At 36.7% G+C, this 72089-nt stretch overlaps 4 protein-coding genes across 5 annotated transcripts; 2 read left to right on the top strand and 2 right to left on the bottom strand.

The window, feature by feature from the left end:
- Positions 1-21106: 21106 nt before the first annotated feature.
- LOC130737794 (peptidyl serine alpha-galactosyltransferase-like) lies at positions 21107-27362 on the top strand. The gene is made up of 8 exons (XM_057589634.1): positions 21107-21553; positions 22431-22601; positions 23003-23246; positions 23428-23628; positions 23925-24400; positions 25079-25243; positions 25385-25628; positions 26331-27362. The coding sequence occupies exons 1-8, from the start codon at positions 21261-21263 to the stop codon at positions 26979-26981; spliced, it is 2445 nt and encodes an 814-aa protein (XP_057445617.1). The 5' UTR covers positions 21107-21260; the 3' UTR covers positions 26982-27362.
- Positions 27363-41463: 14101 nt separating this feature from the next.
- Positions 41464-50854, top strand: LOC130737793 (protein WVD2-like 4). Of its 2 annotated transcripts, none has more exons than XM_057589633.1 (9): positions 41464-41650; positions 42216-42782; positions 43055-43570; positions 43696-43751; positions 43862-43936; positions 49826-49901; positions 50001-50063; positions 50173-50283; positions 50383-50854. In XM_057589633.1, the coding sequence occupies exons 1-9, from the start codon at positions 41582-41584 to the stop codon at positions 50491-50493; spliced, it is 1644 nt and encodes a 547-aa protein (XP_057445616.1). In that variant the 5' UTR covers positions 41464-41581; the 3' UTR covers positions 50494-50854. The 2 variants fall into 2 exon arrangements, with proteins under 2 accessions (XP_057445616.1, XP_057445615.1); XM_057589632.1 differs by having other exon boundaries at positions 41466-41650; positions 43052-43570.
- Positions 50855-50888: 34 nt separating this feature from the next.
- Positions 50889-55993, bottom strand: LOC130737791 (protein FAR1-RELATED SEQUENCE 5-like). Its single transcript, XM_057589631.1, has 2 exons — positions 55729-55993; positions 50889-53844 (listed from the first exon to the last, which is right to left on the bottom strand). The coding sequence occupies exon 2, from the start codon at positions 53832-53834 to the stop codon at positions 51387-51389; it is 2448 nt and encodes an 815-aa protein (XP_057445614.1). The 5' UTR covers positions 53835-53844; positions 55729-55993; the 3' UTR covers positions 50889-51386.
- Positions 55994-64701: 8708 nt separating this feature from the next.
- LOC130736240 (cystinosin homolog) lies at positions 64702-71243 on the bottom strand. The gene is made up of 8 exons (XM_057588083.1): positions 71125-71243; positions 70893-71025; positions 66774-66863; positions 66558-66682; positions 65770-65812; positions 65305-65422; positions 65157-65206; positions 64702-64857 (listed from the first exon to the last, which is right to left on the bottom strand). The coding sequence occupies exons 1-8, from the start codon at positions 71241-71243 to the stop codon at positions 64702-64704; spliced, it is 834 nt and encodes a 277-aa protein (XP_057444066.1).
- Between the last annotated feature and the right edge of the window lie 846 nt (positions 71244-72089).

Genomic DNA, 72089 nt, shown 5'->3' with positions numbered 1-72089 from the left:
GGTGGTGGTGCTCCTACTCCGGGTCCGCAGTGCACGCCGGGTGGCAGGTTGAAGCTCACAGTGTATCTCCTCAGCACTCCTTCCGTCAAGTGTCCCAATCGGTCGACACGGTCCTCCATGATCCTCCCCGAGTAAGTCGCTCGGTGGCCAGCGGGGTCGACCACCCATGCGCCGGGGTCATCCTGATCCAGCATCTCAAACCTAGTCCCCCCCGAAGGGTGGACCATCGTGAACCAGTCCGCCATGGACATCTGACAATGGGCGTAGTCCGCCAAAGCACACACAGAAGACGCGAGGGTCAACTCCAAAGAATTATGTAAGTAGTAACTCCAATAGATAAAGATAAGGGGTAGCCACTTAGGCTTATAAGTTAGAGATAGCATCCTAGGGTTGTATATTTCACAATGAATATAACGAAAATAATAACAATTAACATGCATCAAATAAGATTAGCAATTATCAATCACACTCGGCAACTAAGTCAGTATGCATGTTGCATGAAATGCAATGCCGGTTGACAAGATGCATTCCGGAGGGATGGACATCAACGGATCAGCCCTAACACCAGCCATAGTGGGACCATTTCGGCCCGCGTGCCTCTTACACCAACAACAACGGTAGCCAGATCAGCAGTAAACCCGAAGGTCTGCCATTTCGGTCTGCTACTAAGAATCACCTAGCAGTGTTCTTACACGGAAATCCGGGTCTTATGACCATTTTGGAATCCACCGAGGTCCGGTATCTCGCCGTGTATAAACCTCTTAATGTGTGCATGAATGCAAAGTGATTAGCCAAACAACGTCTCCGACCTCACTCGACACGTCGCCACGTGTTCTAACTATCTTATTGTCTCTAAAAAGAATACCCTAAGGTAAAAGTCGATTCTGCGACAAAAGATAATTAATTATAAAACACATAGTCTCATGATGATTCCTCGAATCATCCGACTCATCTCCATCCGATGGTCAAAACTGTTCAGCGAGCAAAGAGTATCAACATACTCGGAAACTACCTGTTTCCCGGCTTATCTTTTTGATAGCCCAACAACAAAACTGCTCCTCGAGCAAAAGAGTATCAACATACTCAGAACTTACTAGTTTTCTCAACACTTGGACTCGACAACACTTCTCGTTTTCCAAAACTAAGATTTGAATCCTAAGCTTTCCTTCGAGATTGTCATCATTATTTAAAGATTTAGAGGTTGTTTAATGTCTTATGAATTTTCCTTGTAAAATAGTTTCCATTTAGTCTTATCGCAAATCTTATGAGTTTCAAAGATCCCATAATCCCAAGTAACTCCCAGAGAATGTCTCGATCCACTAAAACAATAACAAGGCCCGAATCTCCGTTCGTCCCGTCAAACTTTCCCAAAATCTCAAAATAAATTCGGCATAACATGCCCGTTATCCTCACTCTGAAGCACAACAGATATATGTGTAATTGCATAGTTAAATTAGCACAATCCAACAGTCATGGCACATATATCAACACATCCTAGATTAACCATGTAGCACTTAGCATAAAGGGCAAATATCACACATCCTAGATTAACCATGTAGCACTTAGCATATAGGGCAAATATCACACATCCTGATTAACCATGTAGCACTTAGCATGTAATTCAATCTCAAAAACAATCAAAAGATGAATAATCATCATTGTCAGCCGAAGCCTCAGAAAACATTTCCCAGTCAATCACAATCAAGTTCATAAACAATAAATCAAGTCGAATGCGTCGACACCTAAAGCAATAACTAATAGTTCAGTGAGTAGCCCTCACCTGTAGTTCCTCCAGGGTTATCCTCGAACGTTCCTTCACACTCTACGCCTTCTTCTCCTGGAAATTCCTCAAATGAACCTTAGAGCAAAAACCACAGAATTCCATCATAATCAGTCAGAAACTCAGTAATCAATACTCACTAAGGTTACACGAAGTAGTATATACTCCGAGGTACGATAATCTAACGCGAAAGGACAAGTTTTCGAAAAAGGAATTTTCTTCCTCCCTTAGAGGTGCTCACGGCCACACACTTTAATTGTGTGCGCCGATTTTTCTTCGATCAAACTTGGTTCCTAGGCTATCATTGTAACACCCCATTTTCTGTTATTAGGTTATTTATTATTTTATTTTAATTAGTATTATGGTATATGGTAATTAAGTGATTTTGTTAGATAATTAAGTGATTATGTGATATAGATAAATACGGTTTTAGGGTTTAGTATGAGTAATTGAGTGTGGGGCCCATTGTATGACTATTTAAGGGTTAGGAGTGAAATAGAAAGAAAGAAAAGAAAAAAAATAAGGATTAGAAGAGAAGCAGAACAAGAAACACGTGAAAGCAGAGAAGGAGAGGAGAAAAGAGGAGAAAACTTAGAACTGATCTACAAGAGGTAAGGGTTTGAATTCATGTTTTATGGATTGGTATGATAGTGGATAATGATAGAAAGCATGATTTAGGAACCCTAGGTTGCAAAAATTCCCAAATTGAAATAGTTAGGGTTTGGTTTTTAGATGATTTTGGGGGTAGATGATAGGCTTGCATGATGCGCAGAAATTTACGTTCTCTTGTACCCTTTTTCGTGCTATGTTAGTGGCCGAATTTGAAGAAGTAGTCTTCATAAAAGTTGTAGGTTGTTCTGTTACGAAACTTTTGCCACTGGTTTCACGTCATTCCGACGTCTGTAGCTCGAGTTATGTGTATTTTAGTGAGTATAGGTTAAGCTGTCCAGTTTCTTACGAACTGCGGTTAGTGTACGATTTTTCCTGATTTTTGTACTTCGAATTGTGACTTGAAAATTTATAGAGGTTTACAAAACGTGTGTACGGAACCATGATAAAAATATTAGATTTTTCTGAGTATATTTGATAATTTACATCTGTTTAATAGTTCATTAGATGTGTGGTGCGCGCACATGGCGAGTTGCGCAGGAAGATGTCGCAAGATTTCGCGACATGGCGAGTTGCGTAGGGAGATGTCGTGAGATGTCGCGACATGGCGAGTTGTGCAGTGAGATGTCGCGAGATGGCGAGCATGAGCATGTCGCGAGTTTTTGGGAAAATTTAGAGAGAAATCCAGTCTTTAGGAAATAGTTGCAGAACCTGTTATATATGAATTATATTTAATTTATATCTATTTTTAATAATCATTATATGATGTTGTTTCTGAATTGATGTTATGTTTGAGATGCTAAGTTGTTGTGATTGCAAGTTGTATAATTGATAACATGTAATATGTGTTTTGTGCAACTGGTGATGAATATGCTAAAATAATTAGGACTTGGAGATGGTCTGAATATGCATATGTTAGTTGAGTTTTGCACAATACACTGCATAGTTGTCAAGAGGCAATGTTTGCTAGTTCTCGTGGAGGCTAGTGACTTGTCCCAAAACTGGAGTGGTTTTGAAGCCTAGAGCGAGGGCTTTATTGGTGGTTATCTGTCTGGAGTGGACGCGGTGATACCGCTAAGGATAACAACTTTGGTACCAAAGGCATTTGCACGAGTCTCACTTGAGTCATATGTGTTATGGTGATATTTTTGGAGAGATTTGATGTGGTGGTAATTAGAGACTATTATATATGTTCTAATTGAGCTATAATTTATGGAGTATTTGCCATAACTGTGAACTTGATTAATTATGTTAAAATTACATAATTTATTATTTGTTAGTGAATGTGAGTAATTTATGTGGAGCATAGATAAGCTTTTACATTATTTATTATTATGCTTATCCATATGATATGAGTTCTCACCCTTCTGTTGGAATGATGTTCTATGCGACATCGCTCAGGTACTGAAGATAGTAGAGCTTCTCGCGAGGGTTAGTTGGAGGAGCTAGTCTTTCATTTACGGTTTAGTTAGGGGAGTCATGCTCTGTTATGTAACACCGGGAAACGTTTAGTTTTGTACCTTGATGTTAAGAGTTACCTATGAACTCTCTTTATGTTAAATTTTGGAGTTGAAATAAATCCGCTGTGCTATGCATATGATGTTGCGACATTAAAGTTGGAAAATTTATATATTTATTATGAGCATGACAGGTGTTTTGATTTATGTTTCTGGAGAATAAGTGTGACACCCTCTGTGTTATGCATTTTACTCTGATTTATGATATATTATTATGCGGGGTTTAGAGGGTGTTACAATCATTAGTCGTAACTAAGGCGAATCAAAACTCGGAAAAATTATCGGATCGAAAACTGTCGCAGGGGTATTTTGGTCAATATTTTTAGCTCAGAATTTCAAAATTGGAAATTCGAAAAACAAATTGGATAGGAACGTCACCAACGACGTTTATGACAACTAATCCTAATGACACTAAGCTCAGTCGATAGTTTTCAGCCCAAAGGACGAAACTTTGTCTAAAATTGGGTATTTGGAGCAGAATTGAAACTCTACGGTAGTTCGGCGAGAATCGGCAAAATATAATCCGCTAAAAATGCTCTTGGGCACGTAGGGAAGAGGTTTAGATAGAAAGATGAAGTTATTTGGACAGTTTTGCAAAAACCTCAAAACTTAGAGTACAGAAAGACATAGAGAAAAACGACGGAATTGACGATCAGAGGCAAGGATTAGCAACTATACCTCGATACCTTCAAGTAGCAATTTTCAGAACAACGATCAAGCAAGAAATGGCGAAAATCTTCTCTTCTCCCTCTCCTCTCAAACTCGCGGCCTCTTCAATGGAAATGGTGAAGGGTTTTGCAATTTTTCTCCTATTTATAGGGGATGGAAAATGCGGGAAAATGAAAATTTCGCGATTCCGATTTTTCCGGCTTCATTCTCCGTGAATTCTAAGATAGGTTTTGGCGACAGAATTCCAAAACTCAAAAGAGGTTTCTTGGAATTAAGGTAAATAATTCAAAGTCGGTGTAAATCTATTTTACCCGATAAACTACTTTTTGCAGTGGATGTCGGAAGAGAAAACTTCCTTCTGAAGAAAGATTGGAAACATCAAGAGAAATGGGTGTACGCGTGTGGAATCTTCATTTGAAGTTCCGAATAGAAAAATTCTTCATCAATCGTTTATTCTAGGTTTCTTTGACTATCAGGGTTTTAGTTTCGGCAAACCTCCGAGGATTGGAATCGGACGTTTGTATATCTCAGGGTTTCGCATCGAAACGATTGTCATATAAGGATTAAGAGAAGTTCTAACATTTCTCTGAAGATTTTTGGAATTAGTTTCCATCGTGTCTTTAAATGCAAATTAGCTATTTACTAGCGCTCTTGCCCTAGGTTTAAGCGAATAATAATCGTGCTATAACTTTTATCGACTTTGATACAATCCTTAGCCTTTTCCTGAACTTTCTCCTTCATAAATTTATTCCATTCGATAAACTCTTGTTCAGGTTTTCCTTCACGATACATCAAACCTAATCATGAATAGGAATTTTATTCACTAATTCTAAACTTAAAAACTTGGGTCTTACAGAAATACCATAAGGACAAACTTTATCTTCTAGATGAGATCATCACCATGATCTCCCAGAACAAGGGAGACAGTGCTAGCACTTACCTCAGAGTCTTTTTCAGATACTGCTCCACCTGGACAATTTCTCTTCACATGCCCAGACTTTCCACACTTCCAGCACATCAGATTCTTTGCAAGGATTTTCTTCCCATTAGCCCCACCTCCAGTTAGAAATATTGAGTTTGATGAAGTGCTTTCATCATTTTTCATTCTCCTTTCTTCCGAAATAATTTTAGTTGCAACTTCTTCAAAACTCAAACTTTCCTTCCCATACATCAAAACAGGTTTCAGATGAACATAGGAAGATGGAAGGGACAAAATGAGCCTTCACGCTTTATCTTCATCATCAATCTCTACTTTAATAGATTCCAGCTCGGAGATAATATTATTCAAAGTACTGAGATGATCAGATATTTTCGTATCTTCATCCATGCGTAGATTGTGGAATTGCTCTTTCAGCAACAACCGATTTGAGATGTCATTTGCCTGATATAACCCTTCAAGCTTCTCCCAGAGCTCCTTGGTTGATGAAAAATTATGCACATTTGCAAGAACATTCTTTTGCAAACACAGACGAATTGCACTTGCAGCCCTCAAATCTAGTTCCTCCCACTTGTCAGCCTCCATGTTGGAAGTGTTTCCTTTCAACGCCTTGTGTAATCCTGATTGTATCAGCACATCCTTGACTTGTACTTTCCACAAGCCAAAGTTGATTCTTCCATCAAACTTCTCTATGTCAAACTTCATAGCGCTTAAATAAGACATAGCAGCTACAAACTTCTTCTTTAGCACCTTCACAATATCACACTTATTTTATGAGTGGAAGATCAGATAATACTGCAACCACAGAACATACTAAGAATTGTGATATCTCATCAAACCAAAGCTCTTGATACCACTGTTGGGAAACAACACAGATGAAGAAAAAATAAAACACAATCACAACACAAGAAAATTACGTGGAAACTCCAAAACCGGGTAAAAAACCACGACCGTTGTCTAAACCGACAACAAGAGAATTATCACTATGTGAAAATTGTTACAACACATAGACTTCTCTCACTCTCACCCCAATGTCACAGTACAACCACACTCTCACAAAGCAAATATTTAAACTAAGTCAGATATATGCTTAAAGTGCTACTGACTGGCCCATCTAAAAACAAAGAACCTAGGTCCAATATATAGCCTTGGTCTCCTCCTTGCTTCACAACACTAAGCGATGTGGGACTTCTCCAATAACTAATTTTTAACCTCCTTCTTTATTTTAGAAACTTGGCAATGTGGGACTTGACAATCAACCCCAACAAAGCTCCAACCGAAAAAACGCTTCATAGCATTGTTCTAATTTTCAACACACTGTAGGTAGTCCGGGGGAAGGGTAGTGATCGAGCTAAGGGAAATGAAGAAATTTGTCGGTGAAGGGTCAGGGTTCAACTCTGGCGAAGGAACTAATATAATAACAATTAACAACTAGTTTTTACCTATAAAAAAAACTATAGGCAGTCCTACATCTTCTTCCGGTAGAAAAATAACATAGATTGTTAACCATTTCATGGTCAATGGTACCTAAAAATCCAAGAAACAATCTGGGCAGTTTTTGTCTCTCATGCCTCCTTTGCAGCTTTGGCCTCTAGAGCCGAAGAAGTCCCATCATATGGTCCCAAGTTATTAACAAGTTGGGTTATGAATTTGGGGTTGAATTATGATTTCTGAAATTGGTTTGGGGGTGGTGTTTTATTTATGGGTTCTTCAGCTGAGAAGATGAAGGTGATGCTATGAATTTCAAGTCATATATTTGTAATATAATAATGACAACTTATCTCTAGGCATTGATCATTTTATTCATCAAGCTCTATTAGTACATTTAATAATCAACATTCCGATCCAGACATGTGGAAATCAAAGAAATTGTATTGCACCTGCTTGTGATAATAGAAAAAAAATCTGCCACACATGCAAAATCAACAAAAATAGGGCCCCAACCCAAAAACTAGAAAGAAAAAGAATGTCCAAACAAGCTACAAGTACAAGGTGGTGTTTTGTTTCAGGGTTCTTCATATGGGAAGTCAGGGAAGATAAAGATGAAGCCATGAAGGTGAGAAGATGAAGATGATGAAGGGAAAGAGGAAGATGGTGGGCGGTGGTGTTTTGTTCATCAATTTTTATAAATTAATTTAATTAATATTATTTTATCTATTTAATTAAATGGCATCCCAGTAATACATTCTGTCAGATCCACGTCGTTAGTCGGCTCCATATAGGCTAATGGCGTAAATAATTTGACGCCAGACAGACAAAAGGACGCAATTGTCACAAATTGATATCTCGTGTACCAAAATAGCTTCTTTTAAATAAATGGGGTTCAAATTACACAAAGGCCTAACATCAGGGACGAAAAGTGTAACTAAGGAAAAATAATACAATTAATTTACAGCTTGGCAAATTAGTTACAATTTTTTTATTTCTTACTTTGTAAGACCTAAAATAGAATTTATAAAGGGAAGAGATAAACTTACACCGGTATATTACACTAGTAATCATACATCGTTAATAATACAACACAAGAAAGAGGGGGTTGAATTGGGTTCTTGTAAAACTTGAGTTTTCAAAACATTTTTGCAATCATTTGGTGAAGCGGATAAGTATGTGAAATAATACACGATAAAAACACAAGGAATATATCTCGGTTCATCCAGAAACGGTGGGGCTACATGTTAAGTTCAAATGCATCATAACGTTTTAAAAATCTTATTTTGATCATAACAATTTTTATAGAAGCACTTCTATTGAAGACTAAGTTTATCATAACACTTGAATTTAAGGAGAAACTCAATTCATGCTACATGCTTCAACGTTCAATCATCACAAAAGGAAAAGCTTCAGAAGTCACAAGACTGTTTGGCAAGCAAACTCATTCAAGTTAAGACACATCTACTCTGACTGTCCAATGTCACGTCATTAGTCATAAATATTGAAGACAAATTTTGAGCGCCAAAGACAAAGTCAGATTGCAACCAATTGACCTACATCCAAATCAAAAGGCAACCAATTGACGTACATTCAAATTTGATCACGTGAAGACTATGTTACTTTAGCTAAAGGCACGCTGACCAACAAGGGAAAATGACAAGCCGTCAACATCAAATTTCCAAATTGTCTCATGTCTGAAAAGTAGCCCAAGTCTATCGTCACCTACTAGCTGACAAACATCACCTTTCCGGATAAAGGATAGACTTGCTTCTGAGCATGCATTTAATAGAGCTACCAACCGAAGCCATTTGAATCAACGGATGGATCTCATCACACAACGGCTAGAAAAACAGTCGGATTATGTCTCTCAATGGCTACAATACTAGCAAGCGAGTATATAAGGCACACTTGAAGAATGAAGACCAAGAGAATTGATTTTTGCAAGACAAGAACTCAAGCATTCATTTCAATCTTCTTCAAAGCATTCAAAACTCAAGCAGAAAATTCCTAAGTGTCAAACCTGAGCCTTTATTTCTGCAAGTGAAAGAGAGAACCTCGTACCTTAAAAGAGTCAAATGTCTTTATTCGTTTCTCTCTTAGATTCAGAACTCTTAAGTGAACCAAAGTCAAATCTGAACCCAAACACTTAGAGTTCCAGTGCTATAAATTATCTACCCTTACTCTTGAACGAAGAGAAACCCTATAGAGTGATATAATCTTGTTAAGATTGTGGGAGAAGTCCTGAATAATACTTATAGGAGGAGTCTTGTAGAATACTTGGAGAAGTCCGTGATAATACTTGTTGGAGTCCTTGAGAATACTTGTATTGGAGAAGTCATTGATACTTCCTAGTGAAAATCTTGGTAGTGGCCAAGTACTGGACGTAGCCCAATCGTTTAGGGTGAACCGGTATAAATCTCTGTATATTGATCGTCTGCCTTACTTGCTTATATTTTCGCTGCACTAAACGGTTTACGAAAAGTCTCACTAAACGTTTTTGAAGAACTAATATTCTTTTCACAAACCTAAGTTTTAAAAAGCAATTTTCAAGTACACAATTCAACCCCCCCCCCCTTTCTTGTGTTATTTATTTGCATATCACTACTGCTCTGTTTGGATGCAGAGTGGAAAATGAGAGGAAGGAATATAAGAGGAAAGAACATAAGAGGAAAAAATATAAAGGGAAAATGAGAAGATTATAAAGTTGTTTGTTTTGAGAGAAAAAGGAGGGGGAATGAAAGGAAAAGTGAGAATAATAAAAAATGTGTAATATATAATTACTCTTTTTCCCTTTATATAAAAAGTTTCATGAATAATTTATCATTCAATTAATTTTAAAATGCAATAATATACATTTTATATAGAACTATAATTAAATTATGACATTTTATATTATACTGAAGTTGTAATTCTAATTATTATAAGACAGTTCAACGTTTTTTAAGGTAAAAATATATGAACGTTAATTTATAATTATTTTTAAAAACCAAATGAATCATTCGTTATTAAAGTAAAATGAGGGTATAATTATAATTGACACACTTTCCACTATGCACTGTTCATTTTCTTTGCTATCTTGCAGTGATTTCTAAACGGCAGGAGTGTGGTACGGTTTTCACCTTGTTTTCCTTTCCATGGGTGAAACAAACACACTAGCACAGTGTTTTCCAGTCACTTTCCATGCTATAGTTTTCCAACCCCCTTGTTTTCCACCTTTCCAAACAGAGTGTACGTCCAGTCCTTGGCTTAGCCAATATTTCACTAAACAAGTATCAAGGACTTCTCCTACATCAAGTATTAGACAAGACTTCTCCCGACCAAGTATTCTACATGACTTCTCCTAACCAAGTGTTAGACAAGACTTCTCCAAACCAAGTATTCTAAGGATACCACCTTTACAAAGTATTGTTCAGGACTTCTCCAAAGAACTTTTTCAAGATCGTTTGACTCTACAAGGTTCTCTTCTCATAAGAGAGATTATAGAAAATGCTAAGCACAAGAACTACAAATTGTTTGATAAGATTTCACTGAATATGAAGATTTGACTCTTAGGTGTGTCTCTCAGACGATGTGGGGACTTTTCTTTCTTGCTTGATTGATGAAGTTTTTTTTTTCCAGATAAAAGTTGATCGATGTTGAAACTCAATTTCTTGCCTCTGAAAATCTTCAAGTCCTCCTTTTATACTTGTTGATAGCCGTTGGAGTGTGTAGAGCACTTTGAGTTCTAGCCGTTAGATCAAACGGTCTTCTCGTCAGGTGCATTAAATTGTTCTTTGACTGAGACTTGTTTCTACAAAATATATCTTGTCAGTCGATTGGTAGCATATACAACATCGTTCTAGTCCTTTTGTGAGAGAAAGTGAAAACTTGATTTTGACAACGTTGTACTTGTTTCCTTGATCAAAGTGCTTTGTAGAGTATCACGTGATTCTTTGCACTTGACTTTCTCCTCCAGAATGTCAGAGAGATTACCTCAATTTGAACATGAAACTCTTTCTCTCGACATTATCTTCATCGGTCAGCTTTGAGATAGACGATGAATTTCTTCACTGAAAGTAGTCTTCTCTTTTGACAGACGATCTAGCAGATGTGACGTTTCTTTGCTAGTGCAGACTGTCTTGTAGCTTTGACCTTTCTTCTTTTGAATGGATTGTCTTCTTGCATTGTCTTGTACCTTGATCATCATACGATGAAGGATTTGAGTCATAAGTGTTGTTTCTTAAAATATGATTCATATGAGATTTTTAACCATTACAGTTATAGTCTTGAAAATTGTTATCATTCAAAATATGATACGATGTATCGCGTTTGAACTTAACAGACGGATCGTCCTGACTCAACTAGCAAAGTGTCTGAGAGGCCTAACGAAGGGGCAAGATTAAGTATATAAGCGCAACGACACCAAGCTAACAGTGCACTCGGAAGCTCTACATAAATGACTTATTACAAACTTGTAGAATCTTCGATCAAAAACTTCGAGCCTTTAAATACAGATTTTTCGTTCATTTATGTAACATGCTATTCATTTTTAACATTTTATGAGTTCTTCTAAGACTCATGAATCATTTCTTTGCTTATTTACTAACTTGAGCGATAGAGTGTCATTTGTAGGTACTCTCGCCCTACGCTCAAGGCCAACACTAACACTCTCTCAGGCATGCCACGGTAAAGCTCCGCCCCAAGAAAAACAAGAGAAACAATCCAAAATCCGGGAATAGCACCAACATTGAGTTTGAATTATTCATCACTTCCATTATTCGTGCAAAATTTTGTAAAATTTAAAAACATATAAGTTTCTTTGGCCATATGTATCCTCTATTAACCTGTGTATGGTAGAAGGTGAAAGTCTGCCCAAAAACGTGTCTTATAAAGGTCAAACTTTCGTCATCAAAAGTTCAAATAGTCATTTACATCATTAAATGTCTTATTTTTGTATATATTAAAATTTAAAATGCATATATGACACTAATATTACTAATATTCATGTACTAAAAGATTTTATATCAAGGTAAAATTTTATAAATATCATCTATGTGATAGTGACTTTCAATTCAATTATATGAGAAAAATTAATTAAATGATGTGAGATTATTAATGTAATACACTCCTGTAAATTGGTTCCTAAAACATAATGATCCTTTTCTAATTATAACTAGTACTTTGTTTCAAAAAAAAAACTAGTACTTAGCCTGTGCAATGCACATGTATTTTTAGTATTTTTTTTAGTATTCTTTTTAACATAATTGTAAGAAAATAATAAATATTTGAAATTAATTGAATTGATTTGGGGAGTCAATTAAAAGTTTTTAATTGAGATTAAAGAGTTTTTATTGAGATATGTTAAAGGATTAAATATGTTTTTAGTCCCTGAATTTGTAAAGCGAATCAAATTGGGTCACTGGAATTGTTTTCTTTGAAATATATCTTTCTTAATCAAATTAAGGCCCTGTTTGGGAAAACATCTTAATTAAGCGCTTATGCATAGGCTATTTTAAAAAGTTTATTGAAATAAATTTAAAATAAGCTATATATAAGCATAAGCTCTTTTTTGCACAAGCTCTCCCAAACACTGACATAAGCGCTTATGCTATCATATAAGCTTAAATAAGTTCTTCCAAACGAGGCCTAAGTCCCTTTACTCAATTTTGACCGGTCAAGATTCTAGTGGCGAGCCTAGTCAACGGATGGTGTCCACATGAATTTTTGGCATCAATTTTAGTCTCTAAAAAATTTTAAATCATATTTTCAGTCTCTCCTTCCCAACACCACACTACTCTCTACCTTCTTCACCAATCTCCTTCATTCTCTACCCATAAATTTTCTAGACCACAACCTTTAACCCATAATTTTTTCCCATACTCCTCTACCTCCTTCATTCCCTTCATGTTCCTGTTCCTTCTCAGTCCATCATAACCAGCAAATTAAGAAAAGTTTTTTACAGCAATTTATATGATTATCGTAAACATACATGGATGTAATTCTCATCCGCAAGTTAAACTTTGCTGGTTATATTCTTAAAAAAGAAAATTAATGAGGAAGAGGATGAAGATGAAAGAGGAAGAAGATGAAGCATGCAAGTGCCCAAAAGCTTAAAGGAGCAAAAGTTTCATCATTTAGATGAGAATTGAAGAATAAAGAAGAGTAAGGTGGAATAAGAGGAAGAAGATGATGGTGGAAGAAGAGAGCCTAAAACAATGATTTAAAAATTTTACAAGGACTAAAATTGATGTAAAAAACTCTACGTGGACAATACCTGCTGACTAGGCTCGCCACTAGACTATTGGAAGAACAAAATTGAGCAAAAAGACTATATTTGATTAAAAAAATATTTCAGAGATTACATTCGAAGAAAAATATTCCAAGTACCCAATTTGATTTCCTTTACAATATCAGGGACTAAAAGCATATTTATGTCTATTTTAAAATAGTGTTTTTTTATTCACTCACCCCAAATCAATTAAAAAAAATTGAATTAATTTGGGGAAGTGAATTAAAAGTTTACAGGTTATTTTTATTGAAATTAAAGAATTTTTATTGAGATACTTTCCAGTAAAGTTTTCTATTTAGATTAAAAGAGTTGTTCATTGAGACATTTTAAAACTATTGAGATGGTTTATCGTGAAATTGAATTTTGAATTAGAGTGTCTAAATAATTAAAATGATCACTCTACTTTTATTAAATAACTAGTATTTTTACCCATGCGATGCACGGGGTTATTCATTTTTGTTTATATTGTGTATTTTTTCTTTCTAAATTTGAGTTTTTTTTTAATGTTTATAGGAAGGAAATTTATTATGAATTAAAAAATATTAATCTTAGATATAAGCAAACATAAATTTTTCTTATATTTCGAGTGATGAATGTATTTGTTTTTATTTTGCAGAAACGCAATAATTTATGAGTTTTGATTAAAAATGTACTCACCACCGTGTTGCATAAGAAGTCTTCGTCTATCTTTACCATCACTTAAATACTCTCAAGTTTTTTCTCAAACAAATTATGCCCGTAATAGCAAAAAGCCCTCTAAGATTGTTAGCAGTACTGCAATTAATGCAAACTTTCTATTACTTCACCCGTTTATTCTTTATAATCTTCAAGTAAGCTCAACGTATAGTAGACATCCTTAATGTGTCATTTGTAACTTCATATATTTTTCTTAAGTTTGAAAATGAATGAGCCTTTTTATAAAATTTAACAATAACCTCAGATAATATTCACTTTTTTATAGCCTTTAATTTCTCAAAATCTGTGGGTTTTTTTGCTACATCTATCAAAAGAAATTTTATGAATTAAAAGTATAAAAATAAATTTAGATAAATAAATCATAAATTTGAAAGTTTTTTTACCGTAAAAAACCATGAAAAGAAAAACTCTATTTGTAAATCACGAAAGATTAGGAAGACTCCATTATACATGGAAACTGTCTAATATAAAGTAAGATGGAATTAAGAGAAAATCATTACAAAAATGAAGGAGCAAGTTATAGCACATTTAGACATTTTAAGCTAAAATACTAGTATCTAACCTCTGGGTATATGTACCTGTAAAATGATTAAAAGTTTGAGCATTTATTCAATGTAGATACGTTAACACAGACTATAGAATTAAAAACCATTTAATTTTTACTTATATAGTTTGCAAGGAAAAGGGAAAATGAGAAGGTTATTTTCTACATTGATATAATATTAAATCCCTCATCTTTATCTTTTATGGATTCATATTACTATTAATTATCATTTAACTAATAATTCAATAAACCAAAACTGACTTAAAAAAAAATCCAAAACTAACTTTGTGTGCCCTATGAAATTTTCTATCTCATATGAACCAAATAATAATAAATAATTTTTATATATTTTGAGATAAAGAGAAGAAGGATATAACATGACATTAATGGGAGGATTGAAACCGTCAAATAGAATTTCAAGGGGAAGAGATAGTGAGAAGGTCATTTTTGCATCGATATCATATTTAATACACCCTCCGGTCTCATATATAAGCAAAAAAGACATTTTAGGTTCATTCATTTAATGAATGTATCAAAACCTTAATAATGACTAGATACATTCATTAAATGAATGAACCTAAAATGTATTTTTTGCTTATATATGTGACCGGAGGGTGTATTAAAATATTCTCTTCAACTTATGTGCATTTATTATCCATTTGCATGACTCACTCAAATCCTACGACAATCATATACTTTGTAATTCCCTAATTGATATTAATTAATTCATAATAAGTAACCACTAAATTATATACTTAAAAACATTTAAATGACACAATTGGAGATGAAAGATTTTTTGCAGTAGAGCCAATTAATTTAGCATTAAGACTGATAATATTGATCTTAAATTTAAGCAATATAGAATTGTAAATATTATCATAAAAACACAATGATATGAATTCCCTGATAGTAGCTAGCAGCATAAGCAAGCATTTCAACTCACACTTGAGTGATTAGGTCGCACATCACTTTTTACCTCCCAAACTTTCATCCTCTCTTGGCTTTCTTATATAGGAAAGACACATAAGTAGACATATAAGTGAATTAAATTTAGGAGAGATGTCTTATCTAATTCTATTGTCTAGCTTTTCGCCTATGTTTCTATCCGCTGTGCTTAGTATCCACTATGAAATTATTTAGCTCAGCAACTTAAAAATTTGAGCTTCTGGTTTGGAGCCTCATATATTTTGTGTTTTTGTCCTTTATATTAAGATTTTTATTTTATATTAATAATATTTTTATCAATTTTCTTTTTTACTTTTTATTTTATTTTAAAAATGACATTGTTAATTTCTAAATTAATTGATTTTTGAATTGATATTTGTTTTACAAACAAAATGAAATTCATTATTTCATTTTAAGAATAGTAATTTGATTTTATGAATTCTATATAATTGTAAGCACATGTAAGTGGAATTGTAGAAGTTTAAAGGTTTTTGGCCCATGGATTGTATTCTTTAGTTTTGGGTCATCATTAGGAGCTTTGAAGTGGGATGTAAACTCAATCTTTCATGTTTTAAATTTTTCAACTTCTACATAACTTCTAAGTAAAAAAATATATAAATTCATACAATTTAATCACTATTTTTGTAAGTATATATGAATTCTAGTTAAAAAAATAAAAAAAATAACCAGTACAAATATTAAATCGAGGCACCCATTTTATGACAAACTTACCTTCTATTTTTGTGCCTTTAGTGGGCCTAGTATTTCCGGCAATGACACTAATTTTTTTATTTAAATATATGTGTGTGTGCACAAGCATGTGTATAATGTTTGAAGACTAATTTTTACAATATTTTAATAAATTTTTATTTTATTTTTATCTAACAATTAAATTGTTATTTTTTAAACTAATTTATTCTTAAATTTTATATTTTTTTAATTTATAACCTAAATGAAGTACCATGTAAAGAAAATTAAATTTTATAACATCTATATATGTATGTGAATGGAATTATATAAGTGCAAAAGTTTGTGAATTAAATTCTTTATGTTAGCGTTATCATTAGGCACTTTGAAGTGAGATTTAAATTCAATCTTTAAAGTTTATATTTTCTAACTTATATATAATCCCTAAAGTATATTAATGTGTTTCTTTTTCATATTCACATGTGTTTTTCTTCCCCATGCTAAACTTTTACTTTTGGGTGCTTTATTGGATAATAGTTGCAAAATCGGAACCAAGCTGTCAATGTTTGTTCTATCAAAAAGTCGGGGAGTTTCCATCCTCAGTAACAACCATTGTATGACTCCTTCCAGCTCCGACTTGAACAAATTTATATCTTCAACTCTAATGTAAATTTACTAAAACCAAATATAATGATAAAAGAAGAAATTACAAATAGACACAAAATCAACCTTTAAATTGAAAATGGGAAAGGATAAGTCAAACACTGAAATTGAAATTTAATATGAATTTTGAGATTAGTAATACACACACATACAACTTTAACAGAGAATTTCCTCACAGCATTTGTCATCCAGACAATAAACCCAAAAGCCACACAATTACCATGTGTAAGAGAGAACTGAGCACAATAAAGTTGGAATGCAAATTTACTAATTTTAGGTTGAAGCAAATAATTGAGTGAAAGTATAAAAATAAACCCATATGTTATGCAACAATTAAATCAAACCTTCAATGTATAAGTGCACAGAGAAACAAAATCAGAACTTTGTATAGAAAAGAATGGCAAATCAGCATATAAAATCACGCAAACATAGAATATGCCCATAAATTTTCAGGAAGCTCATCTATTTGATCAACAAAGTCAGTATAATTGAACCACATCCAAATGCAAAAACCTAGATAAAAAATGAAGCTATAACAATGTCAATAGAAATTAATTATTGCAAAAATATAAATCAAACACTGCAGAGGCCAAGTGGGAGGTGAAGTTTCATTTTAATATCTTCATTTTAACCTTTAACATTCATTCACTCATGTTTTGATCTATAAAATAAACTCAACCACAATGCACATTGCCATATAATAAGGGTCTGAAGATAAAATCACATAAAACTCATAATAGGGCAGTAAATTTTCCTTCACACACCAATTTAGAATTTATTACACAATGCATAGATTACAGAACATGGCAGCAAGTATACTAAGGAGAAAACATAATGCAATTACTCATGAAGGATCTAACAGAGGAAAAATAAAACATAGTAGGGGAAACAAAAAAACAGAGTAGAGGCATACTTTTTAATGGATTCAGTCATCCAGCAAGTTGCTTTTTTATATGTCATTAGCTTTTCACATCATCATCATGATGCGTATACACCCCATTGAAAATTAAAAGCTATAAAAGAGGAATAAGTAAAACCAAAACTTGATTTTGACAAAAGATAAAGGAAACAAAGGAAAGATATTAGTACTTAAATATATGAAATGAAACAAAGAAAATTATCAAACATTAAGGTGATACCTAAAGTTGAACATCATCAAGTAAACCACAGCTTCCTTCGTTGAGAGTAGGGCTTGCAAGCATGGTTACATGCCAAGGGAAAAAAGAGTAATTCAGCAAGTAAGAAAAGTTAAAAAAGGAAATACATAAACCAAGAACAAAAGAATGCAATTGATGGCAAATATGGTTTTGATGTGAGAAAGATTATTGAAATATGAAACTGAAAATAATCAAATGACTAAAGCATAGGTGACTGAGTCATACCTTGATGTCGAAATCGGCGCATGTGGTGCAGAGGGCTGGTAGAATGATGCTTCTCTATTGTGTGTGCTTTGATGTGAGGAAAACTTGTTTAAGAGATTTTATAGGGAGATAGTTGAAGCTGAAGAGGTGGGTGATAAGGTGGAGCTTGAGAAGGTGGAAGAGGGAGAAACTATGTGAATTAAATTTGTTGGAAGGTGGAAGATTTTTGAAGCTCAAAAGGTTGATGAGAAGTTGTAACTGCTGAATATGGAAGAGGAAGAGAAATTAACGTTTGAAAGAAGGGCAAAAATCAATAACATTGGAGATGCAATCAACGACCCTGATCCAATCTAACGAAAATAAGTAGTATTTTTACACAAATGTCCATGCTTAATTTGACAGTTGTGGACAATGAATTACTAAATGACAAAGTAGCCCTCAATGTAGCAAAAACTCTCTCTTTATATGGCAAAGATGATTTTGATGTGAGAAAGATTATTGAAATATGAAACTGAAAATAATCAAATGACTAAAGCACAGGTGACTGAGTCATACCTTGATGTCGAAATCGGCGCAAGTGGTGCAGAGGGCTGGTAGAATGATGCTTCTTTATTGTGTGTGCTTTGATGTGAGGAAAACTTGTTTAAGTGATTTTATAGGGAGATAGTTGAAGCTGAAGAGGTGGGTGATAAGGTGGAGCTTGAGAAGATGGAAGAGGGAGAAACTATGTGAATTAAATTTGTTGGAAGGTGGAAGATTTTTGAAGCTCAAAAGGTTGATGAGAAGTTGTAACTGCTGAATGTGGAAGAGGAAGAGAAATTAACGTTTGAAAGAAGGGCAAAAACCAATAACATTGGAGATGCAATCAACGGTCCTGATCCAATCTAACGAAAATAAGTAGTATTTTTACACAAATGTCTATGCTTAATTTGACAGTTGTGGACAATGAATTACTAAATGACAAAGTAGCCCTCAAGGTAGCAAAAACTCTCTCTTTATATATAGTATAGATAGATAGATAGATAGATAGATAGATAGATAGATAGATAGATAGATAGATAGATAGATAGATAGATAGATAGATAGATAGACATGGTGAAAATTTTCAAAAAAAAAGGGTTAAATATGTTTTCCGTCCCTGAACTTTCAGTGAGTGCTGGTTTTCGTCCCTCACCGGAGTAAAAGCTGACTTTAACCCTTGAACATAAGGAAAATAACTGATTTTCATCCCTACCGGAGTGGTGGTACTGACCACCGTGGCAACATGTCACGGGAAGCCTATGTGGCATTGCCACATCAATTAATGAACATAGCTGGATTTTTTATTCTTTTCTTTTTTTTCCTTAATCTCAAATCACTAATAACAATAACTAAATCTTATCTAATCTAACTCTTAAATTATTTAATGTTATTGTTTTTTGTAATGATGAACTTTTACATAAAATTTGTTCAATTTTTTTTATCTCCTCCTCTTCAACCTCGTCTGCATCTTCTTCATCATCTTCTTTTTTCTTCTTCTTCTTCTTTTTTATTCTTCTTCTTCCCACCATTCCTCATCTCCCACACTCTCCGTCACCCCAACCCCAGCCCTAATCCTTTTCCTTTCCATAAATTGAAAACCATCAACCCAAAATCACAAAACCCAAAAACAACCTTAACCCATAACCCTAAAACCCAAAAAACACTATCTCTACCATGGATGATGGAACAACCTAAAACTACCACCCAACCCCAACGTGCACCGCAACCCCCACCCCTCATTCCCCATAACCCCAATCCTCGCCCCCAATAGCAACCCCAATATCTAACCCAGACAAAAGTTATGAAACCCAAAAATCTCAGAATCCAGCATAAGGGGAAGAAGAGATGGAAAATCAAAAATCAGATCTTGATGATGGGTAATTGGAGAAGAAGAAGAAGAGAAGAAGATGAACCATAAGCCCGGCTGTAACACCCCCACCCAGAACCAACAACCACCGCCCTCCACCAGAAACCAAGCCCCCACCGCTCAAAAACGCAACCACCACCGCCCAAAACGCAACCACCACTGCTCATATACCATCAGATCGGCACCACCTTTACCTAGATTCGAAACCCAAATCCAACTAAAGTTCCTTCCTTTTTACAGAAATCAATCATCATCTCCCAAACTTTTTGTATGTTGGCCTTCAGATCTGAAAGGAAAATAAACTGAGGTTAGGGATTTGGTGTGTTGTTAAAGATGAAAATGTTGATGATGATGGATGAGGTAGATATTTTTTTTTTGAAAGTAATGAGGTAGATATTGATGGTGAGGAAGATGCGTGATGGGTGATGAAGATGTTGATGGTGATTATGAAGATTAGGAAGATGTTAAGCGTTGAAATGAAGATTTATTTTAAGATGTTGAAGGGTTTTATGTTACAATTTTTTTTTTATTTAATATTTTTCATAATTTAATAATTAATTAATTTAATGTGGAATTAAAAAAAATCCAATTAGACCTCATTAATTGACGTGGACGTGCCACGTAGGATGGCCGGTACATGTGGAGACGGTGGTCAGCGCCACCACTCCGGCGGGACGAAAACCAGCTATTTTCCTTATGTTCAAGGGCTAAAGTTAACTTTTACTCCGGCGAGGGACGAAAACCAACACTCGCTAAAATTCCAGGGACGGAAAACATATTTAACCAAAAAAAAATGGTGGAAATTTTCCTATGTACCAAAAAAAATAACATGGTGGAATATAAACAATTAATAAATTGATTCTATTCCTAATTAATACAACATATAATAAAAAACCTACTTAATAGATTGGACATGCACCATATAGCCATACACGGAATTAGCATCACCAACTACACTCCCACTTTCCAGATTCATTCCATAATAATTATTGCTATTTTTTAATGTGCATAATTATTATTATCCATAATTTATTAAAGTGCATATTCATTATTTATTATTGACCTATTATTTATTATCACAATATAAATATAAAACAAAACAAAACCTCATGATCCATCTTATATACAATTAAAAATATAAATCCCCAGATTTTGACTTAACCAGCCAGCACTCTGTGTGCAGAGATGGAGATCAAACACAGGGAATGAAATTCAGATCTTTTGAGCCATACCTATTTCACATCTCAGCCTGTAATTGAGCTTCAATGGCGAAAGTTGGGATTTTACTGGTGTTTGTGATTGTGGGCATTATTGGCACTAGTGAAGGTGCAAGGAAGGCACCATGGAGGGTTCACACTCTTTTCTCTGTAGAATGTCAGAACTACTTCGATTGGCAGACGGTGGGACTCATGAACAGTTACAGGAAGGCCAAGCAACCAGGACCCATCACTCGTCTCCTCAGTTGCACTGATGAGGAGAAGAAGAATTACAGAGGGATGCATTTGGCACCAACCTTTGAGGTTCCATCCATGAGCAGACACCCAAGAACTGGTGACTGGTAAGATGATAGTGATGATAATCAGTGTTGCAAAGTTAATTTCTTATTTTAAAGTTTTTGGAAATGTTTTTGATGTTTGATTGTGTAGTGTAAATTTGTTTGTGTAGTTTATTGTTAAGTTGATGTGGTTGACTTTTTTTTTTTTTTTAAATTTTGATTGTTCAAATTTGGTTGCTGGTACATTTTTGAAGTCTGATTGATGAGTTATTGTGTGTAGTTTATAGAACAGCTGCTGCTGCTGTTCTTTTCTTAGGCATGTCTGGGGTCAGTATCTGTTAGTTCTCCTAACAATTTATATGCAGGTTTGGATGCATGGTGGAAAATCACAGCTGACATTCACGAAAGCTAAGGGAAGTTGCTTTTGTGCACTGTGATTTTGCTCACCGTGGTTTTCTACGGTGTATCCAAACATGCATTATGTAAAAATTGAGGGTTGCTGTGTTAGCTAAATATGGCCTCTGAATTTGTGTCTTACAACAATTTTGATTGCTGGAATTTCTGCACTCTGGTTTAATTTGTGTGTCTTCTGCTTCTCTGAGTAGTTATGACTTGTTAGATTGACAAGAAGTTTGCTGATGCTAACAATCTGAGGTTTTCCTTATAAGTAAAAACCTTTGAGCTAGCAATTGTCACCAATTTGTGCAGGATACTGGATAATTTTTTTTTTTTACTTTTCCTGCTTCTTAATGATAGTAATTTGGTATTGCTTTGGTGATTTCTCTCTCCCGTATGCCCCTTTTAGAGTGTTTTGAATTTGAACACGTCTCTTTGCCAAATTAAGACCTGTGCATCAAAATAAATTGTGTGCTTATTACGAAAGCAGAATCATTTTCCTGAGATAGAAGCATCAGAAATAAAGCTTCTTTCTGCTATGCAGGTACCCTGCAATAAACAAGCCTGCTGGGGTTGTACACTGGCTCAAACATAGTAAGGATGCAAAAAATGTTGACTGGGTTGTCATTCTAGATGCAGACATGATAATCCGAGGCCCAATTATACCTTGGGAACTTGGTGCACAGAAAGGAAGACCTGTTGCAGCATATTATGGGTATTCACTTTGTTTCTTGTTCAGATACCGTATGTTGAAAGCACTGGGTGTTTTACTTAGAGTGAAAAGCTAGATGTTCACTCATCACTCTTGTTGCAGATATTTTCCAGAAGGATACTAATGAACTAGTACTGTTTATGTTTGGTAATAAAAAAATTTGCAATCTGGAAGTTTGGATGCCTATTCTTTTTTTACTTACCTTGGACTTAATGTCTTCACCTGAAATTATCAATCAGAGAATAAGGGCGTTGCTAAACACAAACTAGATAGCTTTAGTTGAAGTTATGGAAATTCATTAAATCTCCAGAATAGTATATATATCTTGTATTAAATTCTAGACGCAGTGTTTCATTTTCTGCTTCACCATTGAAACTTACTATATACCAAAACTTCTTCTTCAGGTACTTAAGAGGCTGTGACAATATTTTGGCTCAACTGCACACAAAACACCCAGAACTGTGCGACAAAGTTGGCGGGCTTTTGGTCTATCATATAGATGACCTGCGAGCTTTTGCTCCCCTATGGCTTTCAAAAACAGAAGAAGTACGGGAAGATCAGGCTCACTGGGCAACAAACATAACTGGTGACATCTATGGGAAAGGATGGATTAGTGAGATGTATGGATACTCTTTTGGTGCCGCAGAAGTGAGTTCAATACCGTATTATGAATTTTGTTTTTTAGAATTATAAAATATATACTTAGTGTAGCTCTGCCCTAAACAGCTAGCACATTCATTATACTGATTGGCTACTCAACTTACTAATAATTTTGCATGTTTCCCTTATCTTTCTATCCTCACCTTTGGGTTGCTTCTCTTGTTCACAGATTGGACTTCGGCACAAGATCAATGATAACTTAATGCTCTACCCAGGTTATGTTCCTCGAGAGGGAATTGAGCCAATTCTTCTTCACTATGGGCTGCCATTTAGTGTAGGGAATTGGTCATTTAATAAACTGGCTCACCATGATGATGGAATTGTTTATGAATGTGGCCGGCTCTTCCCAGAACCTCCCTATCCCAAGGAGGTATGTAGACCTGTATATTTGTAGGAGGAAAGTCGTGTGTGATGTTAGAGAAATATGCTCTTCTCCTCATGGTCTACTAGTCTTTCAGGAGAAGAAAATAAAAGCATGTGAATTTGTAATATACTAATGCTAAATTTGTTAATAAGTAAACATATATTTGTGGCATGTTTATTGATAATAATTAGCATTTAAAACATCAATTTTAGTCAACATTTACTGAGTTAATGCACAGAAATATGGCACTGTGTTTTTTTTCTATCCAAGTTATGCTGAAATTGGAAATTATAATTTTGCAGGTAAAGCAGTTGGAACTTGACTCTAATCGAAGACGAGGACTGTTTATAAGTATAGAATGTATGAACATTTTAAATGAAGGTCTTTTATTACAACATGCAGCAAATGGTTGCCCTAAACCAGCATGGTCCAAGTACTTGAGCTTTTTGAAAAGCAAAGCTTTTGCTGAACTAACTAAGCCAAAATATGTGACTCCTGCTACTTTACAAATGATGGAGGATACTGTAGAGAAACATGTTGATCTTGCTGCTGGAAAGCCGCATCCCAAAATCCATACAGTTTTTTCCACGGAGTGCACAACATACTTTGATTGGCAGACCGTAGGACTTATGCACAGTTTCCGTACAAGTGGACAGCCTGGAAATATTACTAGACTTCTTAGCTGCTCGGATGAAGACTTAAAGCAGTATAAAGGCCATGATCTGGCTCCCACACATTATGTTCCTTCTATGAGTCAACATCCATTAACCGGAGATTGGTAATTGTGTTTATGTGTACCTTTTTGAGTTTGTTAGTTCTTGTCATTTCTGCATTGACATTTACTGTATGATTGGGACAAAGTGGTCAAGATTATCAATCATGGAATGAGAAAAGGACTGACTCGTAGCATCATTCTTTTGAAGATAACTAGTGCTAATTTTGATACAAGAAATCTTGACAAGTTCATTCCTACGATTAATGATTGCTTAAAATGTATCTGAATCTATAATTGTCATGGTCAAACTATATTTCCAGCTCATGGCTGTATCTTTTTATTTTCAATTTTTGAATGCTGCTTTAACCCCTGAGATTTTTAACTTGGAAACCAAGTATTTGTTTTTATCATCATTTTGAGTATGCTTTCTTAATTAATGTAGTTGAACCTTCAAATCCAACATCCAAAGCAACAATTTCCTAAAACTAATGTTCTGGGAGTCTATAGTGTTTGATGGAACTCGCATTTAACTTAACTCATTTATGAATAACTTTTAAACTGCTGATCCTTACCTCATGAAAAACTTTTAAACTGCTACTCCTGCTTAAATGACATACAAGATACCTTGTGCCTCATCTTGTAGTATGCAGTTACTGAGAACCTATATTTTTTATTCTTCATGTGGCTGAATGATTCATACTATAGGCTAAAAAACTTGATAGTATGTCTGTTATATTTTAGGTATCCTGCAATTAATAAACCAGCCGCAGTCCTTCACTGGCTTAATCATGCAAATATTGATGCTGAATTCATAGTGATTCTTGATGCTGATATGATCTTGAGAGGCCCAATCACACCATGGGAATTCAAAGCTGCTCGTGGTCATCCTGTTTCAACTCCTTATGAGTAAGCCTGGTGAATTTCATTTATGTTTATGGGCCCTGTCAACTGTTGATGTAAATGCCTCAGTTTTCTGTTGATGTCTGTTTTATATTTCATATTCACTTTGATAACTCATTTCTATTTCTTTTGATCTTTACGCACTAGCTATCTTATTGGCTGTGACAATGAGCTTGCAAAGTTACATACTAGCCATCCTGAGGCTTGCGACAAGGTTGGTGGCGTAATCATTATGCATATAGATGATCTCCGGAAATTCGCTTTGCTATGGCTGCATAAAACTGAGGAGGTTCGAGCTGATAGAGCTCATTATGCAAGAAATATAACAGGAGACATATATGAATCCGGGTGGATTAGCGAGATGTATGGTTACTCTTTTGGTGCTGCAGAGGTATTTTTTTTACATTCTTTCTTATCTAGCATAGTTGTTGATATGGCTATTGGTGTCAGACTGTCAGTGTTAGAGATATAAGTAGAACCTGTTTAAATTATAGCCTCTTCAAATTCCTCTTATTGAAGTGATTTTATGATTTTATTTCCTATGAACACTAGTGAAGCACACTCGCATGGAACAAATATACAAATATACAAATTGTACTTAGGTTTTTTTCTTTCGAAATACAGTAAGAAATGTGATAGTGGCAAACATAACAAAATATCTACTTAGAAAGAGTTCCAAATTTTGCAAGAAATTAAAAGCAATGATATTGAGAAGGTCAAATGTCAAGAAACCTTGGCTAATAGCTAACTATTTGGAACACCTACCTCTTACTAATCTAGCGATTGTGTTTGCCACTTTGAGAGTTGATTGTTTGAATTATGACAATCGTAAGAGTTTGTGCAATATATGATGAACCTTCACCCAGTAGCATAAGCTTTCTGGAGAATTGGTCTTTCAGTCGTATGAGGGCTACTATGATTAAGGATTAGAGTTCTGGATTTAATGAGCATCAATTCTCATTCCCTATCATGTTACGCTGTTTTTCTCTTTTGTATTGTGTTTCTGTAAAGTGGCATGCTGCATTATTTCTTACTTCCTCTTTAAAATCCGAATAAAATTTCTCTGCTATAACCAGTAGTGTTATTGGTGCAGCTGAAGTTAAAGCATACTATAAGCGAAGACATACTGATATACCCAGGATATTTTCCTGTACCGGGTGTCAAATATAGAGTTTTTCATTATGGATTGCGATTCAGTGTCGGGAATTGGAGCTTTGACAAGGCAGACTGGCGAGTGCATGATATGGTCAACAGATGCGGGGCCAAGTTCCCGGACCCCCCATCGCCGCCAACACTTGGTCAAGCTGATGAGAATTTCCAGAGAGACCTGCTCAGTATCGAATGTGTGAAGACACTGAATGAAGCATTGAATCTGCATCACAAGAGAAGGTGCAACAGTGACAATTCCTTATTGAAGGATGAGGGAAAAGATGAAAGTGTAATCAAAAGGGAACTCGGTAACATTGGTGCAAGTATTGATTCAACAAGCAATAATATCTCAACAAATCATTCTTCAGAGGAATTGGCGAGTGTTCAGAAAGACGAGATGCCTAGTTCCTTAAGGTTTTGGGTGATATTCTTGTGGGCGTTTTCCGGAATCGGTTTCTTGGTTGTGATTTTTGTGGTGTATTCAGGTCACAGAAGAACAAAAACAAGGACAAAACACCATAGTAGAAGGAGAAGAAGCTTGCATTCAGGATACATGGAAACGAATGGACGTGACCGGCACAGCCGCGATGTGTAAACAATGTGCTCTTTTTCTTTCATACAGCGTAAAGCTCATTGGTCAGATTTTTAAACCTGCCATGAAGGGTAAAAAGCTTGTTTCTTAAGTATGACTTGGTTCCTAAAAGGCAAGCCTTTCTGACCGTCTGAGATGACTTTCCACTTGATATCATGTTGAGAAGTCTCACATCGTCTAAAGATTAGATTGAGAATTTGCAAGGGAACATATCTTCTATTCGTTAATTTGAGATTGCTTTGTACTATTATTATGTAGCAAGAAATCATGAGGTCTTAGAAATGTAGAGCAAGAAACTGAAGCCGACAGCTTCAAACTGAACTTGGGTTTTCCTGCAGAATATGTGAATTGGAAATAGTGCATACATTTACTTTTTGGCTAAAAGCATTTTCCATATTGTCTTTTGTGAAACATTTTGGTGATCATGTCCCTCTTAACACTCTGTAAATACTCATAATGAAAAGAGGTATCTAACTTAATGTTGAAGTGCAAAATTGACAACTATCAAGATGGTGGTACATTGAGTTGTCTGTTCATCCCAGTAAACTAGATAATCATTTAGAAGTTATTGTTAGAAGTCCCACATTGGCTAGAGATAGAGCATAGATAGTCTTTATAAGGGTAGTGCAAACCTCAACTCTTGAGCTAGTTTTTGTGGTTGAGTATAGGCCTCTCAATTTCTAATATGGTATCAGAGCCTATCATAGATCCATTTATTGTTTGTTGTGGAGACTTCCCATATTTGAGGCATGCTATTAGAATTTGGGAGGTCTAACTCAATCATCCATCAGAGTTTAAATTCCAAGATCTTGGTCTTTGAAGCTTCCATGCAATCATCCTCTCTTGCTTCTGGATTGCAACAGGTCTGTCTGGTAAGGTTATGAATAACCTTATTAGTTAGACAGGTAATGATAGTCACATTTATATTATTGTTAAAAACAAGATCACATCTATCCTTCATAATAACATGCCTATACAAAAAATCCTTCATAATAACATGCCAAAACTGTAATTCCAAAAAGAAGTGACTAGTTGATCCGTCTTCGATGAAGATAGTACTTATAAAGATTGATAGTCAGGCAATTACCAATGCACAGACTGAAAAAACGACTCCAATTCTATGCCTCAATGAAGACATTTCAAACATTTTGAACAGAGGAATACATCATTAAATATTTGACTAGTCCTCTTTACGCATCCCAAATGGATCCTAAGTTAGGGAAATGCAAATTTACTTGATGATTAATAAGTATTCATATCATGATTGATTCAGTTTAATTGGATTTTTCAGACTCAAAACCTAGGTAAAAAATCCATTAAACACTAAGGTGTACTTATGTGTGTAGACCAAATGCGGGCTTTAGTTGATATAGATCCAATTGACATTGATTCAAACTCTATTATGCAAAACTCAGATTTATTTAAATTTTATTTTGCAAACTGAAATTCAAACACACACTTAGACATCTATGGACGAGTTGAGTGTGTTTGTATTTCCATTAGAGGATGTTTAAATGTGCTTTTGACTAATTCATGTCTCTTGTGTCATTGGAGTGAATATATTTTTAACTAATTTGAACGTAAATACAAATACACACCTACAGTCTATATATAATTAAAAAGTGTTGAATGAGCTTTTGTTAGTTGTAAAATAGATTCGGTCTGAATTTAGAATTGATGCTTTTTAGACTTTATTCAGATTAGGGAGTAAAATCAAAAGATTATTATCAATTAAAAGTGTCACTTTCTATGTTCCAGATACATCCCATATCAATCTATCATTTTCAAATTACCAACACTGGACATAGTCCACATTCAGCAATTTATGTCTTCACCAACTGCATCTTCGACAACCACCTACTTTCTAATTAGCCGTTGCTCTAAATCAGCTAAGCTTCTAAAAACATGTACATCCCCCCACTGAAATTCTTACTCCTATTACTACAAACACGCGTATCAAATAAAAACTAAGATTAATTTGAATTGATGCTCCAACAAATTCGAACAAATCAATAATAATAATAATAATAATAATAATAATAATAATAATAATAATAATATATTCAGTAATGATTTTTCCAGAACTATTACACATTGTACTTTATTTCATTATTGTTATCACATCATTTATCAGTTTATGAGTGTTGATGCATTGTAATTCATATAGCATTTAGCTCTAACAGTGTTAATTGATGTATGGTTAACACAGTGTAGTTGAGTGGTTAACTCAATGTATTAGTTGGCTAACTAAGCTGGTTAGTAGTCTGGTTAATGTGTGCTATAAATAGAAAATTGTGTAAGTAAATCAGTTAGAGCTGTTAATAATAGCTCAAGTGGTAGGAGCTGGGGACACATGAGTTGGGTAAGGGGAGGTTCAGGGATCGATTCCTTGCGGGTGCAATTTATCTTTCCGATGTACAAAAAAACAATAACAAACTAATCATTTTCTCTCTCAAAATTCTCTCTCTCTTCTTTGTGGTGTGTGACAAGTTCACCACACAAGAACATTGTTGGTTCTAACAATGGTATCAAGAGCAAGACGATTAGGAGCCTGTGGTGGCACTCATAATGGTGCAAGGAGTTCCAGCGGCGGAGCTCAAGGCTGCGATCAACAATTTCGGGGAGAATTGAAAGGAATCAAAGAACCAGAGAGCGATGTCGAGTTCGAACGTTCTTCCCATGAATCTTTCTATTCTCGATGGTAAGAACTTCGATCATTGGAGTATCCAGGTGAAAGAAATTTTCAGATTTCATGAATGTCTTGAGGTAGTGGAATCTGGGGTTGAAGAAATCACTAAAACTTCCACTGAAGCCTAGAAATCGGCACACTGAGAGGCTAAGAAGAAGGCTTGCAAGGAAATCTTCTGGATTCATCAATGTGTTGATCTTGCGAATTTTGAAAAGATGCCAGCTGCCAAATCTTCCAAGGAAGCATTGGAGATATTAGAGAAAAGCCATTCTTGAGTGGCAAAGGTGAAGAAGGTTCGACTCCACAGAATGAGGAAGCAATGTGAATTTCTTCATATGGAGGAGCAAGAATCCATTCCATAATACTTCACTAGAATTCGAAGCTTGACCAACCATATGAAGAGCTATGGTGAGAACATGCCAGATCAAGGGGTTGTAGAAAAGGTACTCATAACTCTTACTCCTAATAGTAATAGCAATAGTGGAATTTAAGGACACTGAAACTCTCAAGATTGATGAGTTGCAAGGTTCCTTAGAGGCACATGAACAAAGATTTAAGGCGAGATTAGTTGATAGGAAAACCGAGCAAGCTTTGAGTGCTCAATTGAGAGGTAAAATGAATTTTGGGCAGAATGATAAACAGAAGAAAGATAAGGGAAAGTGAAATAGTGATAAGAGGAATCATGTTGGAGGTTCAAGCTCAAATGAGCAAGGATCTCATAAATCAAATTTTGATTCAAGCCATGCCAAGAAAGGAGGGAACCAAAACAATGGAAAAAGAAATTAGGGGCATTTCACATCAGAATGCAAGCATAAGAAGGCTACCCGAGGAAAGGAAGAAGAAGTCAGATTAGCCAAAGATCAGTACTAGATTCTGAGGATGTGTTGTTGTTAGCAAGGAGTGAAAATCCAGGCTTATGCACTAAAAAATCTGATGATCAATTGTTGATGGTGACTACCAAAAGTGATCAGAATGCTTCCAATAACTAGTATCTTGACACAGAGTGATCCAATCACATGTCTGGGTACAAGAAGTGGTTTGTATCCCTTGATGATTCTATGAAGACAAGGGTGAAATTTGCAGATGATAGCTTCCTTTGTGCTGATGGAATTGGGAAGGTGATGTTCAAGAAGAAAGATGGGAAAACCTCCTTTATTGCAAAGGTCCTGTATGTGCCCAAGATGACAAACAATCTCCTCACCATAGGCCAATTACATGACAAAAGGTACAAGAATTTTTTTTTATAAGCAATATGAATTATATTGAAGCGAAGCACAAGGGGTACTTCAACCCAATACAAAGAGGAAGAAGGGAAAATACAAAATAAAATGAGTAACATTACAAAACAGCAGCAATGATCCCTCTATTGGTATAAGCCCACCACCCACCACCTCCTTAGAGACAGATTAGAGAACCATGCCTCATTAAAACCTTACCAGGAAAAACCCCCTTGAGAAAACCTGGAGAAGGAAAAAGAGTACATAAGTTCAATAATCAAGATGACATCTCCAAGGAGGACTATACATAGACATAGGAAAAATAGTAGCATAATTCCCGCAATTCAGATTAATGCCTTCCATTCAATATAGTATACAGGACATAATGCCTTCTAGACACTTCACCAAGCATAAATGCAGCACGCATAGAAACCACCTCAACAGCTATGATAATTAGACAAGTCCCACCAAGAGTTGCTAAGTTAACTTAAACAAGTGTCACTTGTAACGCCCCGATTTTCGGGTGTCACTTTAGTAACCTATTAATTTAAATATGCAATATTTTCCAAATGAATTTATAAAGCGAGTAATTTTTTTTCTTTTGAATTGTTTTCAAAACATGTAATGCCTACACCCAACAGTAAATAAAATCTACATCAAGCCTTGACCAAGGCAAGTTCCCGAATGTATGAACGAAAGAACACAACTACAAATCTAACGAATGAAATCAGATCCAACAAGGAATCTGTTATGCTACGACACCCTAATCCGACCTACTCCCTACGATCTCCACACCGGGGAACCGCAAGAAAGCAATGCATCGGAACCTACCCGAATCTCAAATGCAAATTCCTAAAAATTATTAGGCAAGCTTAAACCAATAACGGTAAGCTCTCTAACCCAAGGCTCTAACCTTAAACCCGACTCTACTCTTCATGTCTTCCACTAATCTTCAAGTCTTCAACTCCGACTCGTGCAAAGGTCAAGTTTCATCGACAGTCCTCCATCGCCTAATAGCGTTAAGCGCCCAAACAACAAATAGCACATAGAAAGGGTTAACTCCATGCAATTACCACATATAAAAGAGAAAAGCATGCTAATCAAATTTAGGTGCATATCATGACATGTAAGCTAGCAACTTCATTTAAAATAGATAATGACATATACCCAACAACATAATATTTAATTCAAATATCAACAACATAGACTTAATCAGATATCAGCAACATAATAACGGATTTAAGTCGGATAACAATAACCTCAACAATATAACATCAAATCAGATATCAACAATCATCAACAATCCTCAACAACATAGGGTCAGGTGTTAGTTCCCTATATAATGCAACTATATGCTACTACCAAAATGGATCGATCAATATCGTCTCTTAAGACGGGACAGACGTGGAACGACAACCACTGAATGCCACTTAATATCGCCTCACAAGACGGGACAACCATGTGGAACGACAACCACTGGATGCCATTTAATAACGCCACGAAGGACGGGACAGACATGTGGAACGACAACCACTGAATGCCACTTAATAACGCCTCGAAGGACGGGACAGACATGTGGAACGACAACCACTAAATGCCACTTAATAACGCCTCGAAGGACGGGACAGACATGTGGAACGACAACCACTGAATGCCACTTAGTTCAGCCCTATATGCCAAAATCAATCAACAATAATCACGTCTTATCCACTTGAAAGCAGTAATGACGGAAACCAGTAAACGACCGAAGCCTCTCAGAAAACGGAGACACACGTCTCAATAAGTTTACTCGGCCGAAGCCTTCAGAAAACATTTGGCACAAGCCTCAGAAACAGTCAACATAAGCAAGCATTCAACATTGCAAGCATAATAATCATAATCCAGTGCCAATCAATATAAACATCTTCATCTCAAACGCAGGCAGTGCGATAAAAGCAGGCAAGACTCAAATGACGCTCTAAAACTGAGTTACCCTTACCTTCGTGAGTAGAAGTTGGGCATGGAAATTGCGAACCTAGAACAAAGAAAACACATTCATCAACACAAGCTTCACTAGGAGTAACACGATCTACTAATACTAATCAAATCGTAAAGAAAGCCTCTAAAGCTTCAGAGTTCCTATTTAGGCACAAATTGACAACGGAGACTTCGTTCGCTAAAACGAGCATAACTCGAGCTACAGAACTCGGAATGACACGAAACCGGCGCCAAAATTTCGACAATTGAAAGAGCTACGCAATGGCTCAGGTCATAGAGACCCAAAAATTATTTTTGGACACGGTACCCAAGCAAATAGGTTTCGGCCACTATGGAAAATAGGGTTTTCGAACTTTTTCTTCGATCTAAATCAATTCCTAGGTATTCTTAGGCGATATCTAGGCCAGGGAAACTCTCAGAAAAATTATCGGGTCGAAAACTGTCGCAGGGGTATTTTGGTCAATATTTTTAGCTCGGAAACTCAAAATCAGAATTTCGAAAAACAAATTAGATGGGGTCGATACCAACGACGATTATGACGACTAATCCTACTAACGCTAAGCTCAGTCGAGAGTTTTTGATTCAAAAAGCGGAACCTTTGTCAGAAATGGATATTTTGAGCAGAATCGAAACTCGGCGGCCTTTCGGCGACATTCGGCAAAATGTAATCCGCTAAACATGCTCAGGGGCACGTAGGGAATAAGTTTAGACACTAAAATCAAGTTATTTGGACAGTTTTACAAAAAGCTCAAAACTTTGAGCACAGAAAGACATAGAGAAAAGCGACATAATTTACGATCAGAGGTAAGGAAAAGCATCAGTACCTCGAGGCCTACGCGTAGCAACGATCTGTGGGACGATCAGGCAAGAATCCGCAAAAATCACTTTTCTCCTCCTTCCTCCAAGAAACCCACGGCCACAATGTGAAAATGGTGATGTTTTTTTTGTTTTTTTTTTTCATTTTTCAAGCTATATATAGAAAATGGAAAACGCGGGAAAATGAATATTTTGCGATTCCGATTTTTCCTGCACATTCCTCCGTGAATTCTAAGATAGGTTCTGGCGACAGAATTTCAGAACTCAAAACAGGTTTCTTGGAATTAAATCAAACGATCCAAAGTCGGTGTAAATCGATTTTACCCGAAAAACTACTTTTTGCAGTTGATGTCGGATGAGAAAACTTCCTTCTGAAGAAAGGTTGGAAACATCAAGAGAAATAGGTGTACGCGTGTGGAATCTTCATTTGAAGCTCCGAAAAGAAAAAGTCTTCATCGTCGGTTGATTTTAGGTTTCTTGAACTATCAGTGATTTAGTTTCGGCAAACCTCCGAGGATTAGAATCGGACGTTCGTACATTCCAGGGTTTCGTATCGAAACGCCTGTCATGGAAGGATTAAGAGAAATTCTAACATTTCTCTGAAGATTTTTGGAATTAGTTTTCATCGTGACCTTAAGTGCAAATTAGTCGTTTACTAACGTTTTCTTCTTCATAATACTAATCTACCCATCAAGTACAAGTCAAGTTCCTCTCACGCTTACACATAATCCTATGCGTGAGTTGGAAATTAATTATTTATTTAATTTTAAAAACTTGGGTCTTACATCACTAGTAAGGAGGTCCACCACGAGATAGAAGATTTGAAATGAAGCACTATGAAGCAAAGCATCTCCAAGCAACATCAGTTCCCACAATAGGTAATAACCTGCAAACAAACCAGTCCACACAAAAAGAACGATGACAGAAGTTTCTGATGCAAAGTCCATTATATGCCCATCCTTCTCACAAATCACAGAGACAAGCCAGAGGCTCATTCAACCATTCAAATACAGAATGCTGGAAATCCCTACAGCGAGCTCGAAGCCAATTCCATGCTTTTAATTGCGCAGCTTCAAACAGACCCACAGCCTCCACACTTTCCTCTCGAAAAACCACTGCATTTCTCCCAATCCACAGTTGCCAAGACACCGCTAGCCAAATTGCAGCTAAGCCATTATTTTTCGCCAGAGTACAACAAGTGACAAATTGGTTAAGGTGACAAGCAAGGTCACCAGGAATCACCAAATAAATCCCCAACCATCTTAAGATCAAAGACCATACTTCCTAGGCAAAGGAACATTCGAATAACAAGTGGAAAGTAGTCTCCTCCGACAAGCTGCACCAAGGACAAGTAGAGTTAGTAATTGGAATATTCCTACGAATCAAATTTACCTTTGTTTGAAGACGATTTAAAATCACACGCCATCCGAATACAGCAGCATTGGAAGGTGCCCACGCCCTCCAAACAAATTGAAAGGCAGAGTTATCCAACACAGGTTCAGCCCAAGCAATTGCATCATACGCTGATTGCACCGAAAAAACACCACTACCCTCTTTAGTCCAGACCCACTCATCCTTCTTATCTCGAATCAAAGTAAAAGAGGAGATGATCTGAGCTAGAGCACCAAGTTTCAGTGCGTTTTCCCCTACCACAGCAGAAGACCACTGAAGATCCCACACCCACCTATCCCCTGACCAGGAGCCCATTTCAACAAGCTTCTTCTCCTTCTGTGTCGACATTTGGAATAGATCTGCAAACGTCTCCAAGAATTTACCCTTCCCATGCCAATCTTCAGTCCAGAAAAAAGTATCACTCCCATCCCCGAGCCTCCTACATAGAGCATTTTCAAACTAGCCTCCAGCTGCATCCCTAACACAAGATTGTAATTGGTCTTTCCACCAAATCGAGCCACCCTTGCTGGACAAATTCTCACCATACTTAACCATTAGCACCCGGCACCACAGTCGCTCCTTTTCATAGATGAATCGCCATTTCTACTTCCCCAATAAAGCAGTATTAAATTTCCCCAAGTCACTCACACCAAGGCCTCCCTCCACTTTTGGCTTACATATTTGATCCCAACCTTCCCATACAATTTTCTTATCATCTTCCGACCCGCCCCAAAGAAACCTCAGCATTAGTTGTTGACACTTTTTAATAATCCCTTTAGGCATCTTATAAAAGGATATGTAGTACAGTGGGAGTGCAGTGAGCACACTCTTAACCAAACAGATTCTCCCTCCTAGGGATAATGACTTGCTCCTCCAACTCGAAAGCCTCTGATAACCCGAGGTTTCATCTATGTTTGTCGAGTCCTTTTTCTTTCTTTATTTTTCCTTTTGAGTCTTTTATTGAGTTTTTAGTCGAGTTAAGTCCCTTTTTAGTTCATTTTTGCATCTGCATTAGTTTAGGTATTTTCAATCATTTTATTTTGTCTTCTTATTAGTTTTTATTACTTTTAGTTTAAGGTTAATTCTCTGGTCAGGTTTGAACTGAAATTTTGAGAGATTATGAGTGTTGATGTGCTTTTGGGGGTTATTGTTTGAGCAATTGAATGTGGGATTGAGGAAATATCCATTAATGAGAAGTTTTCAAGAGTTACATGGTTGTTATCATAGGGTTTTTGAGATGCTTTTCAGGTTTGATAGACTCTTGATGGCTAATGATGATGGTTGAAGGCAAAATAATGAGCAATGATGATTGTTGAAAAGGAGGTTACAAAGCTGCTGAAAAACTGCTGAAGACCACGCATGTGCGCCCTTCAGGCCACGCACATGCGTGGTGGTTCTGTATGAGGAAGGGGCTGGAACGTGAAGACCACGCATGTGCGCCGTTATGGCCACACACATGCGTGGTAAACAGACTTAAAAGCTGAAAATTGACAGATTGGCCACGCATGTGCGTGGTGGAGACCCCGCACATGCGTGGCGGGCCGCTGGAAAGGCTATAAATTAGGATTTTGTGATTTCTTTTAGGTATCTTTGTATTTTCTGAGCAAAACTTAGAGTTCTAGTTTCTTGGAGCTTGTGGGGGAGGCTTCTTGGCACTCTTGATTCAGGTTTTTGCTCTCTTAATTTGCATTATGAATTTCATAGCCATGCTTGGCTAGTTTCCTTTGTACTTTGGGTGAAGTGAACCTTAGCTTTGATTATGTTTTGAACTTCTGAGTTTCTTATATGAATAAAGTTTCCTTTCTATGTATATCTTCTCTGTTTCAATATTCTCTTGAATGCATGCAAGTGCTTGGCTTTCTCCTTGCACAACGGTAGTTGGTAAGGATTAAGGGACCATGAGATTAGATTGATTTGTTTACTACCACTTAGGTATAAGGGTGGGAACTCTTTGTGTTGGCCTGAACTTATAAACTTCACTCTTCAATTGAATTGACTAGGCACTAAGGAATTAGGTTTGGCAAATGAAATTGAATGTTTTACTTGATTAAGGAATTAACAAGTAGAGGTAGAGGCTACATCACCATGGATAAGGATTCTAAACTTCATATAAGAACTTGATTTGAGAAACATAATTGGACTAAGTGGAGCTTTGCCCAGGGTACTTCTTTTCTGAATTATAATTCTAGCTTTTATTCACAAGTGTTTTTCACACAACCAAACTTCAAACATATATTGCTTTTCCTTTTACAATTCTGAACATTAAAAGTCTTTGAACAATTTGATAAACAACTATCTCTGTGGTTCGATATCTTTATATTACTTCGGGCAATCCGTGCACTTGCGGAATTGCTATCAGCCTCCCTTTGATCTTAGTCACAACTGGATCCCAAGTAGACAAGCGTCTCGGATTTGCTCCCACAGGGAGACCATGATATGTAAACGAAACCTCCATCACTCTACAATTCAGAAGTGCAGCAAAGCGGTTTACCATCGGAGTGGGGTGGAAATGCCTGCAAGCTTGCTTTTGTGGAAATTTACTTTCATGCCCGATACCAGTTCAAAACAGCGCAATACACACTTCAAAGCAATTACATTCTGAATTGAGGCCTCCCCAATAAAAAAGGCATCATCTGCAAACTGGAGAAGAGCCACATCAACCTCTGAATTATCCCCCATCTTGAAGGGCCGAAAATTACCAGTTGCCACAGCCTGCTTAAGAAGCCCATTCAACCCCTCAGCAACAACAAGGAACAAGAATGGGGCAAGGGGATCCCCTTGTCGGATACCCTTCTCCATTTTAAATTCACTGGTGGGGCTTCCATTTACAAGCACAGATACATAAGTAGACTCCAAACAACCCATCATCCATCGAATCCACTTATCCCCAAAGTTTAGCCTCTAAAGCATGTAAAACAAAAACACCCACCTAATGGAATCGTATGCCTTTTCAAAATCCAACTTAAATATAAGAGAAGGAAATTTTGAGCTCTTTGCTGTATGAATCACCTCATTGACAATAACCACACTGTCCAACATCTCCCTCCCACCGAGGAACGCAAATTGGTTTTCATCAATTACCTTGGGGAGAACCTGCTTTATTCTAGTTGCAAGAGTTTTAGATACAATCTTATAAGCACAACCAATCAAGGATATTGGCCTAAAATCATTCAATATATAGAAATCATCCAACATTCTCTTCACATCCTCTTGTAACACCTCCCAAATGTTTTTGATGAAGCTAAAATTAAAGCCATCCGGCTCTGGGCTTTCATTGCCTTCGCATTCCCAAACAGCCGCCTTGATTTCTTCAATACTGAATTCCGCTGTTAGAAACCCATTATCCACATCACCTAATTGATTAAGGCTTAATTGCAACTTTAGTCCCTGACGTTCACCAAACCCACGATTTTAGTCCCCCACCAAATTTAATTACAAGAATGGTCCCTCACGTTTACACCCATTTGCAACGTTAGTCTTTCCGTCCAAATATTAGCGAAGGGTGCTTATGTGGCAAGTTTTTGGATACGTGGCACTGCCACTAGGAGAGAGAGATGCACATGCCTCTTCATCTCAAAAAAAAAAAAAAAACCTCAAACCCAGAAAGATGATGCTCCTTCTTCAACATCTTCATCTTCTTCAACAAAAAATCTAAAAATAAAAAAGTCAACACAAAGAAACAAATAGTGCAATTAATCAAGATTAAAACATTTACAAGTGGAGTAGACTTGAAGCCAAATTGATTATGATGCTTAAAATATGAAATGAATTTGAAGGCAACTCCAGATAGTGCTTCTTGATCGATTTGTGAATACCAACCATGTAGACAACATGCTTCTTGGTCTTTGGCTTCATCCTATTTGATTTTTCCATTACATTAATCAATCCGTGCCAGATTTGTTTTTAATTTCAAATGGGTTTCGATTGCAGGAAATGGGTTTCGATTTCAACTGGGTTTCAATCCGTCCATACCTCAGATCTGCTTGCATCTCTTTGAAGCTCTTCCTCTTCTCTGATTATGGGTGTTTTTTTGTTTGATTTATGGGTTTCTTTGGCAGTGGGTTTGGATGGAAGGGGTGCGGGTGGGTTTCGATCTGGGTTGAGTTTACGACGGCGGTGGATTTCTTCCATGGGGTGGGTGGGGGCGACGCGGGTCGGGGGAGGGTGGGTGGATATGTTTCTTCGATCTGAGTTGTGTCAAGTTAGAGAAGTGGAAGAATGAGACCTTTTAGCCCAGCTTTCCAGCAGAGAGAGGGATGAGAAAGAATTCAAGGTGCTTGGTCATTGAAATTGCTTTTCACAAACTCAGAAATTGATTACAACAGATTGATGAAGATGGGGTGGGTTGGGTTTGCTAGGTTTCTGGGTTTCTTTGAGATTTACGGTTGAGATTTGCTGGCTTTTTTATGGAAGATGAAGATGATGATGAAGTTTGTTGAAGAAGATGAAGATGATGAAGAAGGAAAGGAAGGAGATGAAGAAGCATCATATTTATAGGTTTGAGGTTTTTTTTTTTTTTCTGAGATGAAGAGGCATGTCTCTCTCTCCCAATGGCAGTGCCACGTATCCAAAGACTTACCACATAAGCATCCTCCGTTAATATTTTGACGGAAAGACTAACGTTGCAAACGGGTGTAAACGTGAGGGACCATTCTTGTAATTAAATTTGGTGGGGGACTAAAATCGTGGGTTTGGTGAACGTCAGGGACTAAAGTTGCAATTAAGCCATTGATTAAAGGTAATACCATCCAAATTTGGGATGTCCATATTGCTCTCCTTGAATTTCTGCTCAAAGAAGGACTTGATTCCATCCTTTACTGTACACGGATCCTCCACCCAAGCGTCATTTAAAAGAATTCCATTAACAGGGTTTAATCGCATCCTCCATTTAACAGTACCATGGAAAAATCAGGTATTATCATCTCCTTCCTTAAGCCACTGAAGCCGCGCTTTTTGACACAAGAGCGACTCATTTAAGCTGCAAACACGCCAAAATTCTCCAGTAAGCACCTTCCTCTCCACCCTTTCCGCCTCTGATAACGCATCTTCCTCAGCCTTTAAGTCTAAATTGTTCATTTTCTCAACAATCTCCTTCTTTTTAGCATTCAAATCCCCAAATATCTCCACATTCCACTGTTTCAGTTTGCTTTTCATCATTTTTAGTTTCTCCTTAAACACAAATATTCTTCTGCCTTGCACCTCCAAACCCCTCCAGTTATCCGCCACAAACTTACCAAACTGGGGATCCTTTTGCCAACAGTTCAGTACTTTGAAAGGTTTGGGACCCCATTCTTGGTTCAACTGCTTTAGAACAATTGGGCAATGGTCGGATAGGTCACGATCCAGAACCTGCTGAATGCTATTTGGCCACACTTCAAGCCAATCAAGGGAAACCAATCAACGATCCAACCTACTCATTGAGGTACCATTCGGTCTAAACCACGTAAATTTCCTCCCTGTCATAGGAATATCAAAAAGCTCCACATAACAAGACTTTCAAAGTTCCTCTTCACATTGAAGATCATAAATGCTTGGTGGCAGTGACTAATGAAACATGGAAGTGGCATCATAGATTTGGTCAACTCAACTTCAGAAGTCTAGAACATATGAGCAAGGATGGATTAGTGACTGGACTACCTCACATCAAATCACCAACTGAACTGTGTGATGAAGATTATAAATGATTAAATTTAGTAATTAAGGTATTTTTGTAATTTTAATTTTAAATTAGTATATTTTAATTATATAAGTGGAACTTAAAATTAATTAAAATAAGTTCTGACATGTCACTTAGTATCATGGCCGGAGCTTCGCCATCCGACAAGGACCGAAACCAAACATCTAGGTCGTGGGGATAATAACCAAACTATTTTCGGACAATCGATTAAAATCGAATGTCAATACATATAGACTAATTTCACGATTACTTTTTTATTTTTTTTGTCAAAATCGAATATCATATTTAATAAAGAAAAATGATGATGTACCGACGGTGTAAAGTTTTTTTACACCGTCAACCATTCAGATTTCAAGAATGTGCCACGTCAATTAATGAAATTAAATAAAAAGAGATTTTTTCCCACATCCTTAAAATCTGATTGGTTAACGGTGTAAAAAAAACTTTACACCGTCGAGCATAGAAATTAAAAATAGAACGTTGGAGTTTCATTCCTTTTTCAACCGAACGTTGGAGATTTTCTCACCCTTTACACAATGTGGGCCCAAACCAACTAGGGTATTGAGGCTCCTCCACGGACCCACTCTGGAAACTAAAAAAGTATTGCACCCCACTTCACTTTTTATATTTTCTTCATCTGAAAAGGTTGCCTGTTATTTTTTTCCACATCATGCACACAGCCAAACCATGTGGCTTTAGATTTTGAATTTCAAATTCGAATGTACACAAAGAAACGGCCACATGGAATAAAATAAAATAATAAGACCACTCACATAGAGTCATAGCTCAAGTGAAGTTTGGATCTTTTGAGGTTTCAACCACGTTGTAGTGAAACATGGGAGACTCAGCTTGTCTCATGCAACCATTCTGCTATGCTTCCGGCATTACCAATGAAGCCAACGAGGTCAGTTCAACTAGCAGTCACTTCTTCTATCAATAATTTGATTCTTAAATCCCTTGAAATAATAATTTCTATCTTGTTTTTATGCTTCTCTGTTCTTCCTTTTTTGCTTGGTTATGCATGTAGTTTATGAAAAAATGAGAGTAAAAGTAGAAATCTGCATTTTCAGCTGGTGTTTGTCTCTGCATTCACCTCAAGAATTGACTGGATTTTTTTTTACCTGGTGTCCCCTTATAACCAATTTTTTCATGAACTTGGAAACTTGCATATAACTGGTTGTTTATCTTTGGTGAGTTGTGAATTGGGATGCCAAAACATCGTACATTATGTGGATGTTTAGAAGCTCATTCAAAAATCATGGTAGATAGAAGCAAAAACCTAAGATAAGTTGCTTCTGTCCAACACGATTTTGCCTTCAATGTGATTTTTGGATGAGTTTCCAAAAATGGTTTCAAGCTTTGTTTTGGGCCAATTGTTGGGTATAATTGAGGAAAAAAAAGACCTTTTTTGTTTTTCTATGTTGTGTCAAGGTTCACCTTGAAAAAACTGAGAAACTTGTGTGTTTCAGAATAACTCAATCCATGCACTTGGGCAGTCAATCTCGTTTGGGAGGTTCATGTCAGAATCACTGGCATGGGAGAAGTGGTCTAGTTTCTCCCACAACCGCTACGTTGAAGAGGCAGAGAGGTATTCAAGACCTGGTTCAGTTGCACAGAAAAAAGCATTCTTTGAAGCTCACTACAAGAAACTTGCAGCTCAGAAAGCAGCTGCTATGCTTGAACAAGCAAACAATGCTGAAGCACAAAACAATGCCACAGAACAAGAAGATGCTTCAGTGATTGATGATGAAGGGGTTGTCAAGGGAGAACAAGATGCAAAAGTTTTGAGTTTGATCTCTGAGTCAGATCCTCCCATTGTCAGAGCTATTGGCCATGATTCAGATTCAAATGCAGAGGCAAGTATCATATCTGAAAGTAACATGGTAGAGGAAGCTGAACCAGATATGGAACAAGCAGTTGTTGCAGGAAATTCAATAAAGGTTGAATTGAAAAATCAGCTTGATGAAGTTGATGCCCATAAAGAGCAGAGTGAAAAGCTTAGTGTCACACCTCTGATTATGACACCAACAGTGAAGGTTTGTTCTGTTAATTTATCTGGAGGAACATTTTTGTTGAGTGATGATATTTGTGCATACAAGCAGATCCAAGATCAAACATCCAACATACACCTCATTTTTCACTTTATCGCTCTTCTTATCCCATCTATTGTTTTTTTCTCTTCTCTTCATTTCCCACGGAGGTGTCTGTTCTTGTCTGCACTATACAACAATGACTACATATCATTTTCCAATTTTTTTAGTTTTGGTGTTTTGAAGTCATAGCACTGACATAGTTGTTATTGCAGCAGGTCCTTGACCCCAAATCTGATCAGGAAGTTTTGGCATGGACTGGCAAGAAGAAACCACCAGTTTCTCTCTCTGAGTTATTAAAAGCTAATGCAACTTCCAGGTTCACTTCAACACCTGTTAAATCCACTGCTCCTAATGGAACCACCAAGTTCATCTCCACACCTGTTAAACCCATTGCTCCTATTTCGTCCAAAAGAGATAATATTGCTACCCCAATGAGCAACAAGCTTCCCACATTAAGCAGCAACAACAACAAAAGTCGAATCCCACTAACTGAGGTCGACTATATGGATCACACTACGCCATTGAGCCGTATCCCTGCTGCATTAAACACTACAGATAAAAAGAGATCAACTCCTAAGTCGCTTCAAATGTCAGCTAATTTTACACCCATTAGAGAACTAAACAGATTGACAGCATCAGTTATGAGGAAATTTGAAAGTACAAGAGCTGGTGCTGGCTCTTCCAAGGCTTCAAATGATAGCTTGATGACTCCTCTAAGAACCCCAACTATGGTAGTATTCAAGTTTTTTGCTGTAACTTTTCAATTTTTAACAAGCCTTCAACTTCAATTTTGACTTAGTCATCCAAGTTGCAATTGCTGTCAAGGATGCTGAACTGAAGTATTTTCAAATTACAGGTTTCCAAGGAGATGCAAAAGCATTCTTCATTGACTCCACTAACTGAAAAGAAAAGGTACATGATTTCTTCAAAATTGTTAACTGTAATGTGAAACTGTTGGCTTTCACTTTTTCTGTCCCAGTTCTCATCCTGATATTGTGCTTGTAAATTTTGAATAATCATAGGAACAAAACACCTATTGATCCATCAACCGCAGGCAACCGTACATCTGGCCCTAAGTGGCGCTTGCTTTATGGAGAGTAAGTTATTTCCACTTAGATTACCTGAGTATAAAATAATGGAACAATTTGTCTTATTTTTTCCTACTCTTGAAATGCATGGTGATATGATACCATAAGTCTAGGTGTTCATTTTAGTACTAATAAAAGCCTTCACTGTAAGATAAAAAATTAGGGTGAGCCGGTGAGGGGATGGGGCTAGTCCAAGACAGTGAAAATTGTCAGGCTAGAACCTGCAATTGTGAGTACGAGACCTAGTGATGGAAACCAAAGTCACAGTAAAGAGAAACAGTAAGCAAAATGAGGAAAAAAGATTTAATATTGATTGAATCAGAACAAATACAATAGCAGAAGCTAAAGTCCCAGAGTAAACACTCCTATAGAGAAGAAACCTCTCTATCCAGATATTTTCTTAACAATACTCTTCATACCCCTTCCCTTTGCTAACAATGAACCTATAAAGGGAATCTCTACACCTCACACATTCCTCCCCCTCCGCATTTCACGTAACTCACACATTCCTCCCCCTCCGCATTTCACGTAACTAACTCTCCAACCTCACTCTCTCACCTCCAGCTCATATTCCTGAAGCTTCTTTCCCTTTCTTATTTTTCCTAACATAAACCCTCCACACTTTGGGCCTGCTCTCTTGTGTTTTGGCCCACTCTCTACCAACGGTCCTATCACTCCCACCATCTTGAGGAACAACCTTGAGGACCTTGAAAGCGGGAAACTGATTTGAAAGAGTAAACTCATCTTCCCATGTAGCTTCTTCAGCAGGTTTTCCTTGCCACTGAATCAAGTACTGAGTGATTGTCCCCCCCTGCTGCTGTACAGTGCGAACAGCCAAAATTGAGCTGGGTTCAATGGTAATAGGACTCTCTCCAGCCAAACCTTCTGGCAGATCTTTCTCAGCTTGATATTCCCCAATTGCCCGTTTCAAAAGAGAGACATGGAAGACAAGGTGGACTCGCGAATTTGCAGGCAAACGGAGTTTGTATGCGACAGCACCAATGCGTGCAACGACCTCGAAAGGACCAAAATAACGAGGAGCTAGCTTAGGATTAATCCTTTGAGCCACAGATTGTTGTTTGTAGGGTCGTAATTTCACAAAGACCCATTCACCCAACGCAAAGGAAATTTCCTTGCGTTTCTTATCAGCCTGGGATTTCATCTTGCCCTGAGCGCGCAAAAGATGGGCTTTCAGTTGGCGCAAAGCCTCATCACGATCCTGCAATTCACGGGCTACAGCCTCCACCTTAGTTTCTCCAATTGTGAAACGTAACAGAGTGGGTGGCGCTCTGCCATACACTACTTCAAAAGGGGTGACCCCAGTTGAGACATGGTACGTTGTATTGTACCAATATTCTGCCCAAGGCAGCCATTGAAGCCATGTCCGGGGTTGATCCGCGATAAAACATCTCAAGTAAGTTTCCAGACAACGATTGATGACCTCCGTTTGGCCATCCGTCTCAGGATGGTAGGCGGTGCTCATAGCCAAACGTGTGCCCTGTAGCTTGAATAATTCAGTCCAGAAAGTACTCACGAACACAGGATCACGGTCACTCACAATAGACACGGGAACACCATGAAGCCGCACTATCTCCTTAGCAAAAGTTTCTGCTATTCCTTTTGCTGTGTAGGGACGTTTGACTGGAAGGAAATGGGCATACTTAGATAAACGATCAACAACGACGAAAATTGTATCCGTACCTCTTATCTTAGGCAAACCCGTGATAAAGTCCATAGAAAGCTCTTCCCAGATTCTGTCAGGAATGGGTAGAGGCTGGAGTAAACCCCCTGGAGAAGTGGCCACATATTTCTGACGTTGACACACATCACACCCCTTCACAAACTGCTGTACTGAGTTCTTCATGCCAATCCAGTAGACATTAGCTGCCAGTCGACGATAGGTACGGTAGAAACCGGAGTGGCCCCCTTGTGGAGTGGTGTGGAATTCTTGGAGCAACTTGGGAATCCACTTAGAATTTGCAGAAATTACCAGTCGATTAGAGTAGTACAGCACCCCTTGAGAATAATTAAAACCGGGCTTGTTCATTGGGTCCTCTTTCAAAGCAGAGATGATGGAAGCTAATTTAGCGTCTTGATGCGCTTCTTGGACAATTTGTTCACCTTCTAACCAGCTTGGATAAGAGATTATAGAACTGAACTCTCCTTCTTCAAACATGCGGGACAAAGCGTCAGCTCCTTTGTTTGTTGGGCCAGGTTTATAAACTATATCAAACTGATATCCCAACAGCTTAGCGGCCCAGTTTTGCTGATCTACAGTGGTAATACGCTGGTGGAGCAATTGTCGAAGGCTCTTCTGGTCAGTACGTACGGTGAATTGCCTACCCAGCAAGTAGGGACGCCAATGCTGGATTGCCAACACAATGGCCATAAGCTCTTTCTCGTATGCCGACTTGGTCAAATTACGCTCACTGAGGGCTTTGCTAAAGTATGCTATTGGCCTTCCATTATGCAGTAAAATCGCTCCAATCCCATTCCCTGAAGCATCGCTCTCAATCACGAACGGTTGAGAGAAATCGGGTAGAGCCAACACGAGATCAGTGGTCATACAGGTTTTTAACATATCAAATGCTTCCTGTGCCTTCGCATTCCACTTGAAACCTTCCTTCTTGGTGAGGTCTGTTAACGGGCGAGCAATCTTCCCATAATTCTGGACAAACTTACGGTAGTAACCCGTTAGTTCCAAAAATCCTCTTACTCCCTTCACATTCTTGGGAGTAGGCCAATTGATGACACTTTGTATTTTGCTCGGATCCATGGAAACCCCCTGGAATGAGACTACATGCCCCAAATACTCAACTGACTGTTGTGCAAATGAGCATTTCTTTCGGTTTGCTACCAGCCCCTGTTTTCTCAGTCTGTCAAACACCATTGTGAGCTGCTGTAAGTGTGTTTCCCAGTCAGAACTGTACACTAATATGTCGTCGAAGAACACTAGTACATTCCGACGCAACAAGTCACGAAAAACCTCATTCATCAATGCTTGAAAGGTTGAAGGCGCGTTCATTAACCCAAAAGGCATTACCAAGTACTCGTAATGGCCTTCGTGGGTACGAAACGCAGTCTTGGGCACGTCTTCTTCTCTTACCAGAACTTGGTGGTACCCGGATTTCAAGTCCAATTTGGAGAAAAACCGAGCCCCATATAACTCATCAAGAAGCTCATCGATCACCGGAATGGGAAACTTATCAGGGATAGTGGCTTTGTTTAATTCACGGTACTCCAGGACCCATCTTTTTTTTTAACCAAGATTACTGGACTCGAAAAAGCACTCTGGCTATGTCTTATGATTCCCTGCTGTAACAGCTCTTGCACCTGCTTCTCAATTTCATCTTTGTGATGATGGGAATAACGGTATGGTCTCACGTTGACTGGACCATGCCCTGCTACTAAATTGATTTGATGCTCTCGCTGCCTCTTGGGTGGAAGCCCTCTTGGAGCCGTGAAAACGTCCACAAATTTCTCCAATAGGGAGGTTAATTGTTGGCTCTGCTTCTCAGTCAATTGCTCTACATTCCTGTTTTGTGATTTGGAAATTTGGGACTCCAAGACACTAGACAGAAAATACCCTTCAGGAGTTCTGATATCCTGGTGCAGAAAGCTTTGCAATGCCCCGTGATCATCTCGAGAGCCTCCCTGTCCCTGAAAATGGAACCAACGCCCTTCCTGTTGGAAGCGTACAGTCTGCTTTCCCCAATTAATGAGCATATCTCCCAGAGTTACCAACCATGCTATTCCCAGTACCAGGTCGATTCCATCAAGGTCGAAGAGTATGGCTTCCACTGTGGTTTTGTAATTAGCAATTTCCAAACTAACCTGCTCACACTTACCACTTGCAGTAGTCTTACTTCCATCTCCTAGAAGGATGCGCATCGTCGGAGTAGCTTGGGTTGCCCATCCCATAGTCTCGACCACACGCTTGGATATGAAATTGTGTGTGGCTCCGCTGTCCACGAGGATCAAAATCGGGACTCCCAGAATTGAGCCCTGCAGTTTCATTGTTTGTCCCTGTATGGGCTCGGAGCTCAGCCGCATGATGCTGCACGCGCCGTCGACTGCAGCATCGTCTTCATCCTCCGTTTCAGCTGATAGCTCCCCTGCTTCCCCAACGTCATCCCCTTCTTCCAGCAGCATGATTCGGATTTGTTTGTCTGGGCATTGATGGAGAGGGTGGTACTTTCCCCCACACTTAAAACAAAGACCCTTCTGCCGGCGATCCAACAGCTCTTGGTATGGTAGGTGGCGAACACCCTTGTCGCGCGGTTGGGGTCGAGGGTTCCCCTTCTCCTCTCTTCGATCTCCCTTATCGTTCTTCACCATGATCCAACCCGGAGGTGAATCCCGACCCGGTGGACCTGTCCCACTTGAAACTTGGTGGGCTGCTCGGGTAAAAGAACCCGGCCCATAACCCGATCGCATCCCTCCTCCTTTTGACCCGATTGATGAGCGAACCGGCCCATGGAGCTCCGTCTCTATTGCTTTGGCCAAGGGAATCAATCTGGATCGAGGGAGAGAAGTCAGGGCTCGCATGCTTCTGACCCGTGCGCGAATGTCTTCACGGAGGCCATGGATGAAGTATCCGAAATACTGTTCATCTGGGAGATTCGGTGCTTGTGATAGCAACCGCTCGAATTCCTGAACATACTCGTCAATGGTACCTCTCTGTTGAAGATCGGAAAGTTGCTCAAAGACATCTCCTCGATTAGCCGTTCCATAGCGTTCAAGCAGTTCATTGGTGAGTTTTTCCCAAGTTAAACCTGGGTCCAAGTGCAGCAAGGAGTTGAAGTAATGGATTGTGGATCCCTCCATACACAGGTGAGCCAGATTTACCTTGACCTCTGGACTCGTTCCCATGACATGGAAGTATACCTCAGCTCGAGCAATCCATCCTGCAGGGTCCTCTCCATTGAACAAAGGAAGCTCGACTTTCTTAGCCGATTTTCTAAATTCATCCAAGAGTCCTCCATCAAGCTTAGTCCAACCAGATACATAAGAAGGTCCTCCGTTCTCCTTCTCCGATCTAACAGGGTTGGGGTTATCGCGGATACTCCCAGAGTCTTCCTTCTCTGGCGTTGGTTTGCCCACATTCTGGGCCAGGAGTTCAAGCAACTGCGCTTGATTGTTGTCAGCTTTCTCCTGCATCAGGACAAGGGTAGTACGAAGATGAGCTACTTCGTCTTCAAGCGCTGCAACCTTTGCATCCATTTTCTTTGCTGTTTTCTGCGGTGGCATCAATCAGATTTCCAGCACTGGTATCAGTCTCGTGATTATCCGGCAGGTCGGACCAATTTGATGGAAACCAAAGTCACAGTAAAGAGAAACAGTAAGCAAAATGAGGAAAAAGGATTTAATATTGATTGAATCAGAACAAATACAATAGCAGAAGCTAAAGTCCCAGAGTAAACACTCCTATAGAGAAGAAACCTCTCTATCCAGATATTTTCTTAACAATACTCTTCATACCCCTTCCCTTTGCTAACAATGAACCTATAAAGGGAATCTCTACACCTCACACATTCCTCCCCCTCCGCATTTCACGTAACTCACACATTCCTCCCCCTCCGCATTTCACGTAACTAACTCTCCAACCTCACTCTCTCACCTCCAGCTCATATTCCTGAAGCTTCTTTCCCTTTCTTATTTTTCCTAACATAAACCCTCCACACTTTGGGCCTGCTCTCTTGTGTTTTGGCCCACTCTCTACCAACGGTCCTATCACCTAGTTATGCTCCACTCGAACAACCCCTTGCGGATACATATACATATACACCTTCTGTTTTATTTATATATGGTCCATTGATCTTGAAGGTTTTTATTTTTTATTTTTTTTACGACATTGTGTTTTCAGACGAGTATTTCCAATGTTTTATTTGCATGTAGGAACAAAATGAGATCCCCGGTTATAACATCTCCTTTCAACTTGAAGACAGAAGAAAGGGCTGCAAGAAGAAAGAAGGCAAAACCAAAATCCCTTATATTCTCTTCTATAGGTTTACTTAATATGGGTTACTAAATTGCTTGTTGTTTTTTTGTCTACGGGTCTTCTCAACTTTAGAAACTTGAAGAAAAGTTCAATGCTAATGAACCACAAAAGGTGCAGTTGCATACGAAACTCAAGGTGAGTGACTAGGAAAATCAATACCAAGTGTAAAATGTTGTGAGAAGTATCTTACTTTGTTCCTCAGGAACTCAATTTAATCAATAACATTCAATCCTGTAATTTGCAGGAAAAAGCAGGGACAGAGATTAGAAAACTAAGCCAAAGCTTTTGCTTTAAAGCCAGGCCACTACCTGATTTTTACAAGGAAAGGCCAGCATCAATAAATGAGACAAGAAAGGTCTAATTCTCAAATTCTTCACAATTATAGTGATTTGCTAACCTATTTGCACAATCATAATAGTCAATAACTGATAAAAGTTTAACTGTTGTCTTGCAGAACCCATGGCCACATTCTGAATCACCTAAAGAAGGAAGAAAACCCATTCCTTGTATGGCAGAAGGAAAAAACTTCTTTACCTCCAAACAGACCTTCACTGAAAAACAATAACACCAAGAATTTCCAGGGAAAGAGTGGTCGCGCCTTGACTCATCATCCACTAATATCAAACTCCATGATGAGTATTCCAACTCATGAGAATACATCACCAAATATTCAGCATGGAAATCAGAATGACAGAAATTACAGATAATGACCATGTTGAACGAATGAAGTGTGTGATCATGGTAAACTTGTAAATGTAGCTTCACAAAAATGAGGCTGTAACCACATTAATTAGGAACTAAAGATTGTTTATTGTATTCCGGGTACATAGCAACATTAGCAGCCTTCTAACCCTTTTCTATTTCCATCCTCATCATCCACCTTATTATTTTCCAATACATTCAAATGTCACTCCCAGTTTATGTAATATGTTAGTTGAGCTAATTTCTATTTTAAATGAGACGTATGTTTAAGTTGCAGGAAAAACTTTCCGAGTAGCACCTAGAAATAGGTAAGTGCATGTTCGAAAATTCGTTAAAAAGCCAGGGTGAAACAAAAACTCATGGTGGCAGAAACAAAAGCTAAGAGAAATTGCTTATGTCCACCATGATTTTGTTTTCACAGCAGTTTTCGAACGAGTTTCCAAACATACACTAATACCATATTGGCCTGTAATCATGAGATCCAGACAAATTGGCTCTTAATAACCAAAGAAAAGATTTACTGCAAACGCCAATCTTTTCCACAAAAGAAACAGAGTAAGATGCAAATACAGCTAAACTTTCAGGAATATGATGTACAAATATATTCACATAAGATTCATACATGTAGGCTGCCTTTCTACCTTGAAGATTTTTAGCAAATGAAATGCCACCTTACAAAACTGACAGCCATGGTTCTTGTTTAATTAGAAGTGCAGATGAGAAGCGTTCAAAATTTGCCTCCAAACACTAAAGAGTTCAAATTCTAGCATCTTTTGTCCATCTCTTTAAGATGTACTGGGATGGGACTATCATTATGTTCCGATAATCAAGAACTTTTAAAGCATGGCAGCATAAGACTCCCAAATACTCAAATTTCATACAGCTGCAACTGATTTTCTCATTAAAAGAATCAAAAGTAACAGTGTACTCTCGCGCTTGTTCATATATACTAACTTTATAAATATACAGGGATCCACTCTCAGTGCAATGCTTTACCACTAGATTTAAACTTGCTTCATATTCCTTCTGGAATAACTCAAATATCTCTGGCGTATACGGGTCTCTTGCGTGCTTTAATGTAACAACATCCCCCATCAGGGCTGGCATACGCTGGCTCATGTCATAATTGGCTTCTAATTCCTTGTAGTGCCAATCAGTAACCATCTTCCCAAGATGCTTGAGAAATGAAAGAACATCTGAGTCATTCCTTAAGTGCTTTTTCAGGTTCCCAGTCAGATTTTCTCTCAGCAGGTTTGCTATGTCAGCATGAAAAACATGTCTTCCATATGGTATGGCCCATCGCTCTCTGCTTTCATATATTTCACACAACCATTCATTATCCCACAGATTATAATTGCCCAGGAGAGCATTCCATGCATTAACAAAATCCTCTTCTTCCTCATGATTAAACACACAGCTGCTCAAATCATGTACAAAAGAATCAGATTCAACAGACATACGAGTCAGTTGCTTGAAGGCATCCTGGTAGATATGCCATACACAAACTCGGTGATTTGTTTGAGGTAATACAGAATTGATTGCTTCAGCTATTGTTGCATCCTGATCTGTTAAGATTGTCATTGGCTTCCTTCCAGACATTGCCTCAATGAAAACATGAAACAGCCACTTTAAAGATTCCACAGATTCATCATACAGAAGTGCAGCACCAAAGATAATCATTTGCTTATGATTATTTACACCGAGGAATGGAGCAAATGGGCGGCAGTCTTTGTAAAATTTATAACTTCTATCAAAACAAACAACATCACCAAAATCACTGTAGTCTACTATCATCTTTGAATCAGCCCAAAATATATTAGTTAGTTGATCACCAGCATCAAGCTGGAAAGCATAAAAGGAAGAAGGGTTCTTTGATTGCTTTCTTTGAAAGTGGTCCTTAATCTTTTCAATTTCTCCCTCTTTTATTTCTCTTGTACATTTGAAAGGTAGTTTATGCTCATAACCTATGGGATCATAATCTTGGTCAGCAAAACCTTCAACTGTCCTGCAATTGATTTCAGCGGTTGAATTAGGCAGTAAGTTGGATCCATCTCCATTTACAATGTTGTTTTCGACTTCAGTTGCGGCTGATCTCTTCTGTGATCTTAACATTTGAACTCTACATGGAGGAACAAGCTCATGATTATGCTTTTCTTCAAAGTGAGTTACATGATACCTATCATCAGGTTGACGAGAAATAAGCAGCTGTGCTAAACAACCAATTCTAGTATCCTTCCGAGGTCTCTTTGCATTCCCATCCTGTTTGTCTTTCTTCCGAAAACCTTCCCTGAAACAAGTAAACCTTCTAGACGCTACTGCACCATCAACTTTACTCCTATTTGCATAATCTTTTCTTACACTGAAACCTACACGTCCAGCATATGTATTATAAAATTCATACGCATGGTTCTCTGCGTCAAATCTCATTCCTAGTTTTGGTACCCCATCCAATTGGGACTCAACTAAGCACGTTTCCAGAGCTTGAGCAAAATACAATTTTCTCTGTGATGGTAACATATGAGAAGCAGACGGTGATACAAACTCATGATTGTGCTCTCTTTCAAAATGTGTGACAAGAAACTTGCCATTCGGCTGACGAACAATAGTCATATGAGCCAAGCAACCAGTCCTGGTTTCGTGCTGGATTCTCCTCAGGTTTGTAGTATTCTTGTTAGGACGATAACCCTGTCTGTGGCAGGTGTATCTTCTGGACATCACTGCACCATCTAACCTACTTTTGTTGACAAAATCCTTTCTTACGCTGAAACCATTCAGAACAGCATACTTGCTATAACACTTGTAAGCATGGTCTTCTGATTCAAACACCATGCCAATCTGTGGTTCCATATCTATTTGGTCCTCATTTTCTACATCAGTATTGATCATTGATATAGAGGTAGTATTGGGGTTCTGACACAGCTGTCCACTACTGACATTAATATGAAATATGTCATCAGGGGAAGTGTTCGAGATTTGACATTCATCATCATTTTCTATCTGAATATGGTCAACAGGACAAACATTTGGGCTTGCACGCTTCATCTGTGTGTCAATGATCTTGTTACTGTCTGCAGCAGAGGAATCCTTTGAGCTGTGACTCTCCTGCCCCACATTAGTCACCACCACAAGTGATATTGCACATTCATTTTCTGCATTATTTTGCTGGGGAGGCCTTTTCATATGATCCGGTTCAGTATCCTCCATGGCCTTTCTTCTACATATCCAAGAGGCAACCAAGTGAGGGGGAGAAAATGCAGTAGCAGCAGAAGTAAATCAGCATTGAATACAGATGTATTATGAACAATGAACCAAAACAAAACAATGGCTATATCAAAAGTCAAAACAGAATATGATATACTTTGTCTCTGCTCCAGAATATCAAGGAAAGAAATGGTTTAATTGTTTCAAAATGGATAATAACAGAAATCAAGACTAATTTTTTTTTCTTTTTAATTATTTAACTGTTCAGAAGGGCTGCTAAAAACACAAAATGTATTATTTATGTAATTTCCTAAGGATTTGTAACTTTTGGCATGTAATTCCTACAGCACATATGCAGGTATATGTTGATAAACCTCAGTCTAAGACTTTGGCCTTGTCAGAAGAATAGAATCAAAAGCTTAAATTTCTTTAGCAGGAAAAAGATATAAATAATATTTCGGTATAGGTTTTGGCCCGGCTGGATGTAGATAGGTTTATATAGTTCAGGGTCATCTATAGCTTGACACTGAATGATCTGAACATGATGAATATCAAAGAGCACACCACTATGGTCACAGATTACAACACTAACCTGTACAGCTCAACTTGGTTGAGTATGTGAAAAGTGAGAAAATATATTGAAAACAGAGAACGAACTGAAAGTGATTTTCTATACACAGAATGAAAACAATTTTCTACCAAATTTATGGTGGTGCAGATTGAGAATGAGTACATCAATATCTATTTTATTTTTTAAATACCCATATCTTGGTAAGTTATCAAATATTTAGTAGTAGTTGCTGGTAATATTTAGTGCGCTAACGATAAATATTTGAACTCTTAATGGATATCACCATCCAAGAAACATTGGCACTAAAGCAAATCTTGTAAGGGCATCATATTTTTATAAGCCAACAAATTTTATTGATAAACATAAAATGAGTACAAGGTGTACCCAATACCAAAAAAAATAAAAATTAAAAGAAATTAAGCTAAGAATAGCTTGCCCCGGGAACACTTATATGACACCAATCAAACAACAAGCTGGATTAGACTCTCAACATGAAAAAGAACAAGAAAAGAAGCTTATCTCTTGCCCCCAACCACTACCAAGATCTTATCTTGATTAGCTGGAGAATATCATCAATACATAACCTTGAGGGTTTGAAAATCAGTTGCGATCCACCAAGACCAAATGCTCTAGGTGAGTTATCAAACATCTATTGGCTGTTGGTTATATTTGTCCAGCCTATTTTACAAAGTCCAAACGAGAGAGCCTAATATCATTCCATTACATTCCCTCAATCTGAACATATTTAAACAATAATGAGAAAACATTTTCCCAGCCTCTGGGATATATTATACACACTTGCATTGTCCTCTCTCGCTAAAATTCAAAAAGTTCATTCACAGAACATTTAACACGTCACGCCAGAACAAAACCAGGTGAAAAATAAGGGCTTGAATCAATCATATAGGGTTAGGGCTACCAATTGCAGTTAAAAAATTCAAAAAAGTAAATAAAGAATGACAAGCAATGAAATTGAAGTGATCCACACAGAATTTAACTATGGCTAAATTTAACAAGAACATAATAAGGAAAAGAGGCCAGTTGCACAGTTAGTTAACCCTAAATTAGATGAATTTGCAAAAAATTGGAACCAACCACATTTTCATACCTATTGTTATCAATGAAGGTTTATATTGATCACATTATTCTTTGAGACATGGTTTTCTGGTTATGGGTGAACTCAGTGATTTTTCAAAGATAGTGTTTTAGTGTAATAGCTAATATGAAAAATTTACAAAAAAATTGATTAAGGAATGAATTGTATTGGTTCATGCGATTATGATGAAGTGCTTAAGAAAGAGAGGGAGAGAGAGAGAAAGTGGGAACCTGGGAAGAGAGATGAATTGGAAGAACCGTAGTAGGGTTTTTATTTTGATGCTGTTCCCTTCGTTTCGTTCGGAAGAGGAGAATACAATTTCTATTTCATTTTCAGTTGATCTCGAATTTGCTCGCTCAGTGGTCAGTAGGCAATACCACACCGGACGTCAGTTTCAAAAGACACAACCAAGCCGACCAGACTTGTACAGGTCCCCTTATGCAGCAGACCGAAATGGAACATGAACACAATAGAATGAGGGAAAGCAGAATAAAAAATAAAAATACATTTCTACTTTTTGGATAATTTATAGTGGAATGGAAAAATTTACCTCTTCATTATTTAGACAATGGATCAAGTGGTAAATTTTTGAAGTGGTAAATTTTCCACTCCATAATTTATGGTGTTAGCGAACAGGAGAATTGACATAGAATAAGGGCAAAAATAATATTTTTACAAGGTTTAAATATGTTGGAGGTCCCTCATGTCGTTTTCTGTTAGAAAACTAACGATTCTTGTAACGGTGAGGGCTTATCCAAGCCCTCCCTATTATTTTCTAAATAGGGGTGTATTCCCAAAAAAATATTTTGTAGGGGCCTAAACCAAAGTATTACTATTTTAGAGTGACCTCCAACATATTTAAGCCTTTTACAATGTATTAGATGAGCATCATTTCCATTCCATTCCACCTAAATTGGAAAGGAACAAAAGTGAGGAAAAGTAATGGAACATCAGAGAGTTGGTATCATTCGTTTCAATTGGCTTCCATCATCTTTTTAATAACACAATCAATGGATCTGTCATTCCCTCCCCTCCATTCCACTCTACTCCATTCCCTTCCCTCAATCCAAACAAAACCTAAAGGAAGGCGGGAGAAAAAGTAAATCAGACCCGTGAAGTTTGGGTCAGGTGCGAGTTACACCCTCACATTTTAAAATGAGAATGTATATCGTTAAAGTTTTTAAAGGGTGTAAAATAACCCTTTTGTTAATATTTTTTTTTAAAAATTTAACATAGTTTATCAAATGATATGCACATCATTTCCCCCCCTAAAATACCCCTGATGGCAATAGACGCAACAAATGAGCTCCACTACGCCTTATCCCCTTCTTCAAAATAACTCAGTGTCCTCATCTTAAATTAATATGATATGTAAAAGAATACACGATTCTTTTAATACTTTTGACACTGAAAAAGTAATATTAATTCTAATTGAAATACAGATCTAATAATTGCAATTAGAAATGAAAGATTTGATATTAAATTACTTTTGAAAATAAGTTACTTTTTACATGTCTGATTATCAAAATATGTCAATACAACATTATTGATTAATCTTAATCTTATTTAGTTTTGTTTATAAAAAAATTGAAAGCCACCTTACTAAATCAAACATTTTTCATAAAAAATATCAGAAATTATCATATACCACGGTGCGGGAAAAAAAGACAAGCATTTTTTATGTCAGAATGAGTAATTTACAAGGGTAGGGGAGAAAAATATTATGTGTGTCATGTGATAAATTAAGTTAAAATTTAACATAAACAATTAAAAAAGTTTATATTACACACTTTAAAAATTTTAAGGACATAAATGCACATTTTGAAATGTTAGGGTCTGAGTCACACGTGACTCAAACTTCAGGGAGCTAATTTGTTGTTTTGCCTTAAAGGAAACATACGTATTTTAGAGATATCTAACGGATATTAGTGGACCGATGTAAAAATCGTTACTAACCTATATGTTTCTTGGATATAATATGATTAAAGCTTTTGCAATTATTGTTAGAATTTTGGGTCACAAATGTAACTTTTAATTGTGTTAGGGCCATTATTTAATTAGCCAAAACTAAAGTGGTCTATTTAATATTGATCTTATGGCTAAGGGCATATGTGTTATGAAAAGGTATTGTGCGGATACCATAAGGCAATATTCTAATTTGATGAGGGGCCAAATTAGAAATATTGAAAACAGAATTGTAACTGATGCAGTTACTTATAGGGTTATGGTCCCCAATTGTAGACACAATAACGTAATAAACGTGAAAAGTTTCTCTTCATCCCCATCAGAGGAGAACATCAGGAAACCTAAGGGTGATCTACAATTGGAAGATCACAACCCCAAATCCTTCAACGGTTTCCATGGCTCATTCAGGTACGCATCCGCTTTATGTGTTTCATCTTGAATTCGGGTATGGGTTAATCAAGTGTGGTTTAGGATTATGCTCCTGTTTTCTATATGGGTAGAAAGCATGTGGTTAGGATCAAATCCTTATTTGTTAGAAACCTACAAGTGGTATCAGAGCCACCCATACTTGATTCATGTATGAAATTGGGAAATTTTTTTGAGATTAGGGTTCTAATTTTGGTTATTAATTCATGGTTACGGTTTCGGTTTTTTATATATTAGAAATCGTGGATTCACGTTTTTCATGGGTCATCACATCTTTCGTTATTGAAGGATTGGGTCATTCCCCACTGAGTATGAAAAAGACGCATAACATGGCTTAATTTTCAATTGCGGTGTTCAGTATATTAAACAAGTTGCTTGCAGACATGAGAAATGCAAATTCGCTCAATCGATTATATTCATATATATAATTGTAGAATAACAAATCAAGTTTGAAATTGAAATTGAGATTAAGCAAGAAATTAGTTACTGAAGTAAGTATAATTTTTTATCTTGATATATTCAGTTTTGTCACCATGTATTGGGTTCCAATATTCAATTTCGTTTATGAATGAATATGAATACTGGGTTTTTTAGTGAATTATAAATTTCAATTTCATATATATATATTCATACTATTCAGTTTCGGTTTCTGCAATTTGTTTTTTTATGTTCACACAGTATATGATTTAAGCTGCAAATTTTGTTTGCAATTTAGAAACGAACGATTGAAATACATGCCATGATTCTTTTGTTAAGAATGAATTATGCTAAAGAAAAGTAAAATTTCCAGTGTTCAAATTTTGGCTATGGTTTGTATTTTTATACAATTATTTAATATTTTAAATGAGTCAATTAAAATAAGAAAGTCACAAAAGTGACCTCTTTTTATGGAGATTACTCATAAGAAATATTAAAAGTTTGTGAGTGTGTATGTTTATCCATGCGAGTATTAATGGACCCCAAAGGAAAAGTTAATGCTTGGCCGGATTTCATACACACCTGTGATGATAAACATGTGATAATTTTAAGGGTTTACATGTGAATGATAAATCAATCCAAAGAAGGGTTTGTTATTTGACATGATTTATTATCAATGTTTGATCATTACAACAAGAGTACCACTAGCAATTAGTATTACTGTCAAAAGACATGATATTGATGGTGCACTAGGTATCTTGAGATGGGTTATGCCATTATTTGAACGTATTGATGATTCAATTTTTCTTAATGTGAGTATATTTATAGCATTTGTTTTTGTTCTATTTTCAGCTACTATCGGTTCGATATCTGCAAATCTGAATTCGGTTCCGATCCTTGATGGAACAAATTTTAAGGATTGGAAAGAGAACATGGAAATTGTTCTTGGCTGCATGGATCTTGACCTTGCACTAAGGGTGGAGAAACCTACGGAATCTAGTACCTCTGAACAGAGGAAAGATTATGAGAAGTGGGATCGCTCCAATCGCATGAGTCTTATGATCATTAAGCGCGGCATTCCTGAGGTCTTTAGGGGTACTATCTCGGAAGAGATAAAAGGTGCCAAAGATTTCCTTGCTGAAATCGAAAAGCGCTTTGCAAAAAGCGATAAGGCGGAAACAAGTACTCTTCTTCAGAACTTGATTTCCATGAAATATCAGGGCAAAGGAAATATAAGGGAATACATTATGGGCATGTCAAATATTGCTTCAAAACTTAAGGCGCTAAAGCTTGAGCTGTCGGATGACTTGCTCATTCATTTAGTATTGCTTTCTCTTCCTGCACAATTCAGTCAGTTTAAGATATCTTATAACTGTCAAAAGGAGAAATGGTCTCTTAACGAGCTCATTTCATTTTGTGTGCAAGAAGAGGAAAGGTTGAAGCAAGAAAGGAAAGAAAGTGCTCATTTTGTTAGCACCTCTAAAGACAAGGGCAAAAGAAAGAAAACTGTTGAGCCCAAGAATGAAGCTGCAGATGCTCCAGCACAAAAGAAACAGAAAGAGGATGATACCTGTTACTTTTGCAATGTGTCTGGGCATATGAAAAAGAAATGTACTAAATATCACGCTTGGCGTGCAAGGAAAGGTACATTTTTTGCTTTGGTCTGTTCTGAGGTCAATTTAGCTTCAGTACCTAGAAACACTTGGTGGTTAGACTCTGGTGCAACTACTAACATCAGTGTTTCAATGCAGGGTTGCCTAAGCTACCGGAAGCCAAATGATGTTGAAAGATACATCTATGTTGGAGATGGCAAGACGGTGGAGGTGGAAGCTATAGGGCATTTTAGATTATTATTGTGTACTGGATTTTATTTGGATTTGAAAGACACTTTTGTGGTACCGTCATTTAGACGGAATTTAATTTCAGTTTCTAATTTGGACAAATCAGGTTATTCATGTTCATTTGGAAACAGTAAAGCCGAGTTGTCTTTTAATTCAAATATTGTTGGAACCGGTTCACTTATTGGATATGATAATATGTATTTGCTGAGCACTGTAGCCACCTATAGTGAATCCCTGAATGTGGAATCACGTGGTACTAAGCGTAAAATTGATAATAACGATTCAGGAGCATTATGGCACAAGCGCCTAGGTCACATCTCTAAAAATAGAGTTGAGCGGCTAGTGTCAGATGGAATTTTGGATTCCATTGACTTCACAAACTTTGATGTTTGTGTTGAATGCGTTAAAGGTAAACAGACCAAAACAAAGAAATTTGGTGCATATAGAGCTACAGGCGTCTTGGAATTGATACATACGGATATTTGTGGACCATTTCCAACACCTTCTTGGAATGGTCAACAATATTTTATATCATTCATAGATGATTATTCGAGATATGCATACTTATTTCTTATACATGAAAAGTCTCAATCATTGGATGTGTTCAAATCATTTAAGGCTGAAGTTGAGAACCAACTCAACAAAAGAATTAAGAGTATCAAATCTGACCGTGGTGGTGAATATTACGGTAGATATGATGGTTCAGGTGAACAACGTCCAGGGCCTTTTGCCAAATACCTAGAGGAATGCGGAATCGTCCCACAGTACACCATGCCAGGGTCACCTAGCATGAATGGTGTGGCTGAAAGACGAAACCGGACTCTTAAGGATATGGTAAGGAGTATGATTTGTCATTCTACTTTGCCAGAGTCACTCTGGGGAGAGGCACTAAAGACTGCAGCTTACATTCTAAATAGAGTGCCAACTAAAGCAGCTGCCAAAACACCTTATGAGCTTTGGACTGGGCGAAAGCCTAGTTTGAAACATTTTCATGTATGGGGATGTCCAGCTGAGGCAAGGCCTTATAGGCCAAATGAAAAGAAATTGGAATCCCGAACAGTGAGCAGCTACTTTATTGGTTATTCTGAAAGATCCAGGGGCTATAAATTTTATGATCCCAAATTAAAGACAATTTTTGAGACGGGAACAGCCATGTTCTTTGAGGAAATTGAGTTTGGAGGGGAGAACAAGATTAGGGACTTTGCTTTAGAGGAAGAGTCAGTAACAATTCCAAAAACTGATTCATACAGTTGCTTCTGATGAAGCAAGTACGGAACCTCTACAAGACATTGTTGTTGAATCTCCTCCTACTCAAGATGATATGGTGGTTCATGAAGAACAAACTCAAGATCCTCAAGAACAAGTGTTACAAGAACCAATACCTTTGCGGAGATCCACTAGAGAAAAGAGAAATGCTATTCCAGATGATTACATAGTCTTTCTCCAAGAACATGAGGAAAATAATGGTATGATGGAAGCTGATCCAATCAACTTCCAGCAAGCCATGCAGGATTCCAACTCTGAAAAGTGGATTGAAGCAATGAAGGAAGAGTATAAGTCCATGCAAGACAATAAGGTTTGGGAACTTGTCCCATTACCGGAAGGTGTGAAACCCATTGGTTGCAAATGGATATTTAAGACCAAGCGGGATTCTAATGGTAATGTGGAGAGGTATAAGGCTCGTCTTGTGGCTAAGGGTTATACTCAAAAGGAAGGGATTGACTTTAAAGAGACTTTCTCTCCGGTTTCATCGAAAGACTCTTTTAGGACAATCATGGCTCTTGTTGCACATTATGATTTGGAACTCCATCAAATGGATGTCAAGACAGCGTTTCTCAATGGAAACATTGATGAGACAATCTATATGGTGCAACCAGAAAACTTTGTGTCAGGAGACCCAAAGAATACGGTTTGCAAATTGACAAAATCCATTTATGGACTAAAGCAGGCATCTCGTCAGTGGTACCACAAATTTCATGAAATAATTCTCTCATTCGGTTTTGAGGTGAATGTTGTTGAAGATTGTGTGTATCACAAATTCAGTGGGAGCAAATATATTTTCCTGGTTCTGTATGTTGATGACATACTGCTTGCCACTAATGATATAGGCATGTTGCACGAAACCAAGAGATTTCTATCAAGAGAATTTGAAATGAAAGATCTTGGTGACGCTTCCTTTGTATTAGGAATTCAGATACACCGAGACCGATCTCGGGGTATTCTGGGATTGTCACAAAAGAGCTATATCGAAAAGGTACTTAAAAGGTTTGGCATGCAGAATTGTACATCAGGGGATACTCCAGTTGCTAAGGGAGACAAATTTAGTCTCAGTCAATGCCCAAAAGGAAACTTAGAAATTCAGGAAATGCAAAAGATTCCTTATGCATCAGCTGTAGGGAGTCTTATGTATGCCCAAGTTTGTACGCGTCCAGATATAGCGTTCATAGTTGGGATGTTAGGCAGATATTTGAGCAATCCAGGAATGGATCATTGGAAAGCAGCCAAAAGGGTTATGAGGTATTTACAGAGAACAAAAGATTATATGCTCACATATAGGAGGTCAGACCAATTGGAGATCATTGGATATTCTGACTCTGATTTTGCTGGATGCCAAGATAGTAAGAGATCCACTTCAGGCTATATCTACATGTTGGCTGGTGGTGCAGTTTCTTGGCGTAGTGCCAAGCAAACTCTCATAGCTTCATCCACCATGGCAGCAGAATTTGTAGCATGTTTTGAGGCATCTAACCATGGGATTTGGCTGAGGAATCTTGTCACTGGGCTGCGAATTGTGGAAGGAATTGAAAGACCGCTTAAGTTATACTGTGACAACAAATCAGCCGTCTTATTTTCCAACAATAATAGGAGCTCGACCAAGTCAAAACATATTGACATCAAGTTCCTAGTTGTTAAGGAAAGGGTACAAAGTGGACAGATTTCTATAGAACACATAGGGACAAACTCCATGATAGCGGATCCTCTTACAAAAGGTCTTCCGCCCAAGGTCTTTCATGAGCACACTGCTCACATGCGTGTTTTGCAGTGTGAGGAATGCTTAGTTTAGTGGGAGTTACTCATATATAAATTTTGTGTTCTATGTTTGGTATTATGCATGCATACTCTAGTATTTGGATATTTTTTGGTTAATTATAAAGTTTGATATTCTGTTATTTATGCTTTGTACAATAAGGTTATTGAATGATCTCACTAAAGTAAAGTAGGACCAGTTGAAAATTGACAAGTACAGGCCACCTTCTTGTGATTTTCATGCTGCACATTTCATAATGAATCTATGTCATTTAGTTATGTCAGTACTAGTAATCATTGATGGGTTTAGTTATGATTGATATAACGAAAATCACTTTGGTTCTATGCACTGGCATGACTAATGGACGAGATTATTTGGATATGCTTAAGGTATATAATGGCATTTTTTGAGCTCATAAAGTCTAACACATGTGTAGAGTTACATATGTGACCAGTGGGAGATTGTTAGAATTTTGGGTCACAAATGTAACTTTTAATTGTGTTAGGGCCATTATTTAATTAGCCAAAACTAAAGTGGTCTATTTAATATTGATCTTATGGCTAAGGGCATATGTGTTATGAAAAGGTATTGTGCGGATACCATAAGGCAATATTCTAATTTGATGAGGGGCCAAATTAGAAATATTGAAAACAGAATTGTAACTGATGCAGTTACTTATAGGGTTATGGTCCCCAATTGTAGACACAATAACGTAATAAACGTGAATAGTTTCTCTTCATCCCCATCAGAGGAGAACATCAGGAAACCTAAGGGTGATCTACAATTGGAAGATCACAACCCCAAATCCTTCAACGGTTTCCATGGCTCATTCAGGTACGCATCCGCTTTATGTGTTTCATCTTGAATTCGGGTATGGGTTAATCAAGTGTGGTTTAGGATTATGCTCCTGTTTTCTATATGGGTAGAAAGCATGTGGTTAGGATCAAATCCTTATTTGTTAGAAACCTACAATTATTGCTAAAATTTCAATTTTTTGCAAGTTGGGATTTGAACTCCTAACCACTATCAAGCAGTGATAAATATTTTTTATGTATGGAAGGTATGTAAAGTTATTTTTGCATAATCAACTGATTAGATTTTCGGAATGTTGAAAATTTTCGGTGGAGTATCAGCTACATGTAAGATTGAAGAAAAATGGAAGAGAGATGTTGTTTATTTGCCTATATGTAGAAGACTTGCTTGTAACAGAATCGTATCTTAGTGTCATTGAAGAATTAAAAACCATCATGAAGTCTGAGTTTGAAATGACAGTCTTAGGGAAGCTGACATATTTTCTTGGCATGGACAGCAAAGGGAATGGTGATGCATCAAATCAAGTACATAAAAGACATTTTGAAGAAATTCAACACGAAAATGTGCAATTCATCAAACAGGCATATATGTTGAACTGAATGTGAAAATGATAAGGTGTAATTCGTCAAACACTCATGTTTAGATATAGTGGAATTGCACACTACAAGATTAAACTTCAACCTGTGACTTCTGCTGGAGGCTGATATGAAGCTTTACACTACTGAACCTTTAATTTGTTGATCAGCTGGACTTGAATTGATTAAAGGCTGCTTGATTTCTTCGGAATTTTTAGAAGATGCATGCCCTTTCTTATCAGGATAAAGTACATAATGCTGGCACATTAAAATAGAATCATAGATTATAGTTATCTGCAGGGTAATTTTTTAAATAAAATATCAGAATCCATTTAGCGCGCTATAAATAAACTAGAAAAAGACCAGAAAAAACAAGTCATACTTCAGGAACTAAAGTGATGACTGACTTGGGATATCTTTCATTTCAGGACTAAATTAATGATTTACTCTATGCAGTAATATAAGATAATATGTTAAAAAAATTATAGTTTTGTGAGGCAAAAGAATATACTCAATGCATGATTTAATTGGTGTAGACATGGTATTTTTTTGGAACAAAGATGCTGAGAATGTGGTAGCCGAGGATTACATACCAATGAAAGCAAGAATTTTCCAATGTTCCCATAGAAATTTAGCCAGGAACCTAGGTTTGGAATGATCAAGTTGAAATTCATCACATTTAAGGATAAAATTTAATAGAACTGTAAAATTAACAATTGCTTGTAAAAAGCACGTACAAACCTTGATCAATAGACTGCACTGCCATTTGTGAATAGTTAAAGACCCCGCCAGAAAAATCAAGGAGAATACCCCAAATGCTAAATCCATCTGTGCTCTTTCTCAAGAAATTCATGAATGCCTATGTTTCATCACAAACAGCCATACCTTAGCAACAAAATATTGATAGCTAATCAAGGAAATACTATTTTATTTTTTCTTTTTGGTTATGTGTGATTTCGTTAAACTTGAAAATTTGGATAAAGTTCATTAGATGAAATACAAGGAAAGCACAGAAATAAAAATTTGTCAATGTATTAGCAACAAAATATTAATGGCTAATTAAGTAAATACCACGTTCCTTGTTCTTTTTGGTTATGTGTGTGATTTTGTTAAACTTGAAAGTTTGGATAAAGTTCATAAGATTAACAAATTAAGCAAGAGTATAAAAATTATGAAGCAACTATGGATATGGTAATGCATTCTGACCTGGGGAAAATATTTGATGACTGTCATGCATACTTGAATTGTGCTGTGGTACAATTGAGTTTCACAAATTATTGGAAGAAAAATGTATCATAGAAAACAAAAAAAAATTAAAGAAACTAAAGTACAGAGCAACCATCACATACTGAAAATAAGAGACAAATGATGATGACCAAACAAGTGTACAAAGCATCAAACTGTTTGAGAAGGCCATCTTACTTATATAGTGAGAAACTACGCCTAACAATGCAGGACTGATCATTGCTGATGTTGGTCGCTCATTACAGTCAAGTTTTGCACTTTCTGAAATTTTCATGTATTTAGGAAGTTCTACTTTTGGAAGTATAATAAATACACATGAGACAAGAACTTCCGGAACACTAAAAATCTTTGAAAAGGGTACAACATGATTGAAAACGAAGGACTGTGGTAAAAATCCGAATGAATATAAATTAGTCAATGGGATATTTCATTATTGCATGCATGTTAGAAAATTCTTTTACAATTTACAATTGATTCTAAAATCATAATCAATTCTACGTGGAAAATTTTGAGTGTCACAATTAATGTATGATACCACCATGACACAACGTAGACACTTGAAAAAAATTCAATTTGAGTAGAAAATTTTGAGTGTCACAATGTATGATACCACCATGACACAACATAGACACTTGAAAAAAAATTCAAATTTCAAGGACCCCAAATTGAAATTTCAAATACGGACAAACCATTGAAAAACTTATGGGTAGTTTAAAATAAATGTAATCAGACTAAGAGAGAAAACTTACTTGAAGATGGAGATGAGCCAAAGCCAAGAGTGGGTAGACATTGCGATGAAGAAACAAACAACAGCACTGAACCACACAGCAACAACTAATGCAATGGCATATTTGGAGAACTTCTGACTTCCACGCTGCAAAACAAGTCAAAGCATTATGGTAACACACGAGGGAAAAGAAAAAGAAAATTCTTATGAAGAACTGTTTACAATACTATATACTTACTTCATAGGTTGCAATTTGGGACAAAATAATTAAATCCATTATAACTGTATGAGTTGAGAAAGCAACATCATTAGCAGCTACAGGAATCATCTGCATTATTAACAAGAGATTTGAAGTAAAACAAGATAGAGAAAAATTAAGTGGGAGAAAATGAAGAGAAGGTACTATCTATTTTTCCTACATTGACGGCACAGAGAAGCACAGAAGAATGAAAAAAAAACTTAAACTTTTACATTAAAGAATAGAATTTTTCCTTTTTATGAAATATAATAAATAAAAATATTAAAAACTAAAATGAAAATACATCAATTTTATTATTCATTATATTAGTTACTGATTTTTAAAATTTTTTTTGGTTGAAAGGAGGGTTTAGCCCGAATAAACAAGAAACTACACACGGGTAGATTGAGGGAACGGCACCCCAGAAACATCAAAAAGAAGTAAATTAGAAAAACTAGGAGGATGACGCTCCATAAAATGAATGCACAACCCAAGATCATGCGCCATGTTGGCTGGCATGTCCGCAACCTGATTTGCCTCATGACGAGCATGGACACACTAGACCTCCCAAGCTCTATCCTTCCAAGAGCGGATCCGGTTGATCAAGCCACCATATGGATGAAGATAGTCACACCCACTATTTATAAGCTGGACTGTGATACTAGAATCGCTCTCCACCACCACTTTCCGCAAACCTCTACTCTATGCTAGAGAAAGGATCGTGAGGATACCTCATAGCTCCACCGCAAGCACACTAGACCAACCCAGATTCTTGCAGTACCCAAATAACCAACGACCATATTCATCCCGACACACACCACCACTGACCGCCAAGCTAGAAGGCTGTCGCACCGAGCCATCGGTATTGCACTTGACCCAAGTGGAGGAGGAGGAGACCAACCCACTTGGACAACCCGATACTCACCATGACCAGGCAAGGAGGGAGATCGGATGGTTGCCCGATGATGAGCATGATCCAACTGCAAACGCAAAGTAGAGGTTAGAACATAACTAAAAGGCTCATTTTGGAACACCCATCTCAAATGCGCGGTCCAAATGGACCAGATGAGCAGGCCAAAGCTCGACAAGGTACCACCACCCAACGGAGCCAGCGAGCCCCCCCCCCCCACCAGATGGTCCAAAATCCAAGGACGAAAATCAGAAGCAAAGAAGGCAAGATGAAGGTTCGGAGCTATAGTTGATGCCAAAGGGGACACACACAACGAGAATCCTGAAACAAGTGTTGCACCGTCTCTTGTTCCTCCTGGTATAGTAGGCATAGAGTATCCACTGTCATCCCCGCTTGCCACCACCTATAATTCACCCACATGCCATTATTGAGAGCACGAAATAGGAAACTCACAACCTTGAAAGGGCCCTCCCACTTCCATACACTTGGCCAAGCTAACCCTGAATTACCACTCGCTAGCCTTGGTTGAGCCTCTTAGATGCCATTATTCGTTAGGCTCCAAATTACTCTGTCTGGGCCGATATCCGGAGCTAGAGGTGGCAAAGCCATGATCTCAGCAAACACATGAGGAGGGAGACGATGCTGAAACAACGTGTACTTCCACGCACCTTCCTCAAAGTCATAGAAATCAACCACTACCTTAGCAGAGTCCACAATACGTACCAATGGGAGCAGTAGCTAAATCCTAGAGAATTATACCCAAATGAACCCACTTATCACACCAAAATCGAACCTGACATCCATCCCCTAACTGCCAGCAAAGGTGAAAATTCATCTCCTCCCAAGTATGCATCGCTCTCCAGATGTGAGATTCCAAGTGACGTTTCTGGACTATGGGTAGAGTGCTCATGCCAAACATACTTATCACGTAAAACCCTTGCCCACAGAGGCTCCTTGTTCGCCACAGGACCCCATCCCATTTTCTTCAATTTCTCATATTTAAAATTGCATATTACCCATTTCTGTTCCCTATTATAAGTCACTTTTTTTAAAAAATTGTTTCAAAATATAAGTTACTTTCTAATATGAAAGAGATGATGAACTTTAGAGCATCTCCGATGCTAGTTCTTAATTCTTAGCATTATTCATGTGGACCCGTATTGCCACATGTGCTTAAGCAACTCTGAAGCAATTTTGCTCTAACCATGAGTTCTTAGTTCTTACCATTATTCATTTGGTCCCACCAACCACATTATTTATACTTTTTATTTTCATAAAGTAATAAAACAAAACTCATAAAATAATAAAGTAATTTGGATGAGAAAAAAAAAAATCTTTTATGCTAAGAACTCAAAAAGTAAAACTTCTTATCTAAGAACTGAGTTCTTATTTTTAAGAACTAAAAACTCCATGTCAGCACCTCCAATGGTTAAGAACTCAGCTCTTAGACTCAGTTCTAAGTTCTTAACTCAAGAATAAGAACTAAGAACCTTGCATTGAAATGAAGCTTGTTTTGTTAAGTCTATTTTCTTGGTGGTATTAGGTGGGTTAGTTTCGTTTTTTTAGGATAATTGCTTTTGTACTCGGAAGTTCTTAGCTTGTTTCTTTCTCTTCTTCTTTCTCTTTGTATTGGGTTGAAGTACCCCTTTTACTTCTATTCAATATAATTCTTATTGTCTATAAAAAAAAGAACCTTGCATTAGAGATACTCTTAGAAACATTAACTTTGAGAGAGAAAATCATAGGAAATTAAATAAGGGTAATTTAAGAAAGTTAATCATATCCTTTAAAATTTATTACTAGTAATCATTTTTCTTAATATAAGAGAATTAGTCATTTATGATTTATATATAGGAACAGAGGGAGTATATAGTTTAAATTTTAATTATTAATTACAACCTGAGGATAATTTTTCAATAATAATAATAATAATAACAATAATAATAATATTTGATATTGACTACCTTTATATTAATAAAAATATTATATAGTTAATAATGATTTTTTATGTTTATACTTAATTGTAAAACTTTCCAATTTCTTATATATTAAAATTAAGATTAATATTTAGAATATTAATTATCAATCATAAATTGAGGTTTTTTTTTTTGAAAATTAAAAATAAATATTATAAATATATTTTTAAAAAAAAAAATTAAGAATTTAAGAATCTTAGTGGGCTAGCTTCTTAATGATCTGGTTTTGGAATCATGCGTATTTCTTTTATTTAGTAATCTGCCTCTATCATAATATATACATGCATCGTATGTTTATTGTGGGGTGCAAAGATGGTGCTATTGTCTAGTGATTATTGGTTATTGTTTGGATTTTGCTTTGCGATTGAGTACTCTTTTTTCTCCTTGGAGTTTTTCCCACTAAGTTTTTTTTAGAGAGGTTTTAATGAAGCTCCCTCATTTGACATCTTAGACATCAAAATAGCACCAGTGCAATGAAATGTTTTTTTATTATGGGTTGGATTGTAAAAATCTACATGAGGATTGTTCTCATGATATTTCTTATTTATCAATCAATCCTTTTAGTTCTAAAAAAAATTTTTAAGAATCTAAACTAATTAATAATAAAAATACTAATTTTCAATAAATAATAAAGAAAATATAGTTTAAAAATTAAGCAAATGTCTCTATAGTAGTTAAAACAATTTGAGGAGGCATAACAAATAAAAATAATTATAACCGAAGTTGAATACATCCGAGGTTAGTAAATAATATTTTACTATATTAAAATTGTAACTTATTATAATGTTAAAAATAAAAATTATTTTTTTTATTGAAAAAAAAAGTATAAAAGGATATTATAAATTCATTACTTGATTTAAAATATTTCAAATTTACTTAATGATTTTTCAAATTTTAAATAAATAAATAATTTTTTTTTAAAGGATAAAATTTGATTAAATAATAGAATAGCATCTTGTGACAATTCTCTCTCAAGTGAGAATTAATATTTACAACTAAATATATGATAAATTACGCTCTGCCGCAACATAAACCATAACACAATAAACAGTAATGCAAAGAGCCCAAATCAACATAATATGTTTCAACCCAAATTATTAAAATTATTACTTCAATGCTTATTATTAAATTTATACAGTCCAAATCAATGCTTATTAATTTTTTTTAAAGCTAATTTAAATAATATTAATTATTTACACAAAATGATCTCTAAGCGATAATATAACTATATACCTGTTGATAACCAAACTTGTCGAAATACTGTTTCTGAATTGCAGGGCTAAATAAGAGGGAAGCGTTGTATATCAGATATAACCATTGCTTCGTGAAATTTAGAATCTCATAATCTAAGCTCATCCCCACCACACTGATTTCAATTAAAAAAAAGGTAACAGCGTTAATTAAAAAACACGACTCAATTTAATTTCTTTGAATATAAAATGAAATAGAAAACAAACAAACAAACCTTTTCCTACGGAAATTCAAGATGACTTGAGGGTACGTACAAAAAGTCCATGAAGCAAAAGCTGACCAACCCAGTATTTTGTAGATGACTTCTAATGGAAATGAATTCCATGGAGCCATTTAATTCAGTACTGTATCTGTTTCTAGCACTAGGGGAACCAAGTGGGTCTCAATGAAGTATACAAATTCTACCAAATTGATAAAAAATCATGTATATTTTAAAATAAATAAGTCATTATCATTTATTTCTCTTAATTTGAATGTTACATTATTCAATATTACTTTTTTCCACTTTTGGTTGAATATTTTCCTTCTTTAGTTACATCGTTCATTTTCTTTTTGAGTACTCCCTGAACTTTGACCAAGAAACAACGAGATTGCTGGCTGTCATGTTTTTTATTAAACCAAGTTATATGTAAGTATGAAAAATGTAAAAATGACTATAATAGTTTATTAAGTAATCAAAAGGATCCTAATGATAGAAGTGGACTAGGGTATTCCAAACATGGAAAATCGAGTGGCGTTAAGATGACTATTTTTTGTGAGACACAGAGATTAAAAAGCTGTATAAAAATTGCAACGCCCTGCAGAGGGATTGGTTTTAAAAATTGCAATGGTTTGAAACATTGCATGCACACCTGCTTCAAGATTCACGAAGGCATTCTTTAAATTGATTACTGAAACAGTTTTTAACAGTTGTTTTGAACCATTGCATTTCTGTACATATAATCTAAAAATACTTAACCTTTAATTTTTTTAACATTACAAAGATAAATTATACCCATCAGGATATAACTCTGGATCTTCTCATTCTCAACTCATATGTCCACGACTCTTACCGTATGAGCTATCCTTCAAGGACGCCTTTGAATTTAACACAAAATTCAAATTTACAAAAAAAAGTATAAATGCTGTCTAATTTATTCTATTATTTAATTTGGGTAGAGAATTCCTACGTCATTGCAA

Source organism: Lotus japonicus, chromosome 2 (assembly GCF_012489685.1).
Source record: "Lotus japonicus ecotype B-129 chromosome 2, LjGifu_v1.2".
NCBI classification, from domain to species: Eukaryota; Viridiplantae; Streptophyta; class Magnoliopsida; order Fabales; family Fabaceae; genus Lotus; species Lotus japonicus.
This window is presented reverse-complemented; position numbering and strand designations above follow the sequence as displayed.

Coding starts and splice junctions, on each gene's coding strand:
- LOC130737793 (XM_057589632.1), top strand. CDS start 41,582: ATGGGAGACTCAGCTTGTCTCATGCAACCATTCTGCTATGCTTCCGGC. Junction 43,937..49,825: donor TGGCGCTTGCTTTATGGAGA/GTAAGTTATTTC, acceptor ATTTGCATGTAG/GAACAAAATGAGATCCCCGG. Junction 50,284..50,382: donor CAATAAATGAGACAAGAAAG/GTCTAATTCTCA, acceptor GTTGTCTTGCAG/AACCCATGGCCACATTCTGA.
- LOC130736240 (XM_057588083.1), bottom strand. CDS start 71,243: ATGGCTCCATGGAATTCATTTCCATTAGAAGTCATCTACAAAATACTG. Junction 65,423..65,769: donor TCATCAAATATTTTCCCCAG/GTCAGAATGCAT, acceptor GATGAAACATAG/GCATTCATGAATTTCTTGAG. Junction 64,858..65,156: donor GAAAATTCTTGCTTTCATTG/GTATGTAATCCT, acceptor ATTACCCTGCAG/ATAACTATAATCTATGATTC.
- LOC130737794 (XM_057589634.1), top strand. CDS start 21,261: ATGGCGAAAGTTGGGATTTTACTGGTGTTTGTGATTGTGGGCATTATT. Junction 24,401..25,078: donor CATCCATTAACCGGAGATTG/GTAATTGTGTTT, acceptor GTTATATTTTAG/GTATCCTGCAATTAATAAAC. Junction 25,244..25,384: donor CCTGTTTCAACTCCTTATGA/GTAAGCCTGGTG, acceptor TTTACGCACTAG/CTATCTTATTGGCTGTGACA.
- LOC130737791 (XM_057589631.1), bottom strand. CDS start 53,834: ATGGAGGATACTGAACCGGATCATATGAAAAGGCCTCCCCAGCAAAAT.